We start from the raw sequence: 72,089 nt of genomic DNA, 5'->3' as shown, positions 1-72,089 counted from the left end.
CACCATGATCTTCATGATGGAGAGTCTCCTATGATTCACTTTCATATACTAGTGGTAATTTTACATTATAAAAATTGGCTTGTATATTCCAATGATGGGCTTCCTCAAATTGCCCTAGGTCTTCGTGAGCAAGCAAGTTGGATGCACACCCACTTAGTTTCTTTTTGAGCTTTCATACACTTATAGCTCTAGTGCATCCATTGCATGGCAATCCCTACTCACTCACATTGATATCTATTGATGGGCATCTCTATAGCCCGTTGATACGCCTAGTTGATGTGAGACTATCTTCTCCTTTTTGTCTTCTCCACAACCACCATTCTATTCCACCTATAGTGCTATATCCATGGCTCACGCTCATATATTGCGTGAAGACTGAAAATGTTTGAGAACATCAAAAGTATGAAACAATTGCCTGGCTTGTCGTCGGGGTTGTGCATGATTTAAATACTTTGTGTGGTGAAGATAGAGCATAGCCAGACTATATGATTTTGTAGGGATAACTTTCTTTGGCCATGTTATTTTGAGAAGACATGATTACTTTGTTCGTATGCTTGAAGTATTATTATTTTTATGTCAATATTAAACTTTTGTCTTGAATCTTATGGAACTAAATATTCTTGCCACAATAAAGAGAATTACATGGATAAATATGTTAGGTAGCATTCCACATCAAAAATTCTGTTTTTATCACTTACCTACTCAAGGACGAGCAGGAATTAAGCTTGGGGATGCTGATACGTCTCCAACGTATCTATAATTTTTTATTGTTCCATGCTATTATATTATCTGTTTTGGATGTTTATGGGCTTTATTTTACACTTTTATATTATTTTTGGGACTAACCTATTAACCCAGAGCCCAGTGCCAGTTTCTGTATTTTCCCTTGTTTCAGTGTTTCGCAGAAAAGGAATATCAAACGGAGTCCAAACGGAATGAAACCTTCGGGTGCGTGATTTTTGGAACGAACGTGATCCAGGAGACTTGGAGTTGAAGTCAGGGAAGCTTCGAGGTGGCCACGAGGCAGGGAGGCGTGCCTGCCCCCTGGGCGCGCCCCCACCCTCATGGGCCCCTCGTGGCTCCCCTTACCGACTTCTTTCGCCTATATATATCCATATACCCTGAAACCATTGGGGGACAGAATAGATCAGGAGTTTCGCCGCCGCAAGCCTCTGTAGCCACCAAAAACCAATCGGGGCCCTGTTCCGGCACCCTGCCGGAGGGGGGAACCCTCACCGGTGGCCATCTTCATCATTCCGGCGCTCTCCATGACGAGGAGGGAGTAGTTCACCCTCGGGGCTGAGGGTATGTACCAGTAGCTATGTGTTTGATCTCTCTCTCTCTCTCTCTCTCTCTCTCTCTCGTGTTCTTGAGGTGATACGATCTTGATGTACCGCGAGCTTTGCTATTATAGTTGGATCTTATGCTGTTTCTCCCCCTCTACTCTCTTGTAATGGATTGGGTTTTCCCTTTGAAGTTATCTTATCGGATTGAGTCTTTAAGGATTTGAGAACACTTGATGTATGTCTTGCCGTGCTTATTTGTGGTGACAATGGGATATCACGTGATCCACTTGATGTATGTTTTGGTGATCAACTTGCGGGTTCCGCCCATGAACCTATGCATAGGGGTTGGCACATGTTTTCGTCTTGACTCTCCGGTAGAAACTTTGGGGCACTCTTTGAAGTTCTTTGTGTTGGTTGAATAGATGAATCTGACATTGTGTGATGCATATCGTATAATCATACCCACGGATACTTGAGATGACATTGGAGTATCTAGGTGACATTAGGGTTTTGGTTGATTTGTGTCTTAAGGTGTTATTCTAGTACGAACTCTATGATAGATTGAACGGAAAGAATAGCTTCGTGTTATTTTACTACGGACTCTTGAATAGATCGATCCGAAAGAATAACTTTGAGGTGGTTTCGTACCCTACCATAATCTCTTCGTTTGTTCTCCGCTATTAGTGACTTTGGAGTGACTCTTTGTTGCATGTTGAGGGATAGTTATATGATCCAGTTATGTTATTATTGTTGAGAGAACTTGCACTAGTGAAAGTATGAACCCTAGGCCTTGTTTCCTAGCATTGCAATACCGTTTACGCTCACTTTTATCACTTGATACCTTGCTGTTTTTATATTTTCAGATTACAAAAACCTATATCTACCATCCATATTGCGCTTGTATCACCATCTCTTCGCCGAACTAGTGCACCTATACAATTTACCATTGTATTGGCTGTGTTGGGGACACAAGAGACTCTTTGTTATTTGGTTGCAGGGTTGTTTGAGAGAGACCATCTTCATCCTACGCCTCCCACGGATTGATAAACCTTAGGTCATCCACTTGAGGAAAAAAAATGCTACTGTCCTACAAACCTCTGCACTTGGAGGCCCAACAACGTCTACAAGGAGAAGGTTGCATAGTAGACATCAAGGAGCACCTCGCCATCGAGGCCACCGTCGACGCCTCATGCGCCGATGCCACGACGCGGTTGGCTGCTTTAAACGATAGTTCATGGCGTTTTCTCGAGGCCACCGTCGGTGCCTTTGACGAAGACTACGAGGTTCTTTCTCAGCGTGCCCATGCTTGCCTCAACTCGAGAGCCAGCAGGTTGGTGCCTGGAGTGGCTCAGGAAACTCACCACTACAAGGAGGGCACCCACGATGTGGAGGCCTTGCCCTCTTCCAAGTCCAAGGAGCCAATCGTCATCGATATCTCCGACGATGAGGAGTAGCTAACTAGCTACGCCGCTTAAGCATGTTCTGATTACCTATTGCATGTGCTGCTCCTACCTTTCCTTAACAAATTCTAGCGAATTGTCCTATGTATTGTTACCATGCAATCTGATCCTCTAGTATATATGTTCTATATGTTGTGCAATGTGGTGCTCACTTATTAACTGTTTGGTTAATTTGTTGTCGTGTTCAGTTAACTGTTTGGTTCAATTCTACAATGTGATTTTCAATTCTTGTGGGTGCAATTTTGTATTGTCTTGCGTGTGAAAAATAAATCGAATTTGGCTGTACAAAATACATGAGAAACAAATACAATTGCTATATTTCCAAGTTGTTAAGCATGCTTGGTTGGTTAAGTGTCTGATCTTCTAGTATGTTATATATTGTGCAATGTGGTGCTCAGTTAATGTTTGGTTCATTTGTTGTGGTGTTTAGTTAACTGTTTGGTTCAATTCTGCAATGTGATGTTCAATTGTTGTGGGTACAATTTTGTATTGTTATGCATGTGAGGAATAAATCGAATTTGGACGTACTAAATACATGAGAAACATATACAATTGCTATATTTTATAGTTCTTAATCATGCTTGGTTTGGATAAATGGATTTTCCATGTGGCTTGAATTAATCTGCTGAATCTGCAATGTGTTTACTTTTCATCAACATATTTTACTGATAGTATGCCAAACCTCACTTAACCTGATCAATAACTACCTTATATGTGTTGCAGGGAAACAATGGGAATCACTGAGGTTTACAATCGAGGTTTGTGCATGCATGGTCCTCTGTCTAATAGCACATTATTGTGCAATTGCAGGAACCATTCTAATATTTAGGTTTTTAACAATTTGGTCTTGCACATGTAGGTCCTGCTGTCAGAGGTTTTGACCCACTGTTCGAACCATTTTGCATATGGGGGAATGAGTTGTCCATGAATATCAGTCAAGTCAAGAAACTCAGAAAGATTGTTAGGATAATGAAACCAGTGACGAAAAACAACAAGATCTTTGTCTGCACAATGAAGAAGACATCGGTGAACTACAGGATGGTACTAACTCTTATACCTTGTTTTTTTATTCCTTTGCGCCATTTCCAAATTTAGAGAAGATATCTATGCATATCTTTGTTTTCAGGCCTTTTCAAAGCAGTTCACTGATGATTACCTCTCAAACCACCTGTATGGTCAGGAGGCGACAAAGGTATTCATACAACACCCATTGTACAATGTTGAAGTCTTCCTCAAGGGGATGAAGGTTGGACGGTCAATAATCCACAGGCATTGGCCTAAAGTTGCAAGGACCTTCAACATCATTGAAGGCTCAATATTCGCCTTCCGCTTCAGTGGTTTTCCAGATGAGATTGATCTATCTATCTACCGTCTATGACGCTAATTTCCAAAGGTTATAGATGTTGCATGTGAAACTTGGTGCTGGTGCAGTTGTGTAATGGGGTAGCTAGCTATATGCCTATATGGTGTAACTGAGTGCTAAAGCTATATTATGTTGTACTCTGATGTATTTCAATTATGAAATCCTGGTTATGTAATATGAAAATGAAATATATTGTGTGCTCAATATGAAGTGTCAATTTGATTACTAAATGGATTAATAATAATAGGCCAATTAGCCTGCTTATTGGGTTTTTCTATTGCAAATGGTTATTGAGAAAACACCATGGGCGATGACCTCAGACAACCCACACAGGTTCTAGGAAGTAAACATGTTGGATCAATGAACAATCACACACGACTTCCTCTAGAAACTGTTTGCGTTAGGCCACCTGCGCCAAACGTTTTCCACATAAAAAGTGTGTGTGATGGACAGCATATGCCACACAGTTTCTTCTAGGCACTGTGCATGATGCATTCAATAACGCAAACGATAAAATTGTTAATATCATCTGCAATGACAATGCTATCACAAACGATTTGATGGGGAAATTTTTGTGTGATGTACATGTGAATGGAAATGTCTGTCTGGGATTCACCGTGTGGGATGTACATACGAACAATAACGTATTTATTGGATTGACTATGTGGGATGTACATACAAATGGAAATGTATTCCTTGGATTGACTGTGTGGGATGTACATATGAATGGAAATGTATGGCTTGGATTCACTGTGTGAGATGTACTTACGAACGAAAACGGTTGGGCCTTTATAATTGTCTACGATGGCTCGCCCGATCGTACACGAGCTCTTTTTTCCCCGCGTGTGTGACCAGAGGGCCTATCCCCGACGGTTTCTGGGTCATGTGGGAAGGACCCCCTCCCCCCTATCGCACACACTGACAAGGCGACGGTTTAAAACTCCATCGCAGAAAGGGGTAAAACATGTTTGTATAGAAGGGCGCTGCACCAGTGAGATGCAGATGGTAATCCCACCATCTACAAAACAAGGCCAGTTGCGAAAGGGTTTTTGCAAGTAGAGGGAGTTGATTATGATGAGACTTTCTCTCCAGTGGCAATGCTAAAGTTTGTACGGATTATGATGTCTATAGCTGCATATTTCAGCTATGAGATATGGCAGATGAATGTCAAAAATGCATTCCTAAATGGAAATTTGAAAGAGGATGTATACATGATAGAACCAGAAGGTTTTGTTAGTCCAAAGAATGCTGGAAAGATGTCTAAGCTTCAAAGGTCAATCTATGGTTTGAAGAAAACATCAAGGAGCTGGAATCAATGTTTTGATGAAGTGGTAAAAGAGTTTGGCTTCATTAAAAATGATGAAGAAGCTTGTGTATACAACAGGTTTAGTGGGAGTTTTGTAGCATTTCTTATTTTATATGTAGATGACATATTGTTGATTAGGAATGATACAAAGTATCTTAGCACAATAGAAGACTATTTGAAAAGTGTGTTTTCAATGAAAGACTTAGGAGAAGCTGCATATATTGGGCATAAAGATCTATAGAGATAGATCTAGAAGTCTAATAGCACTAAGTAAGAGCATGTACATTGACAAGGTTTTAAAGTGGTTTAAAATGGAGAATGCTACAAAAGGTTTTCTCCCAATGTCACATGGCATAACACTTAACATAAATCAATGTCCCAAGACAGTTGATGAACGAGTGCAAATGAGTGGAGTGCCATATGCCTCTACTATTGGCTCCATCATGTATGTTATGATATGTACAAAACTAGATGTTTATTATGCACTAAGTGTTAGTAGCAGATACCAGACTAATCCAGGAGTGGCTCACTGGACAGCAATTAAGAATATTCTTAAGTACTTCAGAAGAACAAAGGACATGCTCCTTGCTTATGGAGGAGATGAAGAACTCGTTGTAAATGGTTACACCGATGCTAGCTTCATGACTGATATAGATGACTATAAATCTCAATCAGGTTATGTTTTCACACTTAATGGTGGTGCAATTATTTGGAAGAATTTCAAACAGAACACTGTTGCAGATTCTACGACAAAAGCATATTATATTGCGGCTTCCAAAGCTTCAAAGGAGGCATTCTGGATCAAGAAGTTTCTTGAATAAATTGGTGTGGTACCGAGTGTGGTGAATCCAATGGCTCTCTATTGTGATAATAGGGGAGCCATTGCTCAAGCAAAGGAACCTAGATCACACATGAAGGCCAGGCACACTGAACGCAAGTATCACATTATCCGACAATATGTTGAGAAGGGATATGTGAAAATTCTCAAGTTCACATGGATTTGAATGTGTAAGGCCCGATGATAAAGGCTTTACCACGAGCAAAACATGAGCAACACTGGATAGCCATAGGTGTTACAAAGACTATGTAAACTAGATTATTGACTCTAGTGCAAGTGGGAGACTGATGGAAATATTCCCTAGAGGCAATAATATTTGTATTATTATATTTCCGTATTCATAATTAAAGAGTTTATATTCTATGATATAACTGCTATGATCTTGGAGTACGCGATTCAGTGGAAAAGCCATAAAGCAAGTGTGGAGTGATAAACGGTTAAATAAAAGATTCCTAGTTTTGCCTCTAGGACTAGCTTAAGTGTTACTGGTGATCACGTTTTTCGGATCTTAGGATAAACAATATTCCTAAAACAACATTGAGATTATGACATTGTAAGAACGGTCATATTGAATCGACCCAAATTTGTCTGTTATGAATTGAGTAATATCGTCTATAATCAATTGTAATAACACGAAGTGTTAACGTGTGATTTTGCTCCTTAGACCATGAGAGTATCGTAGTCACTTCTTACCGTACGATGAGCTTTGAGGTTGCTCAAACGTCGCCTGTAACACGGTGATCATAACGACAACTTACGGGTTTATCGAAAAGTTTGACAAGCAACTAGATAGCTCGAGAGTGGGATTTGCTCCTCTGACGATGGAGAGAGATTCTTAGGGCCCTCTCAGTGTGATGACTTCCATCATTGTCTAGCCAGACACATGTGACTACGTCATGGGGATGCCGGGACACGACAATGAGAAAAATGAACAAAACCGGTAACGAGGATTTTGGTATAGTGAGCATGTGTTGACTCTGGAGGATACTGATGCATCCCGGCTTCTGTAAAGTATCGTGAAGCAAAGGGAACATCACATGATAACCAAAGGTTCACTCGAATATCATTCATGTGCTCATAGGGATCGATATGTACGTCCATGGTTTTGCTATCGGTCATTGGATGAAGGGGTTTCGTTCATGTCTATGAGTTACCGAACCTATAGGGCCACAAGCTTAAGGTAACCACGATCTGCTGAGTGTTCGTAGGATGGGACTGATGATAATATATTTGTGGAATTTTTTCATTAATATTCAGAATAGTTCCTCGAGGATCCGGAAGCGTTTTGGGGTCACCGGAAGGGTTCGGTGAATATCGGGTAATACCGGGTATTACCGATAAATAATATATAGAATATTCTTATATTTAATTTAATATCAACGGGCCTTAAAGGGCCAAAAGGTGGAAGGCAACTTGGGCCACAAAGGGGGACGTGCCCCTTCCCTAAGGAAGGAGGCCGAATTGGGGTGGAGGAATCAGACTCCTCCCCCTAGGCCGGCACACTGGTGGCAGCCCTCCCTCTCCCCTTTAACCTATATATACTTGAGGTTTGGTGCTCTTTTACACACAAGTTTTGGAGCCTCCTCTATTTCTTTTTGGAATGAAGACGCTAGAAGCGTCCGGCTTTAAATTAATAAAGCCACAAGGCAGCATCAATGACGGTTTAATGCATACACATCACATCACCAAAATAAGAAGGACTACACCGTCCCGAAATAGTCAAGGTACAGACCATCACGGTCATGCATCATAAACATTCCAGCAGCAAACTAGGAACCACAACCAAAAGTATCATGGAGGCGCCTCGGTCCTGCGCGCCTTCACCATCGTAAGCTTGATCTGCTCCATGATTCCGTCCATGCGGTCAGCATGACGCGGCTTCCCCAATGGCACCCAAGTCTGTAAGAAGATGTGGCATTTGAAGATAATGTCAGCAGGGTGAGCTGGGAGGTGAGCTGGGAACTTCTTTTCCATAGTAATTTTGTTCCTAGTCGTCCATAAAGACCAAAGAAGCGCCCCAACGCAACACCAAACAATCCTAGCATTAGAGCCCCTCTGGGCCGAAAGAATAGCAAGCAAATCTACGTTGGATTGCGGATTCCAGTTCTGCTGGAAAGCTTCCCGCACGGCGCTCCACGCAAACCTGGCTAGGAAGCAACCGAAGAAAACATGATTTGCGTGTTCCCCTAAACCGCATACGGCACAAGTTCCTCCGCTGGCCCGTTACACTTGGCCACATTACCCGACGTTGGTAAGCGGTTGCCAAACATTTGCTACATGAAAATTTTGATTTTGAGAGGGAGGCCCGCCTTCCATAGCCCCTTAGCCATGTCTAGCGAGTTTCCCTCGGTCAGCTTGTAATAGAGAGATTTGACCGTAAACTTTTGAGACGCAGCTAGGCTCCATGACAGCACATCAGCCCCCTGGCTGAGATGTCTCCCCTCGAAGGAGGCCACCAACGTAGCGCAGCTAGCAGCCTCGACTGGGTCAAGTGGGCACACGAAGGAAATCACCGGGGAGTGGGATCTCAATGCATCGCCCACCATTATATTGGTGTCTGTAACATACCAAATTTTCAATTTGGAATGTTATACATTAGATCATCATGCATGGCATATTTTATTGCATTTTGTTTTGCGACCTAGAAATTTCACGCAACTCAAGGACCCAGGGAGAGAGTTGGGGATTTCGTTATTTTCATATTTGGGTTTCTCATATTTTGAAAATAGGATCATTTGTTTTAATTATTTTTCTCTCCGAAAATATTTCATATCAAAATATATGAGAGGGGATAAAATGACTTCTCCACAAATAATGAAATATTGGAGGAAAAATATTAAAAACAGATATTTGATTTTATTTGGATTTTATTTGAATTAGGAAAAATACGTGTTTTTCAAAAATGCATTTTTGGCCCCAATAAATGTTCATCTTGTCCGGCTTATTTTTAGAGGACGGGGAAAATTTATTTCGGGATTTTTGGAGTCCGTTTAGTATTTCTTTTCTTACTTTTTCTGCATGTCCAAATTATTTTAAAAAAAAGTCAACCGACTCCGGGCCGTACCCGAGCGGGACTCCTCGGGCCGGCCTTTATAAGCCGCGACCCCGGCGCCCAGCCCACCCGAGCCGCCCGCGAAACCCTAGCCCCCATCCGCGCCGCCGCCGCCGCCCCGCGCCGCTGCCCGCCGACGCCGCCGCCCCGCGCCGCCGCCGCCGGAGCCGCCGCCGATCCCCGCCGCCGGAGCCCCGATCCGCCACCGCCGCCCGACGAGGTAGCCGCCGGAGTTCGCCGCCACCGCCGGCGGTTTTCTTTAGAGAACCGCTCGGTTTTTAAAAAAACCGCGGTTTGTTTTTATTTTATAGATCGGTTTAGTTTTTTTGCCGGTTTATTTATTTTGCGGACGTTCGTCCGTACGTTCGTTTTAACGAATGATTTCCCTCGTTTAACCGCAGACAGCGAACATTCGTTCGTTAGCCTGTTCGTCAGTTTTTCTTTTTCTCGGATTTTCCGCGATTATTTTCGATCGCGATTTCCGATCTGTTTTTCGTTTTAATATAACTTTTCGCTCGTTTATCGGAATCAGGCGATTCAAGCGCCTAGAGTTTCATCTTGAAACCCTCTTTCTGTTTAACCAACTCAAACAAGTTTTTGCTACTGTAAAATTTGACTTAGGTCCAGATTAGTAAATGAAGCTTGTTTCTTTCGCCGTTTGAGTTTCGTTGCTTCGTTCGATTTGATTCTTTTTGCAAACCGGAGTTCTTAAGTTGAACTTTCTGGTTAGATCTCTTATTTTGAGTTTTACTCATGCACCCTTGCTTGATTGCTTATGTATGTGTTGTTGTTTGCGATAGAGTACCCGGAGTGCGAAGCGTGCTACTACGAGTCTCTAGGTTTCACGGATCATCAGCAAGGCAAGTAACACTTTGATCATACCTCTTTACCGCCCAGTTTTATTGCATTAGATCAATCCTCAAACAATTGCATGATTAGGATCTGATTAATATGTGGGTTTTGGGAAGTAGATGAGGTAGTACCTATTGCCCTGTTTATTATCAAACCTTTGGGAGTTACTTCTGCGTTGCTTATATTGTTATGCTATGCTCGTAGACGTGGATTGGGTTTGAGTGAATTTTCCATGACAGATGTGAGATTGTTAATTTAAGGTTCAACTTAAGGTGGCTATTTTAATTTACATCTGGGTGGATTGAGGCACCTGGAGAATCCAGTGTTGCCTGTATTTTTGGATATGCCGGAGTACCCTTGTGATCATCCTATGGACCGCCACCCAGGTTCAAAGGGATCATGAGATTATTCATGCTAGAAACTTCCGTGTGCAGCCACAAGCTATTATGGGCTCTAGCATAGTTGAGTAGGTTACATGACCTCTTGAAGAGGTGGGCTAGCACATGCAGGGGAAAGTAGGTGTAACTGTCCACCCGGAGTAAAGAGTAGTGTTTTTGAAAGACTGTGTCTCGGTCATCCGTTTCTCAAACACCTTGTAGTGCGAGAAATCAAGCGGAGGCGATCGAGTCTTGTGGGGAAAAGTGTGCAAACCTCTGCAGAGTGTACAATCTAATCATGGTTAGCCGTGTCCCCGGTTATGGACATCTTGAGTATCTAGTTTCTTGGATTATCATGTGAATCTCATCATCATGTTACTTAATTTAATTTGATTGGGTTAATCACGTTCTTAATTGGGATTGAGTTGGAGGTACCTTCTCAATGTTTAACAACCACCATGATAGTTAAATAAAATTTATTCCTTTGTGGTAGGGAAAAATTGGCTTTTCGCAAAAACTGTAACCATAGAGCTTTCCACCAGCCAAATATGCATGTAGTGATAGCATTATTCTGTTCATTACTCTCTATGTGTTACTTTGCCAGCATATTCCATGTGCTGACCCGTTTTCGGGCTGCAACGTATCATGTTGCAGACTTTTCAGACGACGAGTAAGGAGCCTTAGGTCGTGGTCTTATACTCAGTGATGCCGCTGGAGTTGATGGACTCACTTTATCTTCCAAGGCTTCCGTTGTTATCGTATTTAGATGGCCTTAAGCCATATTTATTGTATTAAGTTCTCTCTTGAGACTATTCGATGTAATAAGTGTGTGATTGCTACTCTGTTATAAATCCTTCAAGTACTGTGCGTGTCAGCATTACCGATCCAGGGATGACACTGATGCACGGAGACTAGACTGTTTGAGGTCTAGTCGCTACAGTGTCAGTGGCAAGTTGGTATAACACCGGGTGGGATTGCCATAGCGGCGACTGTCCGTACCAAAGATCAAGCCAAAACCTCGTGGCCATGCTGTTATTCACGTTGAATTGTGCCCCTACAGAGAAGGCCGGCCTCACCGCTTGAATCCCGTTCCAAAACGAGGAGCCGGATAGTTTAGCCTTGAACAAGTTCCTGTCCGGGAAATATTTTGCCCGTAGGATGTCCGCCTAGAGTCCCGACTCATTTTGGGCAAGGCGACACCAGGTGAGAAGGGCCACATTCATTAGCTTGGAGTTAGTAATCCCCAAGCCTCCGGATTTCTTTGGTCTATAGACCGCTGCCCATTTCACCAAGTGGTATTTGCGTTTATTGTCAGTTCCTTCCCAAAAGAACCGGGAGCGAGGGGTGTCAAACTTAGCATGGACACCATCCACAAGGAGAAACATTCCCATTGTAAAAAGGGGAAGAGAAGATAGGCTCGAGTTGGTGAGGATCAATCTAGCCGCCGAGGACATGAACCTGCCTCTCCAAGGGCTCACCCTATTGGCCACTTTACCATATAAAGGTTCCCATTCAACAATGGAAAGTTTCTTATGAGAGATTGGGAGGCCAAGGTATTTGATCGGGAAGCCCCCAAGCTTGCAGTTTAGAAGGTTGGCCACCCGCACACTATCATGATCGGTCATCCCTATTGTGATCACTTCGCTCTTTAGGAAGTTAATCTTTAGCCCCGACAAGATTTCAAAGGCAAGAAGCAGCAGCTTAATCGTGGCAATACTATGTTCGTATGGCTCAAAGAGCATCATCGTATCGTCCACGTATTGCAGATGAGTAACCCCACCTGGGATGAGGTGGGGTACCAGGCCTTTGATATGCCCTGCCGCCCTTGCCTTGTTGAGCATGGCTGCCAAGGCATCCGCAACGAAGTTAAAAATGAGCGGGGAGCTAGGGTCTCCTTCGCGAAGGACCCTCTTGTTGCGGAAAGATTTGCCCATCGTGCCATTGATGGTGACCGCCGTATGACCACTGCTGACTAAGTGCGTGATACGGTGGACAAAGCTCGCCTCGAAACCCTTTCTAAGGAGAACCTCCTGAATGAACTCCCAGTTCACTCGGTCGTAGGCTTTCTCAAAATCCAACTTGAGTAGGACGCCCTTCCCTTTGGTGCGTTTTAGCTCATGGATAATTTCGAGTAGTGCGATTGGCCTCCTCTAGTTCTTCTAGTTCTAGTTCTAGTTGGTTCTAGTTGACTAATTAGAGCTAGACTAATCCTCTAATACTCATAATGAGAAGCCAAGTGTGGTTTTGATCTCCTCCCTCTGATTCTCCGGCAATGATTAGCTCTGGATGGCGAAGCGCTGCTGGATCATGAAGGTTGCACGCTTGCAACCAAGTAGAGAGGCCATGCTTACGGTCTTTAGTCTGAGGGACTGTTTGTAGGCGGTTCGTGGGATCGTTCATCAATGGTTTGAGGGACTCCAAGTATGATCTACACCAACACGTTCTTATTTCGCTGCAACTCAGTGACGGTAACGATCGTGATCCCAACTCGTTATGCATCTTCATATTGCTCTTGGGTGTGTGTAGGCACGAATTTTTTTTGTTTTCTACTACTTTTCCCAACACTCTCCCCTCTGCAGCCTTGTGAGGCTTGTGAGGTTGCTTTGCTTGCACACACGCATGACATTTAGTGCCTTTGAATAGGGTCATCTAAGTTAGCCGAGTCATAAAACCAATGCCAAACGCCAGATTCATTAACGTTTGAATGTTTCACGACTTTATTATGAAAATTAGCTAGGGAAAGGCAGAACAAACCTCTGCATTCATACCCATTTCCAACAAAAAGTCCACATTTCAACATGACTACTTTATTATACTCGAATACTAACTTAAAGCCTTCTTTACATAGAAGGGAGCAACTAATGAGATTATTTTTTATAGCGGGGGCACGTTGCACATTCTTCAGTTGCATGGTCTTTCCCAAAGTAAAACTTCAGATCTACCATGGCAACACCATGAACGGAAGCACTCGCTCCATTCATCGTCGATACAGAGCAGCATCATGTGACCTGATAAGAAGAGAACAACTAAATATCAGAACACACATGAATATTTGCACATGTATAAATCCACCAATCATTAGACTAACAAATTGAAAACATAGTAAATAAATTAGCGTACCCATATGCCCCATTATCATTGTTGCTCATGGTCACGTTAACAGACTGGAATTCTTTCCTGGCTTCTTGAACTTCCACGGGCACATGGAGGCCCAGTGGCCATCGTCATTGTAAGTGAAGCAACCATTTTTTGTGTGCTTTTTGTTGTTGTTGTTCTTACCCTTCTTCTTCAAGTTGGTATTCTGCTGGACCAAGTTCTTTCCCTTAAACTTGTGGAAGTTCTTCTGCACCACATTGGCACCTGGAGGCCTGTGGTGCCCCTTAACGTGTGAGTCATTTGCTCTTGAATTCTCTTCAACACTACGGCCCGAAGGGGGCGGCCTCGAGCAGCGGCGGGGACCACGTGCCATAGCGCTACGGCCCGAAGGGGTGATGCAGCGGCGTTTCACGAGTCCATGCAGCCGCGGAGATAACCACAGGGCAGCGGTGCTGCGGCCCGATGGAGTGACGCAACGGCAGCCCGTTGCTCGATCTATGGAGGGGCACGCTGTACTCGGGATAGTCTTTACTGGACCTGCGGAGGCGCACGCAACCGACGGGCCAGATCGGTCGCATGGTATAGATGAGGCGGATCGCGGCGGCGGGCGAGTGATCAATCTGATGGCGCGCGAGGGCGGGGACGCCGCTCGTTGAAGGCGGGGTGGCGGCGGAGTCCGAGATGAAGCCGGCGACGCTGGATGGCGGGAACGGCGTGCGAACGAGCGTAGCACTCGGTGCCCGAGTTGCCAACTAGCGTCGGCGCCCGGACAGCGAGGCCCGAGCGACCAACACAACAGCGACGCCCGAGCTCGAGGCAGCCGGCGAGCCCGAAGCAGCCGGCAACCAGCCCGACGCAGCCGGCGACGGGGCCGGCGAGGCAGACAACAGGATGGCCACACAGACGCGGCAGAGGCGGGTGGTGTTGGAGAGGTCCCGGTCGGAGCAGGGCGGCGACGGCTGGGCCGACGCGCGGACGGCGGCTGGTCGTGACGGGCCGCCTCGGCGTGCGTGGCTGCCAGGTCGGGAGAGAGGCCGGCCGATCGCTCCGGTGTCGAAGTAGAGGCGCATGGGGTCGACGGTGGCGGCGGGTGACGCAAACCGATCTTAGATCGAAAACCCATAAAGAAAACGCCGATCAAGATGAACCGTGAGAGAGAGAGAAAAATCCGGAGCAAGGGCTCGGGAAAAGACTCTCTAGGGCAGCCGGTCAACACGACCAACGAACGAACTCTAGGTACGGGCAGCGCGGTCCCCGGCGGCAGTCATGGAGGCCGACCGCCCCGGCGGCGGCGCGCATGGCGAAAGCGGCCGGCGGTGGCTAGGGTTGGATCGGTTAGGCTGATACCATATTAGAAGGGATAGAAAGATGGAATCGATGTATTATTAAGCTTTGGAGACGGGTATATATTGAGTACAAGACTTAAAGGGTAAGAAACCCAGATAAGGTAGGAGACGAATTATAAATTCTAAACTATCAAAACATTTAACCAAAGATCTTTCTCTTAAAAGAAAGATGTTGGATACGGTGTCGTGGAAATTCTAGTCGAAGAACTGCTCCACGGTCGCGTCCCCCATTTCTATTTTAGATGACTTTCGATGTAATTTGGATTATATTAGGTGAGAGTAGAGAGAGGATACACAAAGTTTGGAGCCTGGCTCTTCCCCCGCCATTCATCCCGTCCTAGGCAAGGCCGGTTGCAGACAAACAGGAAGCGGCGAAACACGATGTTCGGTACCACGTCAAACCACACTATGTTGCTCTGTTTTCATGCGGCCGGCCGTCGGTGCGATGCGGCCGCGCGGGCACGGTAAAGAAAAACCGCTTTTCTGCTGCGGTGCTCGTTCTAGAAGGCCTTATTTGAAGGCCTTAGTGATGCTAGAACCGGCTCTTGTTTTCCGTGTTTAGTCTTTTGAGACGAATAGACGCAAAGCAGCTTTGCCTTTGCCTTGGCGTTGCGCCGTGGTGATGAGTGCGGTCGCATGGCAGCGAGTGAGTGGCGCACCCACTCTAGCGGCAGGCAAATGGCACACCCAACGAAACCGCGCTTTTGGCCGTCGCTTGGCACACGCATCAGGTCTCTCCGTCGCTTCCAGAATTCCGTCGGCTCCTTTTGGGGCACGCACCCGCGTCGCACCCCAAATGGAACGCACGCTTGCTTCTTTCCAGCCCAGGCCAGGCCCATGTTCCGCAGGCCACAAATACAAGCCGCTGCATGTACAACCATGCTGCAGATGACCTGTGTAAGAGGCATCTCGGGTGCCTTTTTTTCTACTACCTATGTACGAAAATACAATAAATTTTGGCACTTTAATTTAAGCTGAAAAAACGTCCTACATTCTTTGGCGGAGGGATTATATTTTTAGAGAGAGAATTAAGGTATAGTCTATTTGAAGTACTCCTAGATTTTGCATTTTGATAAACCCGCTTTGAGAATTCATAGAATAATCAGAGGGAAACGAACTAGTTGGGGGTTATACCCCTCGTTGGATGTCCCAACAGACAGTTTTCTGAGCGCAGGACGCTCTGATGGTATCCTGGCGACTAGGGGGTCTCTCACCACGTCGATGGTGGGTCGGAATATAAATATAGAATTCATAGAATAATCAGAGGGAAACGACTAGTTGGGGGTTATACCCCTCGTTGGATGTCCCAACAGACAGTTTTCTAAGCGCAGGACGCTCTGATGGTATCCTGGCGACTAGGGGGTCTCTCACCACGTCGACGGTGGGTCGGAATATAAATATATGCCTAAACAATTGTTAGAGTCAAATATGCAAACATATATGATGAACACAAAGCAAGTGACCAAAGTAAACCGCACATGGGAGTAGGGTTAGTGATAACTGAAGACGTCGATGTATCCCAATGTACAAGCTAATCACCATTTGGAGGGACGGGTGTTTTTGAGTATCCTGGCGACTAGGGGTCTCTCACCACGTCGATGGTGTGTCGGAATATAAATATATGCCTAAACAATTGCTAGAGTCAAATATGCAAACATATATGATGAACACAAAGCAAGTGACCAAAGTAAACCGCACATGGGAGTAGGGTTAGTGATAACTGAAGACGTCGATGTATCCCAATGTACAAGCTGATCACCATTTGGAGGGACGGGTGTTATCACAAAGGCACACTAATAACATGAAAGGTCGCCTTATTCTCCTTCGGATATCACAACGAATGCGGTTCCCAGTGGTATACCCCGAGGCAGCCTCTAAACCTTCACAAACTCTTTTAGGGTAAATCACAAGGATTCGTAAGACCGAGAACATATCTGGTGCACCGGAGGTTCTTGTGCTACCGGTGCACCAGACTCGCTTAGCACATTTTCAAATGTCCCAAAAAATCAGAAAAAAAATATAGCACATTCACATAATATTAATGTACGTTGTCATAAATATTCAAATCAAAATTTGGAACATAGCTTAAGATACAAAAATGATAAATTCGACATTGAATAGTACATAACACAGGTTGGGCTTTAGATTTGGCCCATTATTACATTGATGTCACATTTGTCATTTTTATATTTCGAGGAATGCTTTAAATTTTAGTTTGAATTTTTGTGACAACATAGACTGATGTTTTTTTAATACACCAATTTTCTCTTGGATTTTTTTGAACATGTTTAGACGTCCGGTGCACCGGTAGCACAAGAAGCGCTGGTGCACCAGATACGTCCTCTCGTAAGACCTCCTGCCGCGTCTCAAACCTCCAAGAGACTGTTGTTAGAGATGCTCTTACTAACTTTCACAAGATACAAGGAACGCGAGTGGCTCCAACCAGAAACAAAACCATCGACAGTACCACCAAACATAATAATACTCCAATTGCACAGGGGAAGCACTAGCTGAAAGACTGACCTTTTTCTTCTCATGAGCTAAAAATCAAGAGTTCAAAGCTGCTACTTGAAAAGTGCATCTGCATCTACAACTATTTTGCTATACAAATGTGCATCTCAAAAAAAGAAACCACAAGATCAGGAATCAAGATCAGCCAAAACTTCTCATACAAACGTTGACTAAAGTAGCCACTAGCCTTTCTGAGTTTTGCATCCCTCATGGTAGAATTATCCATCACTGGTGATGGAGGCAAAGGAACTGCAAAATTTACACCACACATCACGCATGCATGCGCTCCCATGTGCAAATGCATCAACAGCCACTCACCCAAAAACATGTACACCCGGGCATGCACATACGGCACACACGCTGATGCGAGGACGAACTGTACGCCTTGGCCTTTATTTGGGGGGGGGGGGGGGGGGGGGGGGGGGGGGTGGTCTTGTTCTGAACTTGATCTCTGCATTAACCCGCTTTCTGCTCATTGGTGCAAACCCCCTTTTTTCTGTACTAATTTAAATTCTCCCTCGGCAGTCAGAACATTACAGTTACATGTACTGGGCCAGCCATTGCTTGCACATATCAAGAACCGGCAATGCATTTGCATGTAATGCCTGTGAAAGGAGAATATGGAAGTCAGAAAAGAGAACAAAACAAATTGCAGATAAGGGGGGCACAGGGCACCGGTTTCACTTCCCTTGATTCATTTATGCATCAGTTATATATGAGAGATGTCTTCAAAATCAGTCCCTCAAATTTGAGGTAACACCTGTTAAGTGTCATAACTTTCCAAGTATACTATTCGACTTGAAGACAGGTCCAAATCAATACTTCTAAACAGCGGCCAACCGATAGGCCTCACTTGTCAATGACTCTGAGATTTAACAAATCGATGCACTTTTGGAAGTGACTAATGGTACCATTATTAATGTTAATGGACCAAATAACTACATAAGTACTGCCTCCGTTCCAAAATAAGTGTTGTGGTTTTAGTTCAAATTTGATGTACTTACTTTGGAACGGAGGGAGTAACCCTGAAAAGTTCAGCGACCAAAACAGATCTGACCCAAACATAAAGGAACCAAATCGGTACATTTTCGTTTATTTACTAGAACTAATTTTGGTGCGCATTAGTTGGCCCCTTGTTGTAATGGATGCAGGTAAAAAACAAAACACAAAATTCATTTGATCATTAAGTGCCATTGTGCCAACCATATGTAGATCTGTGGAAGATGGCTGACCTGATGGGCAACATATTGAACATCAGCTACACTTCCACTTCGTGAGGCTATCTGGAATGCACTTTTCAGACGGCCGCAAACAACACAAGCAAGTACTTTCCTGCAGAAATTAGGAAAATTTCAGAAAGGTGAGAAAGAGGGTGCGGCAAAATGACTCCCTGAAGCATGTGCTCCTGGGACAAACAGTAAATTCTCGCCAAATACTTAGAAGTTCACGCATGTACATGTTAAAGTTTCTATCTGATGGTGGTTTTCATGGGGAAAAAGAGCAACATTTTTGCCAATGAGCAAATTATCTTAATTCAGTGCTCTAATAAAGCAAATTTTCAAGCACTAAACTTCATTTTTAATACATGACACAAAGCTGATCTTTTTCCATGAAAATGTATGGGCACATGTAAATTTTTCCAAACTTTTTGACGTTTGCTAAATCTATTTTTCACCCAGGAAGGCGTGCTCTCAGGTGCGTGCCTTCAAATTATCTGGAAACAACTTCCAAGTACAAAGTTAACAAACACATAATGCATAATCATGTGCTTCCATGTCTGAGGTAACACTTAAAGGTGCCCACTGTGCTGCTTGGTGGCAGTGTCTAACAATTCTGGGAATGCAGGTTCAGTGTACAAACTAGCTACAATGACTTTTAGGGCTCATTTGGTTGCCTCGCTTCCCCCCGGGATCCCAGCGTTTTACCAGGGCCCGAAACCCACGTGGAGACGCTCGCCAGGGAAAATGAGCGCGTCATTTGGACGAGCCGTTCGACGGGGTGGGCTGCCCCAACCCCCGCTCTTTCCCCGGGAAGAGGTCCCACGCCTGGACACTCCGGAAAAATTCTCCCGTCTTTTCCCTTTTGCGATCTGAACTCCGCTGCTTCGCTCTGAATCCCTCGCTCGTTGCCTTCCGCCCCTCTCGTCTCCACTCCCCTGTACCACCAAATGAGCATAGGAGATCTACCTCGCGGAAGAAAGGGAATCACAAGTGCTATTGAAATTCCCCTGGTGGGATTTAGTAACCTGGGTGTTCTCCCCCTCATCACCAAACAAAGCCTTAGGGATGACTATAGTGGAATAGGTATAATGTTAAGGCATGATATAAAAGTGATCGCACCTATGAACTTCGATCGCTCCTTTTTTGTTTGCATATAAACATATCACTTCTGTAACTATAGAAGTTTCAGTTTGCTGACATGATCCTAAGTTTACAGTGCAAGAAATCCAAACTAAAGAATGTTGTTTGAACTTCCCTTATAGTATCAATTAACTGCCCTACTTGAGGAGCAAATTACATGATAATGCCCAAGAAAGCAAGAAAAGGTAACCAATCACTGATAAGCAATGCATTCACAGTTTAACACTTAAATATAATTAAAAAAACACAACGTCACAGGTACCATAAAGAAATTTATAGCACTTTAGCAAGAAAGGCTGAAGTAAAGAGTTATCTTCCACATGAAATGCAGTGGCACAATTGAGTAGTTCTTTTGCTATGAATAAGCGATACCTGTGATTGCTGATTAGCATATCAATAAGTCGATCTGGCCTTTCTTTATGCTTGTTAGCATAAACATTTATAGCAGCACCCAGAACCTATTAAAAAAAGTAAACAAAAAGATCAGAAGAGCGTTTCACCAAGATCATTCACATACAGTAATCAACCAAACAAGGATCTTGTGTTGAAGCTTCAAATTATCGGGCTTTGCTCCTGGAGGAAGTCGCCTCTAGGGGCATTGTGTTGTGTGTTATTTGTGGCCTTCCTTGAGCTATTGTACGTCGGGTGTGTCCTTCTTGGGGCTTGTAACGACTCTTCTATGCAATGAAAAGCAAAGCTTTTGTGTTTTCTCAAAAAAAAAAAAAGATACAGCATATCCATTTTTCTACTGCAAAAGAAAATATGGAGCATCATCTACACATTTTGTACTGTGATACTTGAATTTCCTGAATGCCCGATGAAACATGCAGGAACATAGAAATATAACTGGATATACAATGACATTTATAGAGTACTAGCAATAACTCGGATATGTGACTCTTTGGAAGTTGTGAACTCCAGACACAAATAATGTCATATGACATCGTGCATATCTACATAGGCTACACATTAGTTCCGCATCTGATGAGGTAACTAACAACAAAGCAGAACTCAAACTTCCAAAAGATCCTCCCATGAACAATACAATCTTTCTGAGATTGATAACCTATAAGCAAAGCTGAAGGCTGCACACAAAAAAACAGTACACATCACCTGATCCCATTCATCATCTTCTATGGTTCCCCTTATGTTTTTCAAGAACTCCGTTAACTGGCCACCTTTTTTCCTCTCTGCGAGGGATGCTGCTACACCGGCATAAACATCCACAACTGAAAAGAATTGGTCTGTCAGTAACTCTGAGTATATAGATGCCTACTTCCAAACATTGTTCCCAAATAAGCATCAATTTTTAACATTAATTCTGCAAAATTAAGAGTATAAACTAGATGATACCCCGTGTGTTGCGGTGGGAATTTGTTGCAATATATTTCATTAAGATTTGGTTGTATCAAACATTTGGATTAATAATATATGAAAAAACTAAAGATGCATATTATATATTGTATTGGGTTATTGTATAGTTGAAAAATATTTATTGAATATAGGTAGTATAACATAATGGAATTTTTTTCCCATGCATATTGGGTGGGCCTTTGAAGAGGTGATATGTGCGCATGGCTTATGTGTGCATGTTGAAATAAAAATAATTAGTGGGGATCAACTAATAATGAAAAATAGTTCTCATGCAGGTTGTGGTGGGCCTTTGATGAGGTGGCATGTGTTGCATGTTGAGATAATAGAGATAGTGGGGACGAGCTATTTAGGTATATAGGATGTGGAATATAAGTAACCTGGAAGATCAAACTCATGAAGCATTCTAAAAGCTAAATCGAAATGCTTTTCAGCCAGAGTTTCAACAACCATGCACCTTCGCCTGCAGATAATATGAGCTTATGTTAAACAAATAAGCACACCAGGCAATAAAAGATGGACTAGTCAAGTACTGGTGCATAAGGAAAAGCGAAGATCGGTAATGATACCGATCATAAAGATAATAAATTTAAGAGTTATCCCTGCAAGTGTCAGCAAAACTTTGATCTGAATACAACAAGATAGTTATTTATAGTAGATAATTCTTCATTGGCACTTAAAACAGCTCAATAAAGGAAATTTAAAGCTAAATCATGATGCGAAAATGTGAACTGGACATGACCATGCAATAATAGGAATCGTCCAGGAGGGGTGTATCTTTCAGATAACATGTGTAGGAGTGTACCCTCCTTCAAGAGCAGTTAAAAATATTTAACCTTAAAAAGCAAAGCAGTAGCACAAACCTCAGAGTTTCAGGATCAGTTGGATTTCCAAACAGGGAGGTCTTCCACTGAGGCCCATCTACACTGTTGAGGACCTTCACAACATCCATCTATGTTTTCAACATATGCAACTCGATTAGCATACCTAAGTCTAAAACTGGGCATCAAATGAGTGCAGAGCTAGAAAAACTACATGCGCGTCGGTTTATAATGATAGTTGGGTCCCAGAGAAACAGTCTCAAACATGCACAAAAAAAAATTATAGAAGGGAAATAAGCCATGTTCGCCCAGTAATTTATCTTCCTTGACAATTTCCTCACCTGATAGGAAACTCTGGTAGAAAATTTCATTATCATCTCTCTAGTTAGTTTTTCCGATGCACTCTTATTGCGAGCAGTCCGTGATACCAATTTTGTAGCCTCAATTGTTCTATCTCGTACAGATAAAGCTTCCTCAAAATGTGTCTGCACTCATAAGAAGCCGAGTATAAGAAACACACCAAACCATTATTGATTAATTATTATGAAGCCACTGTTCAAAATTACAATGTAAGTATGCATAGTCAGGTCCAAAATAACCCAAAAACTCATTCTATTTTTGTAAGTATTTTTTAATAATTAGATTTGCTTGTAGTCAAATGTAACACTGTCAGCACTAAAGATGAGGCAAATCAAACTGCATGTATGTCATGGGAGTATTTCATCGAAAGTTAGTTGATGCAAGTTGTGCAAAGATATCCAGGAACAATTTCAACATCTATTTTTCTAGAGAGCATGGGATTTTTTTACAGTGTTTTCTACTATTTAGATTCCTTATGGAGCAGTGCAGACCACATTTAGTCTCCCTGAGATTTACTCTATGAAAAGTAGTTTTGCATAATGTTACTAAATCAGTGCATTAGAAAGCAGCTTTGCTGTCAAATGACTGCAACAGTACAGGGTTCCACTATTCACCTGTAAGTTTACATTTCTATGTGCGGCCTAAGAATATTGCACAAAAAGAAAAACTGCATGTTGTACAAAATCTAGAACTGACTGCTAACGTTTCTAGACCCTCATATGACTAAAGCTGCTGGCTCGGATTGTTACGACAAGATACATAACCCTAGGTCCACGAAGTGCTTCTTCAAGGTGGCACACTGGAGGTTGAACTATGCATTAAATTAAAGAGTCTAATTTGAGCATAACACTTAAGTACCAAGTTTTTGTGTTATAGAAAAGAGTCACAAGTAGTATAACTGGATGGTGTCATACTAGTTGACACTTACACCCCATTATTCAAAACCACTTTATGAGTTTCCGTATAATGCTACACAAATTAGTGGATGCAAGCCATGCTATATCATCTGCAGTGTGCCCCTGCAAAGGTTAACAAAAAAATAAGGCCTCTTGTGACCTGTACGAAAAAGACAAATTCGTAGCTATATAATCAGCCCTAAAATTTTATCTACTTTTTACTAGGTCGCAAATGGTAAAACTATTTGATGCTCTTTTTGTAAGTGCAAGTGCTTTAGCATGACCTGTATCCATGATTTCTTTTTCAGATTTTGCGAGAACTGGCAACTAGTTGCCAAATTTACTTCTCTGTGTAACTGAGTTACTTTTACAGGAATGCTGATTCACAGGGATCCTGTTCAGCTAAGTGGGCTGGATATTATACATGCCCAGAGTCCTAATACGAACAAGAAAAACAAGCCAAACCGGTCAACTCAATTTGATTGTCTTTGGTACTGTATGGAGAAATGTGTATTTTTATGATTCCATTCTTTTTGGTAAAAAGGAGGAAAAAATTAGTAACAGACAAACTAGCCAGAAAAAAATAACCACTCGAGAGACTCCTGATCAGACCTAGTCCACGGAGCCGGATCCCCTGACGTACGGCCACCTGACGTTGGGCCACTGACGCATGGGTCCAGGTCCACACGTCAGTGTGTGCGCCGTACGTCAGAGGAGCCGCGTCCCTAGCCCACTACCAAACTGGCGTAGTGCCTCCAAACCAGCTTCTCCACATGCTACACCAACAGCCTAGTTCTCTAACCACAGCATTAGCAGCCAAGGTCTGTTCCTTCTGCTGTCCCCTCTGTGACACCGCCTCCGCTTCTCTAGAAGCTCTGCGCCAGACGCCTCCCCTCGACATCCCCGTCACGCCCCGGCTTCCGCATCCCTAGAAGCTCTGCGCCAGGTGGCTCCTCTCGATATCCCCGTCATGCCCCCGCAGGCTCCTCTCGCCTTCCAGCCACCTGCACGTGCTGCTCCTTCCTTTGCTGTCTCCAGTGCACATGCTTCTGCTAGCAGGACATCCCCTTCCCACGCGATCGCCGTCAATTCCATACGCTCCGCCTCGCTTCACAGACGATATCCGTATGAGGCTTATCACAATGCTGCACGTGTCCTATGTCAGGTGTTTAATGGAATGATGTGCATGATGTGGTCCTATGAAATCTTTGCTGCTCGCTTTGTACTACTTTCAAGTTAGCTGCTTAGCTGGTTCTGTCGACAGTTGGTTAGTTGTTTGTCTGCGGTTGCCTAGCTGGTTGCTGTTCTGTTGTAGGCTCCATCTACCCTCTAATTTGGCCAGAAAACCCCACTTTGCCATCGATTTGCTATTCGTCGGCCGTAGGTGTCAAGAAGCAAAGGCATAGAGAAAGATTGGCTGGAGACAGTGGTACACTCCACTTATCATGGGCCTCGTGGCTTGCTATTGCCAAAGACGGCCCACACGAGTATATGAGTGTTTGAGTTGTATCTATGTTACCCGTGTAGTATCCCCCTACTGTATAAGGTGATTTCTGCATACTTACCACATGGTATCAGAGCCTTAAAACAATGTAGTGCCAATGACCCCCTTTCGCCTTTCCAGGCGAAGGGAGCTGGACCCCAAACAGCTCAATGGGGATATTGCACGGCTAACATATATCAACAACACTGAGTTTGGAGAGGTAAAAGCCGTGTTGTGCCCTAGTTTGGTAAATAGGGATATTGCACTGTTAACATATCTAGACACGTTTTAGTGTTAGATACATCTCTATCTAGACAAATCTAAGACAAGTAATTCGGGATGGAGGGAGTACAACTCTAACAATGAGGACCGGAACCATAGATCAAAATTTTCGTTGTCAACTGCCCCTGATAGCTAATGGTGAACATTTTAAAAAAAATCTACTGGTCAAGCACTGGCAATACATTTCGTAGTGTCTATTCCCAGTTTGCAATAGCACGCGACCCACCAATAAACTTGTCGTGAATATTTTTTGGTTAAAATATCAAGGATGTCTGACAATGCAATGGTAGGTAAAAGCAGAACAAGATAAAAGTTTTTCAATCCGTAATAAAAAATGCCAGAATAAAGGGAAAAAATCACATTGAATATGTGTGCAGAAGTACATAATGTTAGCAGAATCATTTTGAAGTGGCAACAATTACAAAAAAATTATTGGAGGTACTTCATGTTATAGCATACAAATTCGTCCAAAAATATGACCAGCTGTAAGCTACAAACAGAACAAGAGTTAAGTGAACAATATTGTAGTTAGTGTGTTTAATTTTTATTTTATTTGTGCGGGCCAAATATGATCATAGTTTTGGTTGAAATTTTATAGGTTCATGGGTTATAGCAAGTGGCAGACCTACAATTCTTTCAGAATTTTATAAAATTTTACTTCTCGCCTCAATTTAGCTTAGTGAATTGAGCCCATCCTTTATTTTCATCCTGGATTCGCCACTGGTGCAGTCGATAATTGATGATTCGTGGTGCTCAAGAAGCCTATTTCTTCGAGAAACCATGATTCAGTGGTTTGTGACTGTTCTCGAGAATTATTTCCTAGTTATCTCACTTGGTTCAGTTGGCACAGCGCTAGGCTGGTTGCTGTGTACCATGTATGTGCTAGCAGCGTTCTATGTTTAATTCATGACTTCATGTAAATATGTACTCATGTTGAGTGACCTTTTCTAGAGTAGAGACTAGAAGTTGTTGCAATATTAAATTTGGTAAATATGGCAGTTACAGAAACCGTAAGGGAACACTATGATATTTACCGAGACTGAACTATATTGTCAAAGTGTCATATGTAACGGAGCTGCATAGAGACCAACTAATGAATTATATGTTTGTAACACATTGATAATGAAAATCATAATACCTTGGCATGTCCCAAATGCTTCAGAGATTCCTCTTGGGACATTGAATTCATGAATAACTGAATACAGCAAAGGCCAGAAGCCACATGGTCACCTTTTAGAACCTGATACACCATGTTTCAATGTAAAAATTAATTAGCGCGAAAGCAGTGGACTCCAAAGGAAGTGACGCAAAGGAAAAATTGATGATAGTACCAGAAAGTTGTAAAGATAATTATAGTGCCGATGCATTTCACAGTAGTTACAAATGCGGGTGAGAACAGTGTTCATGTACTGAATCACAGTTGTGTCATGATATGTCGGGGATTGAGTTATTGCCAATATTGTATCCTCCAATACAGACATAGCACCATATCCAAGACATAGATCACACAGGTCATCAATTGTCCCATAATCAGTTGTTAAAGGATCACTCCGAGGAACTGAAGACAAAGATGTTTCCCCTTCTGCGGTTGGTTCACTGGATGGAAAGAATAGAGAGCATGCTTCTGCATAATGGCCATGCCTGAACATGAAAGCAAGCATTTGTGGGCGAGCATACTGCAAGTATCCGAAAGAAACCATTAATCACAAATTCAAAAGGACTTGGGCAAACCATACAATCCTGAAATAAATTCAGAAGGACTTGGGCAAACCAAAACCTGAAACAGGGTTCAAGTGTGTGGCTTTAATTGCCACTGTAAGAAATGGTCATCACAGTGATGAGCAGGATGCCAGGAACAAAATTTAGGTGTTTCGGTTATTACAGGTACGCAGAGTCTAGAAAGTGTAAAGAAAACTCTAGGGTAAACCTTGTATGCCAAAGTTTGAGCTAATAAAGAAAAAAAGGAACACCTTTGAAGGAGGACAAATCTTACTTCCTGCAAGTAATGAATACACTCTGCATATCGGACGCTATCAAGATTGCTGCGAGGACCATCTTCAAGGTATGAGTTAGCAGACGAAAATTGGCTATCTAGAGAATCTCTGGATTGCCTGGACCTCTCAGATCGTGGGAATGTGGATGGCATATATAGAACATTAAGATAAGAATCAGCAGAAAGGGAATCATCGAAGATGGTTGCTGCACTTTTTGCTACATGTTCATACCTGCAATGCCAGTTTGATAGCAGTTACTTAAAAAGAGGAAAACCACATATCTCTTGATTGAAATTAATAATGCCAGGGAACTGGTAAATAAGTTTTCAGTTCAGGGGCACTACTACCAACCAGTTCTTAACCTCAAGCACTAATACCAGAACTAGAGAAAGAAACAAGTCTAGCAAAAAAGGTTAACTGCTGAGTTAATAAATACTCCCTCCGTCCCAAAATTCTTGTCTTAGATTTGTCTAGATGCGGATGTACCTAATACTAAAACGTGACTTGATACATCCGTATTTAGACAAATCTAAGACAAGAATTTTGGGACGGAGGGCGTACGAAATATACATCATAAATATGATGATTCATTGACCGGAATAACTTAGGCAATTTTACTTTGCTCCGTGCAAAGAACATTTTGTTAGAAGTCTCAAAAGATGAAACACAATTGATGTTAATCCCTTACATAGAGCGGACAGAAGAAACATCAACAGGAGGACCCCCTTCAATTGTGTTAATGATATCAAGGACAACAGGAGGCGCATCACCTTTGAACTGTTGAAGAGCTTGCCTGGAAAAGAAATGCAATAAAAATGAAGATTTGTACAACAGAAAGTATCACCATGGTTAACAAGTTCAAGGATGGAATCATTGACCAAGCTAAGATAAAGCAACGACTCAGAGTGCCCAAGGTCAGCTATTGCAACCTCATATCTGACAGTCCGGATGTAAGCAATACCAAATTCCTACAAAATTTTCCAATGCTCCATCTGTAGGCAACAATTTTAGCCTGCTTATCGCTGTGACAAATTGACGACAATCAACCTATTTCACCATATTTCTAACGAATAATGATAAAAGGATGATTGCAGAAAATAAATGTGCAATTTTATGCAAGAAATTTTACTTTAACCATTAGTTTTCAAATATCCTTAGACAGCTATACTAAGAGAGCATACCACTCCATCTGCAACCCTATACACATTTAGTAACCAGTGCGAGGTCACTACACGATAAGGAACTTGGAAGAACTAAATGATAAGGCAGTGTTTTTTTTTCTGTTTGTTTCCTTGATTTCTTTTGTATTTGTAACTAAATTTTCCATTTCTTCTGCAGGCAGGCACTTATAAGAGAAAGTGAGAAACAACAAAGAAGACTTTTCTCTTACTTAAATTTCACACGGGCTTGAGCGTAGTGTTCCATTCGAACTAGAGCATGGCCCCAAGCAACCCACACTGGAAAAGCATCAATCTGAAATTGACCGCGTCAATAAATTACCTTATCACTGTCATGAAAAAATATAAAGTATAGACAGAAACAAGTTGTAACATTCACCTTGCACTTCTTAGAAGTATATACAGCCATGCTGTATCGCTCATCACTGACCAGCCTGTCACGTAGACTAGTTGAAGACTCTTTGCCAGCAATATCATCAAGTGATGCAATAATACCTGATCCCAGCAGGCTTTGAAGAAGCTCAGCACGCCCTAGCCACATATCTGCTTGAGCAAGGAGATCAGACAGCTCATCTTGATGTTGGACCCCAGTGCTTGAACTGCCAGCGTCCACAGAAACATCATCAGCATCTCTACTTCTTTCAGAGCCACTTGACAAATCACTACTCCCGGTGAGCTTTTTTAGTAGATTTTTTGAATAAGAGATTGCCTGATGAAATGTCATTGATGTTAATCTACCAAGTTATGATACTCAAAAGTACCATGCTGCTAGTTCTTTTTCATACCTGCACATAAGTTTCCGTTGCATGATAAGCCCGGGCTACATTGTCCATAGATGCATTGAGAGGCAACTGTAGGGAGCTTAGCACAACCTTCATCTGAGTAACACACAGTTCAAGTGCACCTTTTCCGGCTACTGACTCATCAGTGCACAGTGAAAGCAATGCCTAGAATTTGGTTCACAAAGAATTACACAAATAGATGACAGAAAATTGACACTATCACTTACGTACACTTCAGAAGTTGCTTCATATTGACACTTCATTCTTTTTTCAATAATACTAGTAAGATGCCCGTGCTGCGCTACGGAACCACGAGAAATGAGACACAACATAATTTAATCTAGCTATATATCAAATTAATTCACTTTAATAACTCTGATTATATATTGACCATGGCCCGAAGGCTTATTGGTGTAATCGTATTACATGAAAGGTGATATGTACCGTCTACAGACATGACAAACCTTGGTACTCTAGAGTCTGGAGATATTGGACTAAAAAAGGTCTGCTTGAGCTCATGGGCTTAAATGAGTTTTGTTATGAACAGGTCGACGAACGGAACATACAAGGGTTTTTTCAAAGCAATGTGGCAGCAGATGGACTCACATAAATACTGGAGAATAAATATAAGGCAGGTTTCTTTTCGAAACACGTGTTGTAGTATGAAAAAAGGATGCGTTTCTCATGTTCTAGAAGAGTCCTACTATTACTATATAAAAATGGATGAATTTCTCATGTTGAAGGAGAAGAGTCCTACAATATACAAGTTATATATTTTTTTAGCGGCGAAAATTTGGGCAACCCACTTGGTCAACATGTGACGATAGTCTGGTACAATTTTTTATTCACATCAAAAGTATCTTCCAATCGTAAACCTTTTACCGTAAGTTCTATGATGAGTGTTTTGAAAATTGTTCCTTGGAACATATACAGTTCTTTCTGTAAAAACTCGAGTGGTGTAGCATAAAAAAAAGATTTTTCATGTCTGCTTTGAAATCTGAATTGCCCAACCCAATTTCTAATCACATGTGTACTAACCGTTGGCAGGAAGCCCTAATTTCTCTGTTCATGGAGATAAAACCATACTGTCTAGAACACACCGAACGCAACAAAACGAGTTTTTTGAGCTCTCAAGCAACCAGGAAAGACCTATATATGTCTGTGCTGCATGCATTAGGTAGAGAACGTCCAAGAAATTCAAACATCATGCAAGGAAGAGTCACGTGCATACATATTCCACTGCAGCAATGAACTGCAATTGATTAAGCTATAATCTAATGGGTTCAGGAACCAATTAGGCGAATGGGTGTGATTAGACAAGGTATACTTTGTCAAGATGTAAAGGAAGCAGGGAAGAGAAAACTGAAGATGCGGTGCTGCACCTAGATTGCAGCAAACATAGAGAGGCATAGCTCAACCCTCATGAGGAAGGGAGCAGTTCTTGCGCGAGTGCGTCCAATGAGTGTGAGCAAGTAGATTAGCAAGGGGTACTGCCTCCACGCTATGCTCATGACGAGTGGGCGCGTTGGTCGGGCGTACTGCATACACCTCGGCATTGTTCCGATGACAGCGAGCAAGCGCTGGCAGTGGAGACTGAGCGTGACGGGAAGCCGATGACAAGAACGATACATAAATGAGGGGAATAATCGGCTGAACAAGATTAGAAAGTACTAATAGTGACAGTGCAGATGGATATAGATCGGGAAAGTATGTGGCAGAAGAAAGGAGATTGGGGAAGGCCATGCGGTGCAGGCATGTAGCAGCAGGACAGAGAGGATGAGTGAAGGGGGCGTTTCTTAATACAGTATTTTTTAGGGATAATTAATTTGGTGCCCTTAGTTGTGTCCCACTCGGCAGGTTTACCCCTAGTTTCCGAAAACACTTGTTCCTGCCCAAACCACTTTGCTCCTCTTATGCTTTTGCCCTTTGACCGTTTGACCATCACTTTGAAAACTTCATAAAAATTTCATACTAACTCAGAAAAATTCAAATAAGATATCAAATGTTCAGAAAAAGCATCACCTATATGTGCATGTCCTTTGCATTCATGAAAAAAGTGTTGGCCAGTCCCCATCTTAGTTTTAGCTCATATGATCTTAGCATGAATAGTAAAATCTAAAAAAATTCTAAAAATTCTAAAAATATTTGGTGGCAAACTTTGACCAATGTTTTCAGTGCTTGCGAAGTTTCATAAGGGAATGACATTCGTGGAAGTCGTGGCAAAAAAATGAAATTCTGGAGCATTGATTTTTGTTTTTTTGCCAGGACTTCCACGAATGCCATTCCCTTATGAAACTTGGCAAGCACTCAAAACATTGGTCAAAGTTTGCCACCAATTTTTTTTAGAATTTTTAGAATTTTTTTAGATTTTACTGTTCATGCTAAGATCATATGAGCTAAAACTGAGATGGGGACTGGCCAACACTTTTTTCATGAATGCAAATGACATGCACATATAGTTGATGCTTTTCTGAACATTTTGATATCTTATTTGGATTTTTCTGAGTTAGTATGAAATTTTTATGAAGTTTTCAAAGTGATGGTCAAACGGTCAAAGGGCAAAAGCATAAGAGGAGCAAAGTGGTTTGGGCAGGAACAAGTGTTTTCGGAAACTAGGGGTAAACCTGCCGAGTGTGACCCAACTAGGGGCATAAAATCAATTATCCCTATTTTTTAATCCACCTACCTGCCTGCTAGGTTCCTATGCGTGGTCCACTTGACAGAGCTGAGAGGAAGAGGTGGGACATAGGAGTGAACGGACGGCCACCAACTGTAAACTTTATAAGTAGGAAAGAAAATTAATCTAAAATCAAGTTCAATTTAGCAGTATTTCCAACTTAACTGCTAAAAAAATGGCACATCAGGAAATAATATTAGGTCAATAATTCAAAGCTACCAACTAGCTGCCCTTGATGCATAATACGGAAAAAGGAAGACTGCGGATAAGCCAGAATAATGCAGGATAAGAACTTATAAATCAGTAGCATTCGAAGAAAGATAAGCCTGATAAGCAAACAACACACCTTGAATAGTGCGATATCTGGAGAGGATTCATATCTATGACATGAACGAGTTGTGTTATCCCTATCAGGCTCTCCGGTAAGCACCCACTCCTCAGGAGCAGAAACAAAAGGAAGTCTATCTTGTCCTTCAGAAGGGTAAACAGGTGTCTGCTCCTCCTGTACACCAGGCATCGCTTCCCAAGAGGATCTATCACCTGAGCCTGAACTCTTTCTTTTCCGAGGGATATCTTTCGGGGGGGTTTTGGTGCCACCATCGCGGGGCACCCATGAGAATGCTTTACGTGCCTCTCTCTGAAAGTTGCCAAAACTCTGCACAAAATTTGTTTTAGCTGGTATGGCAGCCTTTTTTTCTTTTTCTCTTGCCGCAGAGATGGTTTGTCGCGGTTCCCTAAGAGTAGAATCGATATTGACAGAGATTGCTTTCTTAGCGTAAGCAATGATTAACTTGTCATCCCTCAGGGATGGAAATTCTTTCAAAACCTGAAGTCATAAAGAAGAAATCTTCTATCAGCACAGTAGGTTGACATGTTCCTAGTATAGCAGCAGCTCTAATGAGAGAATCATTTCTGTTGTCCCAAAAAGTTCAAGGATGAGAGTTGACATGCAAAAAATTAGTTGAAACGGAATACCAGAGACGCAGACTCGAGTTGCTTCATCATCAATAGTACTTCCAGAATCAACTGAGGATGTTCATGCAGAGAAGAGCAACGCTGTTGTGATGGCAATGGCAATAAGGAAAGAACACGAAGACCCAGCGCCCATGAATTAAGTCGAGCAATCTCAGCATCTGACAAATTCCCAACTGTACGTTTGAGAAAAAAATGCACCTGAAAAAATTAATCAGTATTATTTTAATCCTTGTCAGAAAATTTTGGGACAATTAACTCTTGTCAGATTTGGCAACATACAAGAAGCTGCTTTGAGCGCAAGTCAGGTAATAACTTCATGGCACCAATGGCAACAGGAAGAGCATCATTGGAATCTCGTAAGGTCGATAGAAATCGTGATGCCGCAGCTGGGCCTCCACCATTAAGTGGATCAGTGGTAAGAAGTTTGACAAGCTGGCGGCCTTGCAGTTCCCTCCGCAAATCGATTGACAGAGAGGCACTTTCGGCGACCTGTAAAGCAGCAGATACAGCTCCTTTGGCGGCAAGCCTAAGTGCTACCCCTTCTGGATCATCTTCACAATCAACTTCGACCTAGTAATTTGAATGTCAGTCAAGTTTAAACATGGAAAACTTCGATACAAAAAACGACACATACTTTTAAGGAACAATTCTGAAGCCTATGTTGTCACAAAATTTAAAATAGTGGGACGGAAGATCAAAATCATATGACATTCATTGATTGGCTTACCTCTTGCCATCTGGTGTAATGGTCATCAGCACTCATAATATGACCATACCGTTGCAGAGATTGCTTCATGTGTAGCACCTGTTACAAAATGACACAGAAAAATTATAAAAAAAAATTATGGATACATAGAAGGACCTAGGTATCAATATATTAAGAATAATAGGCACCCTAAATTTGAGTTGAAGATGACCAGGAATGGGTGGTGGGATTATACAATAACAAACAAGAAATGCTAGACCAGGTCGTAAAAGCTAAGTTTTGAGAAACTGAACCTGTTGCGTCAAACTAAACAGGTTGTGTCATAGAATGACACAATCACAGTCAAGCACATATTGTTACGTTTTAAAGTTAGATAGCAAGACAAACCAGCAAGAGCTACCTAGTGTTGGCTTGGACAGAATATCTGTTAGGTGATATGCATAAATGAAATCACAGTTTTTTTAGACTAAGTAAAGCCATGAGTTGACCAGGCACACAACAACATATGTCCATATGACCTTTCAAGATAATGTGTGAACTTGAAATGTAAATAAATGCAAGTCAAGCTACCTTACTCCGCATAGGATCATTCTCAGGTAAGTGGCAGATGCACATAGTTAGAACATTGGTTGCAGCGTCAAGGTTCCAACTGTGCAGGTACCTAGAAATGAAAGTATGCACTCAGTAACTCAATATGCCTATCTGGAGAACAAAAATATAGCAACGGTGATGCATTCAAAATGGACATCTATCAAATATACTAAAACTGAAAGAATCCTTCATTACACAAAATCAAAAGGTTTATTGTACTAATAAGGCTGGAACGAAAATGACATGACGTACTTAAGAGCAAGCTGAGCTGCAAGTTTTTTATCCCTCAGTCTCAAACAATACTGCCAAGTATTACTCCCCAAGTTACGGGAACCATATGGGCGGAATTGTCCTGTGCCTAGACTTCTTTCTTCCCTTTGATCAATGAGCAATCGAAGTAATTTATCAGACGCTCCATTGCGCAAACAACGGTCGGATACAGCAAGAGCATCAGTTAGTTTTCCTTCATTAATTAGCCTACAGAGACAAAGCAAGTTTAATTGTCACATGTTGAAATCTCTAGAAAGACAAATATTTAGGAACGGAAGGAGTAGAAATTATCACAACAAGTAATGGCTAAGTGCAAGTGAGAAACTCTCATTATGTGTAGAGCAAAAGGTGTGGCCAAGAAAAAATTGTAAAATCCTGCTACCTCTCAACGGCTTTCTCATATGGTCCTTCGTTCTCCCAGTCAAAAGAAATAAAAGCTGTTGGCTCTAGTTTAGCATCATCATGTTTAGGGGATTCTAGTGTACTTGAAGCGGCATTTCCATTTATGACGACATCTTCAAGCTCTGATTCAGCATCACTGTCAGGTTCACGAGCTCGCTTAATAGAAAATTTTCCTTTTGATTGATGCACGGCGACTTCATTTTCAGTTTTAACTGCCACGGCAGACTCAGATACCCGGTGAAGGTTAGACTGCATCTGTATCCACCGGTTCAAAGTTGGATATCTGCAAGTAACTTAGATACTTACAAAGTGAAGTTGATTGGGACATGATGGCATAAAATGACTATTCATTACCTCTCCGATTGTTCAAGAGCGAATTCATAGAATGACCTCTCAACTTCAGTGGTTTGCATTGCATCTTTCACATAAGTAGGAGATGATTCACTGTCACCAGATAGTATGCTACTTCCGAACACACATGCCAGAACTGCTCTTACTGATGATAATTGGGCTAAATGCTTCACTAAATTTAACTGAAGAGGATACAGCGGATCCCGGCGAGAAGACAACAATGAATCATGTGGACTCCATCCTTGATCAGGGGGGAGGGACTTTGGAACTGTTGAACTGTTTTCAGAAATAATATTAGAAACTGTGGTTAAAATAGGAATGCAAGCCCATCCTTGTCCTGTTCGTGGAGGAAGAACTGGTGGCACACAAGCTGATATTATCTCATGCACAAAATCCACACCCATTGTGTCAGCTACCTTCGCAGCTGCGTCAGTGCTTCCATGCTCAAAAACTAAACGAGTTAAAAGCTGCATGGCAGACGAACATTATATTAGTCCGAAATAATTCTCGAACCACTTTGGACTACAATAACAGCAAGACAAAAGAAACTGAATGTAAACAATATTCCATCGTAGTTTCTTAAAAGGACACTGAACAGTAATTACCCTGTGTTTCTTAAAAGGGGTTCACTTCATACAAATGACGTTGCACTTTATGTCTTCACCAATATAATGTGTCAGTTAGTCTTTTCTCGTTCTTTTTAGGCAATATTTTAAAGGATGTTGAATTAGAAGAGTATACGGCATGATAATTGAAATGTATTGTGGTTTGATGCATAGAATCTCAGGTTGGACCAGAAATCATCAAGAATGGAGATCATGCAGGAGGACTGCATGTATGTATATTAAGATAGAAAAGGTTTTACAAAGCCAACGAAACATGGTCTGTAGCGCACTCGAATGCACGGATACTTCAGTCAACCAGCGTATCCATATCGGATACCGTATCTGATACCGATTCGCCTCCGATACCCCCCCCCCCCCCCCCCCCCCGAGATACGTATCCATGGAGTATCCGTGAAGAAATGATTTAAAACAATCCCGATACTTTGCCAATACGTCTTGGGTACGGCCCAACCCATTTAAGAGCCCACTCAGCCCAGTAAAGAGGCAACCAGCAACCCTAGTACCCCGATGCCCCCCATCCATTCCCTCCCAGATTCTTTCCTCCCTCCCAAGCTCACACCAGGCGGCGCCTGCTCACCCAGCACCAGCGGCGGCGGCGGCTAGCCGGCGACGAGCTGCTCCTCCTCCTCACCAATGCCCCCTCCCTGCCCAGCCAAGCTCATCTCCTATTCTTTCTCCTCCGAAGATCTCATATTCATCTCCTCCAGATGGCTCCTCCTGCTGTACCTACGAATCTAAGGGCACCATTGTGGAGCCATGTCACAATTATAGAGAAATCACCTGGAGGGGACAACACTAAATGGAAATGTAACTAGTGTAGTCATGTTGCTTTGAGTAGCTACTCTAGAGTTTCTGCTCATTTGCTGAAGACAGGGAGCCATGGAATCCATGCATGTACAAAGGTCACAATTGACATTCTGAATGCACTTCTATACTTTATTTTTTATTTTAAAAAATAGTAAAACATATCCCCGTATTGGCATTTTTTTTCAAAATAGCGAATTTACGTATCCGTATCGGCCCGATACCGATACTCGTATCCGTATCCGTATCGGTGCTTAGCGCATGACTGAATAAACATGAGAAAAATCAAAGATCTAAAGGTGATACAACGCAACGACCACTGCCATGTAAAGGCCTGAAGCTCCTTCGCTCCAACCATACTCCACATTATGAATGTTGCCTTGCACTGATCAGTGAGGGTCTCTACGCAGTATTAATGTTGTTGAAGAAATTCACATTGAACAGAGTTGACCATTGCCAAGCTAGACTAACGTGGGTTGCAAATATTTTACTACATAAGAGAATCTCTAAACAATCCCCTATATCGGTTAGAGGAGGATAGATTTTGTTTTCCTCCTCTAACTGGCACCTAACCGATCCCTTATAACGGTTAGAGGAGGGTAACCAAATTCCGGCAAGATTACAGCGGGATTCCGCTGATCTTTTTTTTTTGTCCTTTCCATCGTCTCCGGCCACGGAGACGAGCCTCCTCATTGTCCCTAGCCTGGCGGTGCTCCTCCCGTAGTCGGAGCCGGCAAAGCCACGGTGGAGGAGGTTGTGCGCGATCTTGTCCCTGGCCTTGGCAGCGGCGTCCACGGCCACGGCCACCTGCCGGACACACAGGAGCTGGCCTTGACGGCGGCAGCTGCGGCGGATTCACGGTCCGGCCACCGGAGGAAGCGCGGCATGAGGATGGAGCGGATGGCCCCTCCGGGTACCCCAGGCTGCTCCGCCACTCGGATTTGTGATGCGTTCGGCAGCGGACGAGGACTCATGACTCCAGCATGGTCACCATCGTCGCCGCTCGCCGCGAAGGCGCATAGCAACTGTTTGACGAAATGTATGAGCCAAATGTAAGTTTTACTAATCGAAGTTTAGGGGGCGGTTAGAAACGACACTTTTTTAGAAGAGCAAATGTACTCCTCTAAAGGATACTCGGCCGTTAACGTCTCTAAATTAGAGGGGATCGGTTAGAGATGCTCTAAGCTCATAGACAAAATCCCACGAATACCTACAAGTGATAACTAATATTTATTTATAATTTGTTCAGCCACGAGGTTCCACATTCGGCCAAAGATATATCAAAATACTAGAAGCCATGGGAACTTATTCATCCACTTATGGCTTCCCCATGCTGTAAAAAAATATCTTAAACTGCCCCTAAGTAGTACGTTGACTTGTGAATTTGACCACTAAATTCTTATGTATGGGCCCCCTCAAATAAAATTCCTAGCTCCGTCCCTGGTTGAGACCTTGGGTGCAAATCCCCACTCTTGAAGTTAAATATACGTAGTTCTTCCTGCCTATCCTCCCCTTTTCAATAATATGGGGATGAGTTATGTAAGTGAATTATAGGGTAACTGAATTTGGTAAACATGTAGGTGGAGTGAATTTCTTAATAAGTACTCCCTCCGTCCCGAATTAGTTGTCTTAGATTTGTCTAGATACGGATGTATCAAGACACATTTTAGTGTTAGATACATCCGTATCTAGACAATCTAAGACAACTAATTTGGGACGGAGGTGTTAGTTATTTGTTTTAGGTGATTACAAATACAACTAGCACTCCGTTTCCAGTTATTAGTAGTAAATGTCATTCTAAAGAGGACAATTTGCTATGGTCTTTCATGTAATTTTTGGAAGAAGTAAAAGAAAAGGACAAACGGTATATTTTTTACCCAGCGTGTGAAGGAGCTTACATCTTTTGGTCGTTCGTACACCAATGAGAAGTAGTTGAAATCATGAGTCGTGTCAGTTCCATCAACTATGTCACCAATGGTTGCAATATATATTATGAAGTTTGATAAGTATGTCGACGGCTTGGTAGATACATGACCCAAGTATCTGTTTGTAGAACCTTTGTGGTCTGAACTGCTTTCAGGAACACTTGAAGCTGTTGGGTCAGTCTTAGATGCTTGCTTCAGGATTCTAAGTCCATGACCAAGGACTGTACCTTTTTCGGATATCAAAGCATCTTTTTTTTCTGACTTGGTACCGTCTTTTGAGTAAGTTTTATCCGAATCTTCATCAACAATAGCTCTTGCAACATTGTGAAGTTTACCTGAAATAGAAAAGTTCAGAAATGCCTCTAGAACATAATCGCAACAACAATTACAGTTCAACTGAATAAAGTAGGCATTACCATTCAAGAACTGACGCTTTCCTCTGAAGGCATCATCAATCATCTGATGCAGGAGTCCAAGTGGACGTTGCTTTTGTCCAACTCTGCTAGATTCAGTTGACAAAGAGGCACTCACTTCGGTAAAAACTACTTGAAGATATGGCCGACCTTCCTAGATGACACCAAAAAGTATGCATTAGGTATTAAAAACTAACTACATAGTCAAGTCGCTTCGTTAAACATGGGACAGTAGGGCATCATAATCACAGATATCTTTCTTTGGTATGATAATTAAAATCAAAGCCATAAAAATAATCAAATACTGTTTTATAAAGAAAAGAGTACAGCATTAGATTATGCTACTGAACATGTAATGAACTGAGAGAGGCCTTTGATACATCCTCCAATGCTGAAATTGTACGTTAAGACTCGCAAACATCTTGCTCAAGTACATAAACAAATGGTACACAAGAGGAAGAAATTCAATAATGAAAATGAACCATGCATGATTTACTGATAGGCACAAGAAAATAAAAAACTCACGAGATCTAAAATGCCACTCAGGCGCTGAAGGATGCACTTTATCACTAATATGATAGCAACTTCTTGAATCTGATCCCAATAAGTTGGACCTATTTTTGGGGAGGTTCCTGGAAATATTTCAGATAACAAACTTGTAGCCTGTACATGAGAAGAAGAAAACGTCAGGTTATACACTTTCTTTACAAGATTGACAGTTTACACACACTATGGCACTATGCTAAAAGCAATATGGTTACCTAATTGATCTTGGCTAGCTTGTGCAACTAGAATTGACATAGATGGCATAAGATAGCATACACACTTTCTGGTAGCAAAAACAGATGCCAAATTAAACAAGAAAAAACAGAGAGATAGGCAAAGTACATTCTGGTTAGTCACCAGATACCCAGGTCTGGGAATGGCGTCATGAGGCGTGGGTGGTGGGTAGCTAGGAATGTGGACCAGACGGGTAGTGTTCTTACGGGCACTAGTACAGAATGCAGGACGAGACTCAATCCGTGTTTATGACCCAATCAATCACTAAGAAATCCAAAAATTCAAATTTGGAAGATTGCAACATAATCATACAAGGCAAAAACGAATGGAGAGCCTATCATTATTCATTCCACAAAAAATAGTTACAGGAAGCTCTCCAAAATTTATCAGTAAAAACCATCTTCTCACCAGAAATTGTATAACAGCAGGAGTGAAGATATACACAATGAACTACTCCCTCCGTTCACAAATATAAGATGCTCTAACTTTTCTGAATCGGATGTATGTAGACACGTTTTAGTGAGTTTGTTCACTAATTTCAGTCCGTATGTAGTCTATATTGATATATCCAAAACATCTTAGATTTGTGAACGGAGGTAGTAGATACTGTACCAAAAGTGAGTGCCCGAGATGTAGAAATGCATGACAGTCAACGCTTACCTCATCAAGAAGAAATCGACACATATCCCCTGACCTAGCAGAAGTTGCAGCAACATCAATGCAAAGCAGAATCTGACAGTTCAGATTTATTGTCAGGTCAAATACTACAAATACCTATCATTAACAACATCAAATGCAGATCATGATTTAAAATCCTGACCGTAGTTAAAGGACCAAGCTGAGCACGGAATGACAAAATATCTGATTCGCGTGCAACACTTGGGTTGTCTGTGGCCCGATTTAGAGCATCCTCAACCTGGGCATAAAACACGGAAATAAGAAACATAAAGTTTGGCACAACCTTAAATATTTTGTAACATCAAACGACATTTAATTGTTCTGAAGAAAGCAAAAATGAAGTGGGGGTACTGCACAGAACCCATTTGTCATTTTTCCTTCGATCCTGCCACAATCAAGTATTCACCTGAGGTAGATTGATAGCAGATCACAAGATTGTATATCTGCCTATCCAAAAATTCTAATATGAGTACATTGCAAAATGGTTTGATATGCACTCTGTCTGGTCAAAGAATAAAGTGACATCCTAGAATTGCAGTCAAACATTCTCAATTCCTTTACATCTCTTTCCCTCTGCCGAGAGTTTGCTACTTCTTCTGTGACTGGCACTTATAAGTTATAATCATAAATTTCTGCCACTACCACACTTCCAATCATTCCCCTTCCATCTCTCCTTCCCCCTGCTGAGAGAGAGAGAGGGGGGGGGGGGGGGGGGGGGGGGGGGAGAGAGGAAGAGCCTATGTAAGTGTAAAATTCTATGTGCTACATGTGCATGGACAAAAAAGGGGACCACATCACTTCATCTCAACTAATAAAGAAACCAAAAAAAGGCAAGAAAAGGCATACCAATGCTCTTCTGTATGCACCAGCTACCCATTCAGCTAATTCAAGAGAAGCTTTATCCTCAGCAGGCAAAGAAAATCGTTGTACAGCTTCCTCTCCTATACCATAATTTGCCCTTTGCATGCACCTGCCAAGAATTCCAATGAACTCCACAACCATGTGACACACACACACACACACACACAGGGAGAGAGAACTACAGAAGTTCCACAAGAAGCACAGAGAATAAACAGTGATATTTACCACCATGTGACCTCAATATAGTGAACAAATGAGGTAATTATACTGGGTAATGCGCAAAGAGCCCACATTAAAGCCTGATCTTAGGATGCATAAAGTGAATAAAGTAAAATACAGCAAGAAACCAATGTACAGAATAGAAAACTCACACGTTCAACAATTTTGAAGGAGCGGCACGTAAAACAACTAATGCCTCCTTCCAACTCCATTGTCGCCCAGACAGAGGTGGGAGGCGTTGTAGAACAGATAGACGCCAATCCATGTCTTCAATGGAATGGCTGGCATGTTTGAGTCTCCACTCTAACGCTTGCCTGCCAGCAGGTGACAGACCAGTACTTGGCAACTGATCCATATCAGGGCCTTTAAATAGGACATTATGTCGAAGTATGTCAAGCAGAAGTCCAACAAAAGATATCACCATGTTCTTCCCTTCAGATTCAGTATTACTATCACAGCAATCATGATTGACAGAACACTCTGGGGGGGCGGCTTGCGGCAACTTGATAGTGTCATCCATATGTAATAATGATAATACAATGCTGACCATGAAAATCTGCAAAGGAAAGTAGCCCAATGAAGCTTAACTGTTCAACTGACGACTTCTCTGAAGCTTTCAAGACTAGCATTCTGGCATGACTCCTGAAAATATCAATATGACAAAGCAGAGCCAAACCTTTCGTGGAGTGCTTTCGATAGCCTCCATAAAATTTTGCATCTCCTTCAAATATGACAAAGCTATGTGATAATGGTGCTCATTCCCATCACCTGCACACTTCTCCATCTCCCCTAAAGAAAGGGCAACTGACTGTAGAGCATATCGCATGTGCATCAGCTCGATGTCATGCATCCTGCCATAGGTACAAGAAGCCCACATGAAATAAACTGCTCACGAGAACAATAGTGTCAATTCATCAGTGAACAATCCCGCGAGTTTTCTTATCTCTCTCTCCCTCTGCGTGTGTGCTTTTTTGTTGGGGGTGGGGGGGATGTTATACGGCATTTACCAAAAGTAGCAGAAGGCACCTCAGGAATGCTCAGGTCAAAAACTAAAGAAGAGGAAATCTTTATGCTTGCAGGAAACATGAAGCATAGAATGATAGAAGTAAAGAAGATGATATTTACGATGTTAATACAACATAGCAGTTAAAAATGTGATGTCATAAATGGTTGTGAAGGACACTTTCATATCGTCGAGTAGTGCAACACACTTCAAATCCTGAAGCTTGACTGGGGCTAGCAAGATGAGCGGCTTTAGCTGTAGGAGGTTATTTTTTTTCCTGTTGAGTGTACAGTGTGGTTTTGTTCTACTTTTTCAAACTTATTGTCGGTCACTCCCCTCGTGCGTGTAAGACCTTTTTTCATATCCTAATATATTTACATGCAGCACTCCTGCACTGTCTCAAAAAAAAGTTGGTTGTGAACCTTTTCGAAGCTGCAGTTGTTGAAGAAAGTGGCTGCATACCAACAAGCTCAATTGCATCTTGAAACTTTATTCCTGGGACCACGTCAAACAGCACCTGCAAGTAAAAAGATAAATCAGAAGAGCATCAAACTATCAACTAGGAAACCAAATGTTTTGCAACCAACATGGGAGACCAAAATGTACATGAGGCAATCATAGAAGGTGTGAAGGACTGATAAACATATGGCCACATGTAGAATCATAAAAAAAAAATGAGATCACAAATTCAGATAAGAGAACTCACTCTCATGGGAGTCTGAACAGCTAACCGCTCAAGTATCATGTTCTCAACAAAAGGATCTAATGTTTCTGCATTAACAACTGAATCTTGCTCTTTTTGGGAGAACAATGAATTCCTCAAATTCCAAGGGTGCCCAGAATTCACACTGGAAACGAAGGATGCAAGATCCAGATGAAAGCATAACAGGTCACATAGGTACTCCTCACAGGATGTCTGCCAATAGAAAACTCGTAATCCTTCACATATTTTTGCTAAACAATATCATAGAGGCAAGATGATTCAAGAGAAAAGGAAGTACCTCATCCGTCTGTGCACGGTAATGTGAATATTCTTGTAGACGCAGAGCTTGGGATTTGCTTGTCCAGAACAACTGCATTAACTTTCTCCGCAGTTCTGTCTTACCCTTCAGAATATCCCAACCCAATACAGCAACCAATGGCTGGAGAAGGGGAAATAAAGAAACAACCTGCAGAAAGCAACTTGCCAGAAGTTAATGCGGCAGAAAACTAGCAGAATCAGTTCTGCAGTGCTCATAGCAGATCCACAAATAAATAAATGGCAGTATCCCACTGAAAACTAGCATACATTAACAGCTTCTTGAAGCTGTTCTCTCTTAATTAATGATAGAGCAGTTTCCATGATAACTTCAAGGACATGCTTTCCAGAAAGTCGAGAATAGTGGAACAGATCTTTCTTGCAGGATACTATAGCTTCGGTCAAAATGGTCCTGTCATCTGAATCAGCATCCCTCTCCAACCACAATGTTTCCAGAAACTTCTTGAAAGGAAGAGGCATCCAATGAGCATCAGAGATACTGTGGTCTTCAAATTCTTCAGAAAGAATGTCATCCAGAATGATCTGGTATCGGTAGCCAAAAAAAAAGATATTAGCATCAGCCATCTAAAACCAAGTATGTATAACCATTCCAAAAGCTAAATACTGGCAATATGCTAGAGCGTCCGCATCAGATGATCCTGGGTAGAATCTAAAGGAGAGATAGATAAAGTAGCATAAAAAAGGGCAGCCCGGTGCATGTAGCTCCCGCTTGCGCAGGGTCTGGCGAAGGGTCCGACCACTTTGGGTCTATAGTACGCAGCCACAAATGCGAGGGTAGAAGCTAAATTATTATTACAGAGAGAGCTGATGCATCCATCTTAGCACCTAAATTAGGTGATAAGAGATGTGGATGTTCTTAGGTACAATGGAGAAGGAAGTAACACGGGAAGGTACAACTGGCCACCGGCATTAATTTATTGTTCAACTAAAGCACAGAATAATGATGAAGGTATAAAGCTCAGAATCTGGGATTCAGAGTGTTCAATGATCTTGAATTTCTGTGCGCTACAAAAGTAAATCAAATTTCCCTTCTTGTAGATGATCACATGTCATCAACGGGTAATGGAAGTCTGATAAAAAATGAACAGGCAATCAAATTCGTGGTAACCTACTTCAATGGAAGAACCATACCAGTAAGAATGAAAATTTTGCATTTACCTGAATTAGTTGAACAAGCTGGGGACTGCTTGACTGAAGTGCTTCTCCATAAATTGTAATGATTCTATTACGCGATTCAAACCATTTTCCAAAATAATTTGATGATTTTTCCCAACCCTTTTTCACAACATCACCTAGGACAACCCTGCACAAAGAAATTATATTAAAAAATATTGAACATTTGATCATATCCAAATCTATCACCACACACTTGAACATGTTAATCTGAAATGACAAACGCAAATATGGTGATGCTACATTAAAATTCGACAACATTGCTTTGGATAAGACCTGGTGGTTAGCAGTTCACTAGTCACTGTAAGAGTATATCATCTTACTTTCCTGGTCTATATTTCCTGCGCCCATTGAACTATTATCATGATGAGTGATGGTAAACAAGCATGTCTAAAAACTTGTAATTTGCAAATTCCAGTACCGACATAGATTACCTCAAGAGTACAGGGGCTCACTGTTTTCATCGAGACATTGATATGGAATGGGACTACAAAAGATCATCCATGACATACACATGGACCTTAACTCAAGGCTGTAATTTAGCTTGAATGTTTCACGGATTCTTAATGGGCAATCACACAAATACAGATTGTACCTAAAGCTACAATCAACCGCACCATGCCAGCTTGAGATGTCCATTAAAGTCTTAGCTTGCAACTTTATCAAACATATGTCGAGATGTTCCACAGGAAATGATGACTGGATTCGTATTTAGATATTAACAAAAGGTGCTGCAATAGAGCTTACTTATAACTGTCCTCCTCTACGCCATTCTCCAAACAGAGGAACCGGATATGCCCAGTAGCACTTTCGACGTCACCAGCCATGACAAGCGCCTTCATGGCGTCCAAGTGGGCGAGCTGCACGCTACGTCGCAACGACAGGAGCACATTTACACCAAAACCTGAGTCCAGTCCGATCTGCCTCGAAACGCCCGCACACAGGGCGTCAAACAGCTCGGCATTGTCGAGGACCACCCCCCACAACCCCCTCAGATCCTCCTCGGTAACCGGGACCTCCTCGACAGGTTCCCCATAGTCGTCGACCTCGCGTTTCAGCCTCGCCACCCCCAAATCCAGCAGCTTCACGAGCGTTCCCCGAGCATCGACGCCGGTGGCAGGGTCATCAGCGATGGGCTGGAGAAGAATGAGAAACTCAGCCTTGAGGCGGAGCGACTCGGGGTTGGGAGTGGAAGGGAGGGCAGCGAGCTCAAGCACGGCGAGCCAGGCGAGGTGGGAGGAGGAGGGGCAGGCGGGCAGCGCCGACCAGAGCACGCCAGGGACGCGGCCCCCCGAGGCGACCACCGCGCGGAGGAAGTCTGCAGCGAGATCGGGATCGGTGCGGCGGCGGAGGCTGAGTAGAGCCGCGCGCATGGGCTCGAATTGAGCGAGGAAGAGGTGGTTCGCGGCCACGCGGGCGAGGAGGCCGGCCTCCCGCTCCGACGCCGCCATGGCGAATTCTGGGTGCGGGTTCGGGGAGTAGGAATCACGAGGTGGCGATGAGCATGGTGCTGCGGGCGGGAACTGGAGCGCGGTGCGGGCGAGAGCGGAGAGTTCTGTTTGGAGAAGGGTTTGCTGATGTCTCGCGGTTTGGGGGAGAACGGAGGAAGGAGAAGACGAAGACAAACAACGTAAGGGGAAAATAAAGCCTGGATTATTCACTCACCCCGTTCGGACTAGACGCTGGATGAACTGATGGATGCGAGTGTTAGAACATCTACAGCCCGGCTAACATAACCGGTTAAAGCAACTCCAACGCGCCGACGTTTACAAAGGCGAAGCGTTTTTCCCTCACTATGACTAGCGATTGCAAGGCGATCTAGGGCTTGACCGCCGCCACGGCCGCTTAGCCACGGCAGTGGCCGCCTGTCCAACCTCTTCCTCGTGGGGGTCATGGGCCTCTCTTGACCGGGAATGCAAGCTTGATGTCCTGATGAGAGAAGAAGAGTAGCTTTCAGCCTGGTCATTGTTTTGATGGTCTGCTACCTGGCCGCCTGTCCAACCTCTCCCTTGTGGGGGTCATGGGCCTCTCTTGACCGGGACTGCGAGCTTGATGTCTTGATGAGAGAAGAAGAGTAGCTTTCAGCCTGGTCATTGTTTTGGTGGTCTGCTACCTGGCGGCTTTGAAGTTCAGTCGCCTACACAGTTTCTCGTCCCGGCGCGCGTCTCGCGAAGCTGGTAGTCTGTCCCGGCACAACTCCTTTGCCCAGCTAGGTGTTGTGATCGGTTTTTGTCCTTTCGTATCGGTCTGATTACGGTAGGTTTTCTTGTCTTTGTTCATCTACTGAATCGACTAGTTCCAGAGTTGATCGGACGCTATGAAAATACTAAGCTATAATTGTCGCGGCCTTTCCGGAGCAACGACAACCCGGGCTCTACTGAATATTCAGAAGAAAAGTGGTCCGGATGTGTTGTTCCTATCCAAGACGCATCTTGATGAGTGGCCAGCGGAATGCCTGCATCGTCGTCTGAAAATGGATTTGAAAGAGGTGGTGTGCAGTGACGGCCGAAGTGGAGGTATGGTGCTACTATGGAAGGAAGAAGTGGATATCTCATTGCGGTACAAAAGTAGATAACTTCATTGATGTGAATGTTGGCACTGGACAAGATAATGTCTGGCGTTTTACTGGGATGTATGGCGAACCTCGGTGGCAGGACAAACACTTAATATGGCAGCGACTGAGAGACTTGCATGCTATTGCTGATATGCCATGGTTGGTTATGGGTGATCTCAATGAGATTCTTTATGCTTTTGGGAAAGAAGGGGGCAATCCACGTCCTAGTCATTTTATGCAAGCATTTAGAGAAGCCCTGACTGATTGTAATTTGAATAATTGCGGATATGTTGGAGAAAAATTTACGTGCCACCGTGGACGTATCCGAGAAAGACTAGACTAAGCTTTGTCAAATGAGGAGTGGAACCAAAAATTTGGAAATGCATTTCTGAAAAGTATGGACTACAGCAAGTCAAATCATAGACCAATACTTATGAACACAGAACCAGAATCAATCGGCAAGCCGAGTGGACCTATTGTGCTTAGATTTGAAGCAAAGTGGCTTAAGGAGGCCCACTTCTGACAGGTTGTTCAAGATGCTTTGGACCAGGCGGGAGCCCGCGGTTCAAACACAGGCCCAGCGGGAAAACTGGCATTGGTGCATGATCAGCTTCATAAATGGGATCGTTCTGTGCTTCAGAATACAAAGAAAAGAATCCGTTCTGCCCAACAGGAGCTAGAAAGAGCAGCAAGTGGTCCTATGAGTGATGAAAATCCAACAAGGGAAAGAGAGTTAGCTCGAGAGATTGAGTGGCTGCTGGAACATGAAGAAATCCACTATGCCCAACGAAGCAGACTGGATTGGTTGCGGTTCGGTGATAAAAACACTTCATATTTCCAGAATTTTGAGTCCGCTAGGCGCAAAAGAAATTTTATTAAAAGGCTAAGAGGAGATCATGGTGTTTAGATGGAAGGAAACACATCTCTGAACCCTCATGTGTCTCAATATTTTGCGGGACTATTTGCTACAGAAGTGGATGACCTTTTACTGTTAGATAAGGTAAAACTAAAGGTGTTAGAGGTTATGAATGAAAATCTGATGAGACCGTACACACCTGAGGAGGTTAAAAAGGTGTTGTTTTTTATTGGAGATATGAAGGCACCGGGTTCGGATGGACTCCACGCAATTTTTTTCAAAAAGTGTTGGAATATATTAGGGGACTCATTGACAGAGGAAGTTCTGAATGCAATAAAGAACAAGGTGATTCTAGATGGATGGAATGATACAGTGATTGTACTCATACCCAAGATTGAAAATCCAGAATTGATCACTCAATACAGACCTATCGGCCTCTGCAATGTTCTTTACAAGGTAATATCTAAGATGATCGCTTCTCGCGCTGAAACACATCCTTGATGAGATTATATCCCCAGTTCAGAGTGCTTTTGTTCCTGGTAGACTAATTATTGACAATATCTTACTGGCGTATGAGAGTCTGCATACTATAAAAAATAAGAAAAGGGTAAATGGGGCTACTGCGCGATGAAACTAGCACAAAGCTTATGATAGGGTGGAATGGAAATTTTTAAGCAGTATGATGAGTAAACTGGGTTTCCATAATGAGTTTGTCAATTTGCTCATGGCATGCGTTCAGTTAGTCAAATACAAGGTCAGATTCAACAACCAAGAAGCTGACTCGTTTATTCCTGGAAGGGGTCTTCGGCAGGGCGACCCCCTTTCACCATATTTATTCTTGATTTGCGTAGAAGGATTATCTAGACTTCTGGCTCATAAAGAGGAGGTTCGTGGCATTGAGGGAGTTAGGGTTTGCAGAAATGCACCATCAATATCACATTTACTTTTTGCTGATGATTCCTTGATCCTTGTGAAAGCTGATATGACTAATGCAACCTTGTTGAGACAGGTACTAGATCAATATTGTGCAAACTCGGGACAATTGGTGAGTGAAGCTAAATGTAGCATCTATTTTAGCCCAAATATCGATGTGGACACAAAAGCAGAAATCTGTACGGAGCTCAATATTATGTCTGAAGCTTTAGCAGATCAATATTTGGGACTTCCTACCATGGTGGGGTGGATAGAAGCGATAGTTTTGTCCTCCCCCTAGAGAGAATCATAAGCAGGTTGAAGAGTTGGAAAGAAAAAATCTTGTCTATATGAGGGAAAGAAATTTTATTGAAGGCGGTGATACAATCAATTCCTGTATTCGCTATGTCTGTTTTCAATATCCCCAAGAAGCTATGCAAGGAGATGACAAATGCAATGGCAGAATTTTGGTGGGGTGATACAGATGAAGTTCGACGAATGCATTGGATGGCCTGGTGGCGGATGTGTATTCCTAAGAGGATGGAGATATGGGTTTCCGTGACCTCCACTTTCTTAACCTTGCTAGCTGGCAAAACAATCTTGGAGACTTATCACAAATACTGATACTCTATGTGCTCAAGCTCTGAAAGCTAAGTACTACCCTCACTGCAATTTACTTAAGGCGAGCCCAAAAGAAGGTTCATCATTCACCTGGCAAAGCATTGTGGCTGGCCTTTGTACCTTCAAGAGGGGGCACATTTGGAGAGTTGGGACCGGTGAAATGATTAATATATGGGAAGGTCACTGGATCCTAGGAAGCCCATCTAGAATGATTCAAACACCAAGAGGTCAAGTCCTACTACAAACAGTCGTGATTTGATTGACCCTGCTACTGGAAAATGGGATGAGACACTGATCAACGATATTTTTTAACCCACTTGATGTGGAAAGAATTATGCGGACACCCTTAAGAGAACACCTCAACAAGGATTTTGTGGCCTAGCATAATACAAAATCGTATATGTTCTCAGTGAAGTTGGCATATTACACTGAATGGGACCGTGCTCATAGACACCGACTGACTAGAGCGGATGGACAAGGTACAACCACACGCAATCTGGTATGGGATATTTTGTGGAAGCTTAAAGTGCCTAGCAAAATAAAAAAATTTGGCTGGAAAGCTCTGCATGGCATAATTCTGGGTTTGTCAGTCCTTGCTAATAGACATATTCCTACCACTGGCCAGTGTTCGGTTTGTTCTTCGGGTCCCGAAGATATTAGACACTTGATGTTCACATGCAATCGAGCACAAGAAGTTTGGAACTCTCTGGGCCTGCGAGACATTATTATGGAGGCTTCACGTGTTGATCGATCTGGATCCATAGTCCTTGAGGAGCTTCTTCGCTGCCAGAATAACAAATCGCCTGTACTTGGCCACGTCGGTTTAAAGGAGATGATTATTGTGGGCGCTTGGTATATTTGGTGGCAACGGCAAGAGATTGTTAAAGGGGTGGTAGTGGCTCCTCCACCACGTTCAGCTTTCGCTATCCAAGTTATAGCGACGAATTACGGGGAAGCTTACACCAACTCTGAACCACATGAAATAACTTGGTCTAGACCTCCGACACTCACATACAAGTTGGACATAGATGCATCTTTCTTTGAAAAAGGAACAGATGGAGCGGGTGCAGTGCTACGGAATACACTAGGTGAAGCTATTGCTGGGGCTTGTTGGCCTCTTCACCATTTACTTGACGCTGCAACAGCTGAGGCAACAACACTTCAAAAAGGCCTCTATATGTTGGAAAATTTGGGCAGTGTTCCGGTGATTGTTGAATAGGATTCTCTTGAACTTTTCCAAGCTTTTAATGGGGTCATCCAGGTGTGGAGTCCATACTCGGCCATTCTTGTAGGTTGTTTTCAGATAGCATCCAGGATTGGTAATATTCCTGTTCAGCGTTGCAATAGGGAAGCAAACAAGGTGGCGCACACTTTAGCTAGACATGCTTTAGATTCAAATTCTTCTATATTTTGGGATGATAATCCTCCTAGTTTTATTGTTCCAGCTGTAATAAATGATGTATCATTATTTAAATTGAATTAAAGTGTGCCATGAAGGCTTTTCCTAAAAAAACTCCAACGCACCGACCGATTTTGTCTGCGCGTGTCCGTTTGGGTCGCCACGGACAGAAAAGTTGGCCCAACGCATCGACCCAAACGGACGCGTGTCCGCTTTTCGTCCGCCTGCCGACCCATTCCCGACCCAAATTTGGGCCTCATTTGCGTCGGCGCGGACACGAAGCTAATGCGCTTGACGCGCGCCTACTCCTTCCCCTAGCTCGCTAGTTGGTGGCACAACAACCACCATTTCCCTCCACTTCCCTAAAAAAAACCACCCGCTTGCGCTCCCGGCCGCTCGCCATGGACGATGCCCCGACCCTCGATGCCGCCGCCGGCCTCGCCTCCCTCGCCTCGTCTGGCCTCACCTCCATCCCCTCAGGCAAACGCAAGCCATGCGGCCCCCGCAAGACCGCCGCGCCGCCCAAGAAGGAGAAGCAGCTGACGCCCGAGGAGCGGGCCGTGCAGTTGGCCAAGAGAAAGGACCGGAGGCACGCGACGAACACAAGGGATGAAGTAGCGGCTATCACCGCTCTCTCCCCCGCCTCACAGCAAGAGGAAACCAATGCCAGAGTCACTGTGGCAACGAGGGAGACCCTGCTCTACCTAGGGTTAAACCCTGGCCAGCACGGGCTCATCAGCGCCGTCGTGGCCACGGTCAGCACGGGCTCGTCGGCATTGCCTCGGATGGTGCTGCCAGAGTCACCGCACGCGTCTGCCACGCACCCGATTCCCGGCTTCCACGTCTATTTGAAGCCTCCCACTTCTCCGGGGAATGCTCGCGCGAGGTGAGTGTGGTGGCGCCATCCTCAACGCCACATGATACGTCCATTTTGCATCATGCTTTTATATCGATATTTATTGCATTATGGGCTGTTATTACACATTATTTCACAATACTTATGCCTATTCTCTCTTATTTTACAAGGTTTACACGAAGAGGGAGAATGCCGGCAGCAGGAATTCTGGGCTGGAAAAGGAGCAAATATTAGAGACCTATTCTGCACAACTCCAAAAGTCCTGAAACTTCACGGAGGCACGTTTTGGAATATATAAAAAATACTGGCGAAAGAATCAACCAGAGGGGGCCCACACCCTGGCCACGAGGGTGGGAGCGCGCCCTACCCCCCTGGGCGCGCCCCCTGTCTCGTGGGCCCCCTGGCAGGCCTCCGGTGCCCATCTTCTGCTATATGAACTCTTTCGTCCTAGAAAAAATAAGGAGGAAGCTTTCGGGATGAAGCGCCGCCGTCTCGAGGTGGAACCTGGCGAAACCAATCTAGGGCTCCGGCGGAGCTGTTCTGCCGGGGAAACATCCCTCCGGGAGGGGGAAATCATCACCATCGTCATCACCATCGATCCTCTCTGCGGGAGGGGGTCAATCTCCATCAACATCTTCACCAGCACCATCTCATCTCAAACCCTAGTTCATCTCTTGCATCCGATCTTTGTCTCAAAGCCTCAGATTGGTACCTGTGGGTTGCTAGTAGTGTTGATTACTCCTTATGGTTGATGCTAGTTGGTTTATTTGGTGGAAGATCATATGTTCAGATCCTTTATCTATATTTATACCCCTCTGATTATGAACATGAATATGATTTGTGAGTAGTTACATTTGTTCCTGAGGACATGGGAGAAGTCTTGCTATAAGTAGTCATGTGAATTTGGTATTCGTTCGATATTTTGATGAGATGTATGTTATATTTCCTCTAGTGGTGTTATGTGAACGTCGACTACATGACACTTCACCATTATTTGGGCCTAGGGGAAGGCATTGGGAAGTAATAAGTAGATGATGGGTTGCTAGAGTGACAGAAGCTTAAACCCTAGTTTATGAGTTGCTTCGTAAGGGGCTGATTTGGATCCATATGTTTCATGCTATGGTTAGGTTTACCTTAATACTTCTTTTGTAGTTGCGGATGCTTGCAATAGGGGTTAATCATAAGTGGGATGCTTGTCCAAGGAAGGGCAGCACCCAAGCACCGGTCCACCCACATATCAAATTATCAAAGTAACGAACGCGAATCATATGAGCGTGATGAAAACTAGCTTGACGATAATTCCCATGTGTCCTCAGGAGCATTTTCCTTTATATAAGAGTTTGTCCAGGCTTGTCCTTTGCTACAAAAAGGATTGGGCCACCTTGTTGCACTTTATTTACTCTTTTTACTTGTTATCCGTTACAAATTACCTTATCACAAAACTATCTGTTACCGATAATTTCAGTGCTTGCAGAGAATACCTTACTGAAAACCGCTTGTCATTTCCTTCTGATCCTCGTTGGGTTCGACACTCTTACTTATCGAAAGGACTACGATAGATCCCCTATACTTGTGGGTCATCAAGACTCTTTTCTGGCGCCGTTGCCGGGGAGTGAAGCGCCTTTGGTAAGTGGAATTTGGTAAGGAAAAATTTATACAGTGTGCTGAAATTTACTGTTACTTGTTACTATGGAAAGTAATCCTTTGAGGGGCTTGTTCGAGGAATCTTCACCCCGACCAGTAGAGCAAAGAGTTTCTCCTCAACCTACTGAACCTACTGAAAATGTTTACTTCGAAATTACTTCGGGTGTGATAGAGAAACTGCTAGCTAATCCTTTTACAGGAGATGGAACATTGCATCCCGATTTGCACCTAATCTATTTGGATGAAGTTTGCGGTTTATTTAAGCTTGCAGGTATGCCCGAGGATGTTATCAAGAAGAAGGTCTTCCCTTTATCTTTGAAGGGAAAGGCATTGACATGGTTTAGGCTATGTGATGATATGGGATCATGGAACTACAACCGATTGAAATTGGAATTTCATCAGAAGTTTTATCCTATGCATCTTGTTCATCGTGGTCGTAATTATATATATATAATTTTTGGCCTCGCGAAGGAGAAAGCATCGCTCAAGCTTGGGGGAGGCTTAAGTCAATGTTATATTCATGCCCCAATCATGAGCTCTCAAGAGAAATTATTATTCAAAAAAATTATGCTCGGCTTTCTCCCAATAATCGCTCCATGCTCGATACTTCTTGTACTAGTTCTTTTATGATGAAGACTATTGAATTCAAATGGGATTTATTGGAAAGAATTAAACGCAACTCTAAATATTGGGATCTTGACGAAGGTAAGGAGTCAGGTATAACACCTAAGTTTGATTGTGTTAAATCTTTTATGGATACCAATGTTTTCTGTGAATTTAGCACTAAATATGGACTTGACTCTGAGATAGTAGCTTCTTTCTGTGAATCATTTGCTACTCATGTTGATCTCCCTAAGGAGAAGTGGTTTAAATATCATCCTCCCATTGAAGTAAAAGTAGTTGAACCTATTAAAGTTGAAGGAAAGACTATCACTTATAATGTTGATCCTATTGTTCCTACCGCTTATATTGAGAAACCACATTTCCCTGTTAGAATAAAGGATCATGCTAAAGCTTCAACTATGGTTCGTAAGAGTAATACTAGAACACCTGCACCCCCTGAGCAAATTAAAGTCGAACCTAGTATTGCTATGGTTAAAGATCTCATGGCTGATAATATTGATAGGCATGTTATTTACTTCTGTGATGAAGCTGCTAGAATTGCTAGACCCGATACTAAGGGTAAACATAGACCTGTTGTAGGCATGCCTGTTATTTCTGTTAAAATAGGAGATCATTGTTATCATGGCTTATGTGATATGGGTGCTAGTGCAAGTGCAATACCTCATTCCTTATACAAAGAAATTATGCATGATATCACACCTGCTGAGATAGAAGAAATTGATGTTACAATTAAGCTTGCCAATAGAGATACTATTTCACCAGTTGGGATTGTTAGAGATGTTGAAGTCCTGTGTGGGAAAGTTAAATATCCTACTGATTTTCTTTTTCTTGGTTCCCCACAAGATGACTTTTGCCCCATTATATTTGGTAGACCCTTCTTGAATATTGTTAATGCTAAGATAGATTGCGAGAAGGATATTGTTACTGTTGGTTTAGGGGATATGTCTCATGAGTTTAATTTTGCTAAATTTTGTAGACAACCCCATGATAAAGAATTGCCTAGTAAAGATGAAATTATTGGTCTTGCTTCTATTGTCGTGCCTCCTAATGATCCTTTAGAACAATATTTGCTAGACCATGAAAATGATATGTTTATGAATGAAAGAAGGGAAATAGATGAAGTATTCTTTAAGCAAGGACCTATTTTGAAACACAACTTGCCCATTGAAATCCTAGGGGATCCTCCTCCACCCAAGGGTGATCCCGTGTTTGAGCTTAAACCATTACCTGATACTCTTAAATATGCATATCTTGATGAAAATAAGATATATCCTGTTATTATTAGTGCTAACCTTTCAGAGCAAGAAGAAGAGAAATTATTGAAAACTCTGAAGAAGCACCGTGCTGCTATTGGATATACTCTTGATGATCTTAAGGGCATTAGTCCCACTCTATGCCAGCACAAAATAAAATTGGAGAAAGACGCTAAACCGGTTGTTGATCACCAACGACGGTTAAATCGTAAGATGAAAGAAGTGGTAAAAAAGAAATACTAAAGCTTCTGGAGGCAGGTATAATTTATCTTGTTGCTGATAGTCAGTGGGTAAGTCATGTCCATTGTGTCCCTAAGAAGGGAGGTATTACTGTAGTGCCTAATGATAAAGATGAATTGATCCCACAAAGAATTGTTACAGGTTATAGAATGGTAATTGATTTTCGCAAACTAAATAAAGCTACTAAAAAGATCATTACCCTTTACCTTTTATTGATCAAATGCTAGAAAGATTATCCAAACATACACATTTTTGCTTTCTAGATGGTTATTCTGGTTTCTCTCAAATACATGTGTCAAAAGAGGATCAATAAAAGACCACTTTTACTTGCCCTTTCGGTACCTTTGCTTATAGACGTATGCCTTTTGGTTTATGCAATGCACCTGCTACCTTTCAAAGATGCATGATGGCTATATTCTCTGACTTTTGTGAAAAGATTGTTGAGGTTTTCATGGATGATTTTTCCGTATATGGAACTTCTTTTGATGATTGCTTGAGCAACCTTGATCGAGTTTTGCAGAGATGTGAAGAAACTAATCTTGTCTTGAATTGGGAGAAGTGCCACTTTATGGTTAATGAAGGTATTGTCTTGGGGCATAAAATTTCTGAAAGAGGTATTGAAGTTGATAAAACTAAAGTTGATGCTATTGAAAAGATGCCATGTCCTAAGGACATTAAAGGTATAAGAAGTTTCCTTGGTCATGCCATTTTTATAGGAGGTTCATTAAGGACTTCTCTAAAATTTCTAGGCCTCTGACTAATCTCTTACAAAAAGATGTTCCTTTTGTCTTTGATGATGATTGTGTAGAAGCATTTGAAATACTTAAGAAAGCCTTGATTTCTGCACCATTGTTCAGCCACCTGATTGGAATCTACCCTGTGAAATTATGTGTGATGCTAGTGATTATGTTGTAGGTGCTGTTCTAGGACAAAGAGTTGATAAGAAATTAAATGTTATTCAATATGCTAGTAAAACTCTAGACAATGCCCAGAGAAATTATGCCACTACTGAAAAAGAGTTTTTAGCAGTTGTGTTTGCTTGTGATAAGTTCAGACCTTATATTGTTGATTCTAAAGTAACTGTTCACACTGATCATGCTGCTATTAAATATCTTATGGAAAAGAAAGATGATAAACCTAGACTTATTAGATGGGTTCTTGAAAGTGCTAGTTATCGACTATAGGGGGGTGAATAGGTGATTTTTATGAGAGTCTTCAAAACATGAGAGTTTTGAAGACAAACAATAGAAATGAACCTATTGACATGCAGCGGAAGGTAGACTACACTAGACAAGCCATAGTCAAGTAAGCAATGAAGTGAAAGCACGAAGACTATTAGCAGCTAGGTAGAATGGATCAGGATGGAAGATAGTATGAAGCCAAACAACAATAGTCGTCACACAGTGAAGTCAATCAGATCAGGCAAGCAGGCAAATGACTTCACGAAGACGAACTGTAAATAAAGAGAGGGAGGAGATAGAACCAGTTGCTTGGTGAGGACAGGGATTTGTTGGACCAGTTCCAGTTGCTGTGACAACTGTACGTCTGGTTAGGGAGGCTGAGATTCAACTCAGAAGACCGCGTCTTCACCTTATTCCCCTTGAGCTAAGGACACTTAGTCCTCGCCCAATCACTCTGGTAAGTCTTCAAGGTAGACTTCCAAACCTTCACAGACTTCGTTCACCGGCAATCCACAATGACTCTTGGATGCTCAGAACGCGACGCCTAACCGGCTGGAGGATTCACAGTCCTCAAGTGTAACAAGTCTTCAGGTCACGCGGATAGAAAGACTTGAGTGATGCCTAACACTCTTTGGCTCTGGGTGTTTTGGGATTTGTCCTCGCAAGGATCTTTCTCTCAAATGCTTCGGAGGTGGGTTGCTCTCAAACGACAAAAGCCGTGCACTAACTCTGAGCAGCCACCAATTTATGGTGTAGGGGGTGGGCTATTTATAGCCAGGAGGCAACCCGGCCTAATTTGTCCGAAATGACCCTGGGTCACTAAGGAACTGACACGTGTCCAACGGTCAGATTTCAAACACATGCGGCAGCTTGACTTGGCTACAAGTAAAGCTGACTCATCCAGCTCTGGATAAGATTTGCTCTCATTGTCTTCGCTCGAAGACATAGGATTTGGTTGAGCATCACTTCAGTCACTCGACTTGTTCACTTGGACCCCACTTAACAGTACGATGGTTCCTATGACTCAACAAAGAAGAAAAGGAAACTACGAAACAACTATGTCTTCGCACTCCATAGTCTTCACGTGAATGTCTTCTCAAGTCATAATCTTCGTTGTGAATGTCTTCACATACCACCATTGTCTTCAATGTCTTCATACATTTTTAGGGGTCATCTCCGGTAGGAAACCGAATCAATGAGGGACTACTACCTGTGTTATCCTGCAATTCTCACAAACACATTAGTCCCTCAACCAGGTTTGTCGACAATACTCCAAAACCAACTAGGGGTGGCACTATATGCACTTACAATCTCCCCCTTTTTGGTGATTGATGACAAACTGGTTGAAGTTTTCAACAGGGATAAAAGTATGTGAAATTGTGAGGATTAAGGTATTGTCTTCATAAGTGGTAGAAGGCTCCCCCTGAAGATGTGCATATAAGTAGTTTGCTCTTGAATGCAAATGCACATGGCGGGTTTTACTTGTGGAGATCCTCTTCAACTTATGAAGACAATTCATTATGCAAATAAGGATGTAACGAAGATAATGACATGCATAATGAAAAATGGACGTCTGCGGAATGACTTTATGTGGAATTTATCATTGCATCACAGAATAGCAGACAAAGTAGCAGACGACCATCAAGTTTAAGTGTTACAACCCAAAGAACCAAATGTATCAAAACGAAAGTTGTAACCACTTGGCAAAATATAAAGCAACCACCCATATGGACCCGCTTGAAGACTATCAACTCATATGCTTCTCTCCCTTTTGTCAGTAAGGACCAAAAAGGTTTGAAGACATAGAGCATCTAGTCGTTCCCATTGGGAGTAGAAGAAGGTGCAGGGTCGACGTTGGAGTCCGGTGGTGCAGAGGGGCCTGGTGCAGTGTCGAGACGCGGCGAAGTAGTGGTTGGAGAAGGGGCATCGTCTTCGTCATCGACGACTCTTGCATTAACTGTGGTAGCTGAGGATGAATACTCTGAGTCTTCTAAGGAAGGAGTACGACGCAAAACGATATTGTGGGGAGGCGTGGAATCAAACTTGTAGCGCTCAGTGAAGCCATCTTCGCGAAGATCATCTTCGGAGCTTAGCAAAGTCAGACTCTTCCATGACCTCCGACATGCTTCATGTGATACGAAGGCATTCTTGGTGGCAAGATTGCGAATGCAATTAACATCCACCAAGAGGCTCTGCATCTGACGCTTCAGCCAGTCATGGTGCTTATCCTGTTTCTGATGCAAGGCCACAAGAAGCTCTCGGTCATTGAGTACACGAGATCGCTTCCGAGGCCTTTGAGCAATGGTGCTTTCAGTGGCTTCAGTAGTTGCACGATGAGGTGCACGTGTGATACTAGCCAGAGGATAAACACGGGTTGCAGCAAGAACTCCTTCAATTGGTTGCGTGAAGCTTTGGCGATCGACATTATGAAGATATACTGGCTCCTTGGCAGGTTCAGGGTAGATGGCTTCGACAGACATATCAACCTCTGGCAAGAAGATAATATGGTTGTGCACAGAGGGCTAATAGTTGACAGAAGAGCGCATCACCCATGGAGCATAAAACTTCAGGCCAAAGAGATCAACTCCAGATGCAGCAAGTTGTCTGATGAAGAAATCTTGAGCATTGAAGCTGGTGCCATTGAGGATATAGAAAACCAATGTCTTCATTGTGCCTTCAAGCTTGGCTGCAGGAGAATGTCCTTTGACAGGCCATAGAGTTCGCCTTATAATATGATAAATGGTGCGGGGCAGATACTCTATGTCTTCGACAAAGAATTCCTTGGAATATTCTGCTTCTCGGGGCAGTGGCTTCATCATGCTGAGCATCTGACTCATGTTGGGCTCAGGCTTCTGAAATATGCTCTCCAATGCATTGCGGTGTAGCTGACAACCAGGTTCATAGAGTTCACCTGGAGTGGGCAGGGAAGTAAGCTCAATGATATCTTGGGCTTTGGCTTCATGGTGTACATCACCTGTCATCCACTTAAGGACCCAAGTCTTCGGATCCCTGTTGTAGCCACGAATGTGAAGAGTGGCATAGAATTGTAGCAGAAGCTCCTCAATCCAATGCTCTTTGTCAGTGATAAACTGTAGAAGTCCAGCATCTATGAAGCAGTCTAGAGCTTCTTCCAAGCAGGGCAGACCAGCAATGGCTTCACAATCCAGACGCATGTGAGGAAAGATTCGCCCTTGATTGTATAAGATGCATGAGTAATAGCTGCGCTGCTGATAGCTCCAGAAGCGACCAGATGAGATTCTTGGCCTTGAGTAAGGGTTCTTTGCACTATCAAAGAAGGTATTGTGAGCCCTGAAGCTGTTGACATTGAATGATCCTGGCGAAGTTGCAGCACCGGGAAATCGTGGCAGTCGGGGCTTTGGCTTCTGGACCTGAGGCATGTGCTCCACATGGTAGTCAAATTGTGGTCCAGGAGCAGGCGGAGGAACCAGAATAGGCCATCGGACAGTGACAAGTTGGTCGCGATCAAATGCCTGCTCAATGGTGTGAGGCCTTGGAGGCGGTACAGGAGCATAGGCATTTGACATGGGCTTCAAATTGCACATTGGCTTCAGGCGCAACATTAGCTTCAGGCGCCATATTCACTTCAGGCGCCATATTCACTTCAGGTGCCACATTAGCTTCAACCATGACAACGTCATTGACTTCAGTGGTGTTGTTTGTGGCTGCCTTAGTGTTTTCAACCTCCACTTGAGTAGCAGGAGGGTCGGGCACAGACACGTTCTCCTCGAGAACATTTCCTTGAGTGATGGGGGGTGTGGCAACTCTCTCTTGTTCATGACGCGGTTCTTGGTTGTCATCGGCCGATGCGGCCGGAATGTCTTCAGCAGCTTTTGCTTCAGACTCAGAGACGTTCGCAGTTGGAGTGGCTTCAGGAAACACTTGACGTGCTACTGAATTGTGTTGCACTTCTCCTTCTGGAACGCTCGGCATGGCGACCTGTGGCCTAGGGCCTTTGCGAAGCCTGCGGAATGCGGGCGACGCCGTTGGTGATGGGGTGGTCTACACCATGTAATTATCATCATCAAGCACCGGAGTGGTGACTTGAGGAGGGGGAGTACTAGGTGTGTCTTGGCTTGGTGTGTCTTGTTGGGGGTGATCAGCCCACGATGCATCCTGAGCAATTGGCATCAAGGGACGACCAATGCTGATGAGTTCGTTGTTCGTGAGAACAGGCGATGATACCAGTTGGTGCTCGATCTGAGGAAGGACTTCATCATCTTCTACATTGTCGTGATGACCAATGTCTCCAGCTGTGATGGGGTCCACAGTTGGAATGTCTTCAGCTTCAGGAGCCTCTGTGGAAGCAGGCTCATGAACTACTAGCTGATGCTCTTGGTTTGTGGAGGCAAGACGAGCAACTGAGATGGGCTCGACAACAAGTGGCTCTATGGCAGTAGCACGATTTTTCCGCTAAGACTTTGTCTTCAGCTTCTTGGTTGATGGAGCATCATCAGTGGCATTCTTGTGCTTGCGCTTTCTGGCTTGGCCTTAGCTGCCCTTGTCTTCTTAAGTTCTGAAGCTGTTGTGGGGACCTTAGGCTTCGAGCTTGTCATGCTGGCAGGGAAGACAATGCGAGGTGCTTCCCGCCCTGATGCTTCAGCTTGGGCCACATCAGGCTTCTTCTGTTTGGCAGCCATCTTGGGGTCGATGCCAGGACGCCCAAGTGCCTTGCGTTTTTCGGCCTCATTGTGAACCTGAACACATTTTCTTGCGGAGAGTATCATCCACTCTCTTGAACCTTTTGCTTCTTCGCATTTCTTGTGAAACTCCTCCTTGAGGTCATGCAACATCTACTTGAAGCTTTGAACATCAGCCACACTAAGCTTGGGCATGTTCCTCTTGAATTGAGCTTTCTCATGGTCAATCTTGTTCTTCAGTTCGACGATCTTCTGAGCTAGATCCAGCTCATTAGCAATGGCTCCGTGGAATGTGACACTGATGCAAATAGGAAGCTGAAGATCATCGATGCTGAGGCTTGGGTTGTCAAACCATTCATCAATGAAGTTATTCAAAATATCCACATCAAAGAGGGGCAGATCGTTGAAGATCTCTGCCTCTTGTTTGCTCTTTATCAGCAGCTCAAGAGCATCATCACCAAGATCTTCGTCACTTGACAGATCGATGGTTTCATCTTCGTTTCTCAAAACGACAACTGGGGTCAGTTCTTGCCCGGAACTCTTGATGGGCTTCTTCTTCTTTGAAGACTTCTCGGTCTTCTTGGAGATACGAGAAAGATCTTCAGATTGCACACTTGCTTCAGGTGGTGTAGTGGCCAATGGCTTCGCACGCGAAGCTCTTTGTGCAGCAGAGGGCTTTGAAGCCTTTGTTTTCTTCCGCTTTTGCGGCTTAGGTGGAGCTGGCGCTTCATCAGAATCTGCGTCATCAGCAGAGTGCTCCACAGCTGCCCCCGAACAACAATGTGAGTGAGGAGACCTTCGAGGTTGTAGAAGGGCCCGATGATATTTGGTTCAGCATCACGAGTGCCATCAGCCCTAGGAGCAGATGGACCAGGGTTGAAGTCAAGTCCAAATGCTTTCTTGTTCTTCACAGCAGAATCCTTGGCAAACTTATAGTTGCGCTTGAACAGATTGTCATCGCGACACCATAGCAGAGAGGATGGGTCAGCATTCTCTGGCTGAGGTCCTCGGACCATGCAAGGATAGATGCCTTGAGCAATAGCTTCGGTCTTGGACTTGGGCTGAAGATTTATATAGAGAGTATCTCCCCATGGTCGCTTGATGGCATTCTTCTCCGCATACTCAGCAGTCACATATCTGTACAGAAACCATTGTTCTGCCCAATATCTTCGAATCCATTGGATTCGAGTCTTGCGCTGACCATAATTCTCTTCAGGGTCTGTCTTGTACAATTCATACAGATCCGGAGGCAAGTCCTTAGATGTATCGCCTCGACGCTGTCTGCCACCTTTCCTTGCTGATTTTTCAGTGGCCATGATATTCAAGTTGAAAAGCTTCAGAACTATGAAAGGCTTCCGCTGCTGGTCAGACAGGAACTGGCTTCAGGAGAATTGATGTGTGGCTGTAAGAATTCTGCAAATGAATGCAGACTATGAGAACCAAGGGATTCTCCCACGGACATGTACCTGTGTCAGCATTAGAGGTGCGAGGGAAGGGGAGAGGTCATATGCATTCTCAGAAGATTTTGAAGATAAATCAGTTTGAAGACATTGACCTCATAGCGTGAAGACATTCACTTATTTGGTGAGAGTTGGTTCCAAATTTGTACGAATCCAAGAATAAGTACAAGTGAGGAATCTAACTAGTTGTGAAGCATAAGTGAATATACTAGGCATGATATGAGATTCAGAACAAGATAGATCCAGATATGGAAGTCAAGAAACCACTTTTGGTGAAAGTGGATGGATCTGATGGATCAAAAAGGCAGTAAAAGTAAGATATAATTACCACTCGAATAACTGCTAGACGAAGATGAGAGGGAGGCCGAGCAGTTCAATCTCCCGTGCCCTAACTTGGCGACGGAAGACACCTACGGTAGCGGCGGAGAGGACGAGGTCCGCGGCCGGCGTGAGGACGACGTCAAAGAGGTCGCGACAGCTAAGCGCTTCGTCTCCGGCGTCGACGCGAGCTAGCGGAGGCGCTAGGGTTTGTGCGAGGTGGCGAGGTGGAAGAAGAGATTGTGACCGCGGTGAGTTGTGTATTTATAAGGAAAGGGACAACACATCGCAATTACGCAGGTGCCCCTGGCGGTTCACATCTGAGGGACACGTGGCAAGCATGCAACACATTGGAAGTTGTTTCATGTTCCCACACATGCCTGGACTGTCGGGTGGTCGTTCCGGCTTCTCCGGGTTTTAGGCAATAAGGATATAGCATTAAAGACAGATTCAACTTTTGTCTCTGTATCTTCTGCTGACAAGGACGCGGAGAAGACATTTGACAGTTTCAATAGAATGCATATGATTTAGACAGATAGAATCTGAGGTAGAAGCATAGAAGAGGTTAGGGTCCGATCACATTCACTTAGATCAAAAGATTCAAGCATGAAGACATAGCTATAAGTGAATGCTGTAGAGGACAGAACACAAATATATGTATATATATTAGAATAAGATCAAATCAACATTGTGAAGATAAACATATAGTTAAATCAAGGTTGAAGACAACCCAAATGCGAAGACTTTGCAAATGTGACGCCAAATGAAACACTTCAAACAAAGGTTTGGTGGTGGCGTTACCCACCGTATAGGAAGTATTAGACCCAGACATGGCGCACAATTATCGTGGCGCTCCGAAGTCATATTCCGCATTAATGTATTCACACTTAGAGTGTATGTCTTCATTGATTTGAAGATATACGTCACTTCGTGTGTTGCACATCTAAGTCATCTACATGCATAAGTGTTAGGATGTGCGTCCAATTACAGGACATTTGAGGATTCTAAGATATTTAGCTCACACCGCAACTTGCAAAACCTTTTCTCATCCAAGGGCTTTGTGAAGATATCTGCCAATTGCTCTTCAGTGTTGACGTGTATGATATCAATATCTTCCTTCATGACGTGATCTCTGAGAAAGTGATGACGAATTTCAATGTGCTTTGTCTTCGAGTGCTAAACTGGGTTGTTGGCAATCTTGATGGCGCTTTCATTGTCGTAGTAGAGTGGCACTTGCTTCAGATGGATGCCATAGTCCTTGAGAATTTGCTTTATCCATAGAAGCTGAGCGCAGCAAGATCCTGCAGCAATGTATTCAGATTCAGCAGTGGAGAGAGATACACAGTTCTGCTTCTTTGAAGACCAACTGACAAGTGATCGTCCCAGAGAGTGACATGTGCCTGATGTGGACTTGCGATCAGCCTTGTCACCAGCATAATCAGCATCTGAGAATCCAACTAGATCAAACTCTGAGCCCTTTGGATACCATAATCCTAGTGTTGGGGTGTAAGCCAAATATCGAAGAATTCGCTTCACAGCTAAGTGATGCGATTCCTTTGGTGCCGCTTGGAATCGGGCACACATGCAAACACTAAGCATTATATCTGGCCTAGATGCACATAAATAGAGTAAAGAACCAATCATGGAGCGGTATACCTTTTGATCGAACTCTTTACCATTGGCGTCAGGACTCAGATGACTTTTGGTTGGCATTGGCGTCGTGTATCCTTTGCAATCTTGCATTCCAAACTTCTTCAGGCAATCTTTGAGGTATTTTTCTTGAGATATGAAGATGTCATTGCTTTGCTGACGAATTTGAAGACCAAGGAAGAACTTCAACTCACTCATCATGGACATCTGATATTGCTCTTGCATCATGTGTCCAAACTCATCACTGTATCTCTTGTCAGTGCAGCCGAAGATAATGTCATCCACATAGATTTGACACACAAATAGTTCTCCATCATATGTCTTCGTGAAGCGTGTAGGATCTAGAGAACCAGGTTTGAAGCCTTTGCTCTTCAGGAAGTCTTTGAGTGTGTCGTACCAAGCACGAGGGGCTTGTTTGAGGCCATACAGTGCCTTTTTGAGATTGTATACCATGTCAGGATGTTTTGGATCTTCAAGGCTAGGTGGTTGTGCAACATACACTTCTTCTTCAATCTTGCCATTGAGAAAAGCACTCTTCACATCCATTTGGTACAGGAGGACGTTGTGATGGTTGGCATAGGCTAGCAGTATGCGAATGGCTTCAAGCCTAGCCACCGGAGCAAATGTTTCATCGAAGTCAATCCCTTCAACTTGAGTGTATCCTTGAGCAACGAGACGAGCCTTGTTTCTGACCACTTGACCATGCTCATCTTTTTTGTTGCGATAGATCCAGTTGGTGCCTATGATATTGTGCTTGCGAGGGTCAGGACGCTTGAATAATTCCCACGCATTGTTTAGCTCAAGCTGTTGAAGCTCTTCTTGCATAACTTGAATCCATTCAGGTTCCATGAAGGCTTCAACAACTTTCTTGGGTTCAGATATAGAGACAAATGCAAAGTGCCCACAGAAATTTGCTAGTTGTGTTGCTCTTGAACGAGTAAGTGGACCAGGTGCATTGATGCTATCAATTATCTTCTCAAACTTTACTTCATTTGCAACATGAGGATGAACTGGACGAAGATTTTGCCCTTGCAGATCATTGTCTTCATTTTGAGCATTGGCTCCAGGCTGAGCATTGTCTTCAAATTGATTAGGCGCAGAAATGATAAGTTCTTCTTCAGCCTGTGCCTCTGAAGGTATGATTTCTCTAGTTCCCATAAGCTTAATCGATTCACTAGGAGAGACTTCATCTAGCACATTTGGCAGGTGCTCTCTTTGCGAGCCGTTAGTCTCATCGAACCGCACATCCATAGTTTCAACCACTTTGTAGTGAAAGAGGTTGAAGACTCTGTAGGAGTGTGAATCCTTTCCGTAACCAAGCATAAAACCTTCATGTGCTTTCGGTGCAAATTTTGAAATGTGATGTGGATCCTTGATCCAGCACCTAGCACCAAATACTCTGAAGTAACTGATGTTTGGCTTCTTACCAGTCAGGAGCTCATAGGATGTCTTCTTTAGAAGCTTGTGAAGATAAACACGGTTGATGACGTGACATGCTGTATCAATGGCTTCAGGCCAGAACTTCCTTGGAGTCTTGTATTCATCAAGCATTGTCCGAGCCATCTCAATGAGTGTTCTATTCTTGCGCTCCACGATGCCATTCTGATGAGGTGTATATGGAGTAGAGAACTCATGAGTAATGCCTAATGTATCAAGATAAGTGTCGAGGCCTGTGTTCTTGAACTCTGTGCCGTTGTCACTTCTGATGTCCTTGATCTTGATGCCATAGTTTGTCATGGCACGATTTGCGAAGCGTCTGAAGACATCCTGCACTTCATTCTTGTAGAGGATTATATGCACCCATGTATATCTTGAATAATCATCAACAATGACGAAGCCATAGAGGCAAGCAGTGGTAGTAAGAGTAGAGTAGTGAGTAGGGCCAAATAAGTCCATGTGAAGCAGCTCGAAGGGTTGTGATGTTGTCATGATTGTCTTCGAGGGATGCTTGGCCCTAGTCATCTTTCCAGCTTCGCAGGCACCACACAGATGATCCTTCTTGAACTTGACGCCCTCGATGCCTACGACATGTTTCTTCTTTGCGAGAGTGTACAAGTTCCTCATGCCAGCATGCCCTAGCCTCCGATGCCAGAGCCAGCACTCTGAAGCTTTTGCTAGAAGACATACGACCAACTGTGGTCCTGCTGAGAAATCTACCATATACATATCATCTTTTTGATACCCTTCAAAGACTAGAGACTTGTCAGATTCCATTAGAACAAGGCAACAATATTTTCCAAATATCACAATCATGTTCAAATCACAAAGCATTGAGACAGACATTAAGTTGAAACCAAGGGATTCAACAAGCATCACTTTATCCATGTGTTGATCCTTTGAGATTGCAACTCTACCTAGACCCAATACCTTGCTTTTACCAGTGTCAGCAAATGTGATGTGACTCTTGTCAGATGGACGTAAGGTTGAGTCCATGAGAAGACTTCGATCACCAGTCATATGATTAGTGCATCCACTGTCCATAATCCATTCTGAAGCATGTGGTGTCATACCCTACAGTACAGTTAGGGGGATAGGCTTCACCAAGGGTATTGTGAAGCATAAACATTTGACGAACAAGCGGATTATCAAAGCTCAGATCTAGGTTAGGGCTGATAGGATGAGTGGCAAGTGATTCAGGAACAAAATACATAGTAAGACCATTTGGGCATTTCATCTTGCGCCCATAAGATGTTTTAGGTCCCTAGCATAAGCATCAGATGCCTTTGATTTCCGGCTAGAGACCTTTCCCTACAAAAGAGAGTTAAGTTTTCTTAACCACCCACATTTTCAGGGGTGGCTTTGAAGCAATGAGTCTAAGTGCAGCATCTGAGAACTTCGGCTTTGGAGCCCTAGCAAATAGCCTTGCAGGAGGTGAATAATACTCATATGAATAAGCAGAATAGTTCTTAGTCTTATGAACATAGCGGTTTGATGATACACGCTCATATTCATGAGTCTGAGTATGATTTCCCTGCAAAACATTGGCGTTAGGGTGACTCTGGTGAGTCCTCTGTCTGTATGAAGCCTTTGGACTGTATGAAGCCTTTGGTCTGGGGTTTGTCTTCTTCCTTGGTGGTGTCATGATGACATTCACAGGAAGATTCTCAAGACACCTTTTGGGCACCCAGATCTTCTTCATGGGTGGTCCATTCCTGCAGTTAGTACCAATATACCTGGCAAACACTTCATCATTCTGATTCTTAAATAGTTTATAGTTTGAATCAAAGGATTCATCAATGATAATCGGGTTAGCACAAGTGAAGCCAGATAAGGTGGGTGGATCCACTGAAGGTCCCTTTGCAGCAACCCATGTGGTTTTGGGGTACTACTCAGGCTTCCAGTAAGAACCATCAACATTCATTTTCCTCTCGAACCCAACACCCTCTTTCCTAGGGTTTCGGTTCAGAATCTGCTTTTTGAGGACATCACATAGTGTCTGATGCCCTTTGAGACTTTTGTACATCCCTGTCTCAAGCAATGTCTTCGGCCTGGCATTTTCATCAACAATAGTAGTGGTATCCTCAGTAGAGGGGTTAGTTACCACATCAGCAGTTGAAGATATTGCAACAGTAGCAGTAGTGGAACATTCAGCAACAGAAGTAGCGTTATCACGCTCAAGGCATATTAGACATGGTGGTTCAAATCCTTCGTGGGCGGGACTGGTCTGTTGAGCGCGAAGTGACTCGTTCTCCTTTTGAAGATCTTCATGAGCCGCTCTCAATTTCTCAAGTTCTTGCTTCCTTTGAAGATAATCGTAGGAAAGCTTTTCATGAGTTGTTGAGAGCATTTCATGATGACTTTCAAGTTCTTCGTACTTAACATGAAGATTTTTTATGTCTTCAATTAATGACTGAGATCGGGTCATTTCCGCGTCCAACAGGTCATCGGTTTTGTCTAACAATTTTTGAATATGTTCCATAGCTTTCTGTTGTTCAGTTGCAATTTTATCAAGTGTTTTGTAGCTAGGTTTAGATTCACAATCAGAGTCATCTTCACTTGATGTTTGAAAGTAAGCATCGCGTGAGTTTACCTTGGCACCACGTGCCATGAAGCAGTATGTGGGGGCAGAGTCGTCCTTGTCATTAGCATCAGCGTTGGTGATGGGGCCATTGTCTTCAATGTTGAAGATGGACTTGGCAACATAGGTTGTAGCTAGAGCCAGACTTGCAACGCCAGAGTCGGACTCCTCCTCAAACTCCACCTCTGCCTCCTCAGAAGCAGACTCCTCCTCTGAATCCATCTCCTTGCCAACAAAAGCACGAGCCTTGCCGGTGAGCTCTTCTTGTGTGAGGAAGACTTGGAAGAAGACTTTGAGGATTTCTTCTTCTTGTCATCAGAATCATATTCCTTGCTCTTCTTCTTCTTCTTCTTGTTCTCATTGTCCCACTGAGGACACTCAGAGATGTAGTGACCAGGTTTCTTGCACTTGTGGCATGTTCTCTTCTTGTGGTCATGACTAGAAGCTTCATCATTTCTTGAGCTGGATCTTGAAGACTTTCTGAAGCCTTTCTTCTTGGTGAATTTCTGGAACTTCTTCACAAGCATAGCAAGCTCCTTTCCAATGTCTTCAGGATCCCCAGAACTGCAGTCAGATTCTTCTTCAGATGAGGAAACAGCCTTTGCCTTCAAAGCGCGAGTACGGACATAGTTTGGACCATAGATATCTCTTTTCTCAGATAACTGGAACTCATGTGTGTTGAGCCTCTCAAGTATGTCAGACGGATCGAGAGTCTTGAAGTCAGGGCATTCTTGAATCATCAGGGCTAGGGTGTCAAACGAGCTGTCAAGTGATCTCAGGAGTGTCCTGACGATTATGCTTGGTAATCTCAGTGGCGCCGAGTGCATGAAGCTCATTTGTGATACCAGTGAGGCGATCAAATGTGAGCTGGACATTCTCATTGTCATTTCTCTTGAAGCGGTTGAAGAGGTTGCGAAGAACACTGATCCTTGAGTCTCTCTGGGTTGAGACGCCTTCGTTGACCTTGGAGAGCCAGTCCCAGACTAGCTTCGAAGTTTCCAAAGCACTCACACGGCCATACTGTACTTTGGTCAGATGACCACAGGTGATGTTCTTGGCAGTAGAATCCAGTTGAATGAACTTCTTGACATCAGCAGGGGTGACACCTCACCAGTCTTGGGAATGTCATTCTTGATGACATACCAGAGGTCGACATCAATGGCTTCAAGATGCATGCGCATCTTATTCTTCCAGTAGGGGTAATCAGCGCCATCGAAGACAGGGCACGCATCGGAGACTTTGATTATCCCTACAGTCGACATAGCTAAAACTCCAGGTGGTTAAACCAAATCACACAGAACAAGGGAGCATCTTGCTCTGATACCAATTGAAAGTGCTAGTTATCGACTAGAGGGGAGGGTGAATAGGCAATTTTTATGAGAGTCTTCAAAACATGAGAGTTTCGAAGACAAACAATAGAAATGAACCTATTGACATGCAGCGGAAGGTAGACTACACTAGACAAGCCATAGTCAAGTAAGCAATGAAGTGAAAGCACGAAGATTATTAGCAGCTAGGTAGAATGGATCAGGATAGAAGATAGTATGAAGCCAAACAACAATAGTCGTCACACAGTGAAGTCAATCAGATCAGGCAAGCAGGAAAATGACTTCACGAAGACGAACTGTAAATAAAGAGAGGGAGGAGATAGAACTAGTTGCTTGGTGAGGACAGGGATTTGTTGGACCAGTTCCAGTTGCTGTGACAACTGTACGTCTGGTTAGGGAGGCTGAGATTCAACTCAGAAGACCGCGTCTTCACCTTATTCCCCTCGAGCTAAGGACACTTAGTCCTCACCCAATCACTCTGGTAAGTCTTCAAGGTAGACTTCCAAACCTTCACAGACTTCGTTCACCGGCAATCCACAATGACTCTTGGATGCTCAGAACGCGACGCCTAACCGGCTGGAGGATTCACAGTCCTCAAGTGTAACAAGTCTTCAGGTCACGCGGATAGAAAGACTTGAGTGATGCCTAACACTCTTTGGCTCTGGGTGTTTTGGGATTTGTCCTCGCAAGGATCTTTCTCTCAAATGCTTCGGAGGTGGGTTGCTCTCAAACGACAAAAGCCGTGCACTAACTCTGAGCAGCCACCAATTTATGGTGTAGGGGGTGGGCTATTTATAGCCAGGAGGCAACCCGACCTGATTTGTCCGAAATGACCCTGGGTCACTAAGGAACTGACACGTGTCCAACGATCAGATTTCAAACACACGCGGCAGCTTGACTTGGGCTACAAGTAAAGCTGACTCATCCAACTCTGGATAAGATTTGCTCTCATTGTCTTCGCTCGAAGACATAGGATTTGGTTGAGCATCACTTCAATCACTCTGGCTTTGTTCACTTGGACCCCACTTAACAGTACGGTGGTTCCTATGTCTCAACAAAGAAGAAAAGGAAACTACGAAACAACTATGTCTTCGCACTCCATAGTCTTCACGTGAATGTCTTCTCAAGTCATAATCTTCGTTGTGAATGTCTTCACATACCACCATTGTCTTCAATGTCTTCATACATTTTTAGGGGTCATCTCCGGTAGGAAACCGAATCAATGAGGGACTACTACCTGTGTTATCCTGCAATTCTCACAAACACATTAGTCCCTCAACCAGGTTTGTCGTCAATACTCCAAAACCAACTAGGGGTGGCACTAGATGCACTTACAGTTCTCTTACTTCAAGAATTTGATTTGCATATTATTGATAGAAACGGAGCTGAGAACCCCGTTGCAGACAACTTATCTAGGTTAGAGAATGTTCTTGATGACCCACTACCTATTGATGATAGCTTTCCTGATGAACAATTGGCTGTCATAAATGCTTCTCGTACTGCTCCATGGTATGCTGATTATGCTAATTACATTGTTGCTAAATTTATACCACCTAGTTTCACATACCAGCAAAAGAAAAAGTTTTTCTATGATTTAAGACATTACTTCTGGGATGACCCACACCTTTATAAAGAAGGAGTAGATGGTGTTATTAGACGTTGTGTACCTGAGCATGAACAGGAACAGATCCTACGCAAGTGTCACTCTGAGGCTTATGGAGGACACCACGCTGGAGATAGAACTACACATAAGGTATTGCAATCCGGGTTTTTTGGCCTACTCTCTTCAAAGATGCCCGTAAGTTTGTCTTGTCTTGTGATGAATGTCAAAGAATCGGTAATATTAGTACACGTCAAGAAATGCCTATGAATTATTCACTTGTTATTGAACCATTTGATGTTTGGGCTTTGATTATATGGGACCATTTCCTTCCTCTAATGGGTATACACATATTCTAGTTGTTGTTGATTACGTTACTAAGTGGGTAGAAGCTATTCCAACTAGTAGTG

General features: G+C 43.2%; 1 protein-coding gene across 2 annotated transcripts; it reads right to left on the bottom strand.

The window, feature by feature from the left end:
• Nucleotides 1–17,483: 17,483 nt before the first annotated feature.
• Nucleotides 17,484–46,175, bottom strand: LOC109752492 (uncharacterized). 2 transcript variants are annotated; one of them, XM_020311377.4, is made up of 36 exons: nucleotides 45,255–46,175; nucleotides 44,493–44,637; nucleotides 43,584–43,856; nucleotides 43,297–43,464; nucleotides 43,002–43,211; nucleotides 42,718–42,812; nucleotides 41,969–42,143; nucleotides 41,445–41,848; nucleotides 41,059–41,182; nucleotides 40,355–40,450; nucleotides 40,195–40,266; nucleotides 39,280–39,417; nucleotides 38,758–38,908; nucleotides 38,315–38,676; nucleotides 34,990–35,453; nucleotides 34,616–34,918; nucleotides 34,216–34,440; nucleotides 33,943–34,033; nucleotides 33,394–33,471; nucleotides 32,946–33,236; nucleotides 32,667–32,864; nucleotides 32,038–32,517; nucleotides 29,018–29,179; nucleotides 28,612–28,941; nucleotides 28,445–28,527; nucleotides 27,743–27,847; nucleotides 27,054–27,285; nucleotides 26,392–26,736; nucleotides 26,199–26,300; nucleotides 22,381–22,524; nucleotides 22,082–22,170; nucleotides 21,599–21,681; nucleotides 20,961–21,076; nucleotides 20,220–20,305; nucleotides 18,720–18,819; nucleotides 17,484–18,092 (listed from the first exon to the last, which is right to left on the bottom strand). In XM_020311377.4, the coding sequence occupies exons 1-36, from the start codon at nucleotides 45,956–45,958 to the stop codon at nucleotides 18,027–18,029; spliced, it is 7,290 nt and encodes a 2,429-aa protein (XP_020166966.1). In that variant the 5' UTR covers nucleotides 45,959–46,175; the 3' UTR covers nucleotides 17,484–18,026. The 2 variants fall into 2 exon arrangements, with proteins under 2 accessions (XP_020166966.1, XP_020166964.1); XM_020311375.4 differs by having other exon boundaries at nucleotides 38,315–38,908; nucleotides 45,255–46,160.
• Nucleotides 46,176–72,089: the final 25,914 nt, after the last annotated feature.

Source organism: Aegilops tauschii, chromosome 3 (assembly GCF_002575655.3).
Source record: "Aegilops tauschii subsp. strangulata cultivar AL8/78 chromosome 3, Aet v6.0, whole genome shotgun sequence".
NCBI classification, from domain to species: Eukaryota; Viridiplantae; Streptophyta; class Magnoliopsida; order Poales; family Poaceae; genus Aegilops; species Aegilops tauschii.
The sequence above is the reverse complement of the archived record's forward strand: the minus strand, read 5'-3'. Positions and strand labels throughout refer to the sequence as shown.

What these genes read in the sequence shown, in the direction of transcription:
- LOC109752492 (XM_020311375.4), bottom strand. Translation starts at nt 45,958, where the DNA reads ATGGCGGCGTCGGAGCGGGAGGCCGGCCTCCTCGCCCGCGTGGCCGCG. An exon ending in GTGCATACAGAAGAGCATTG is followed by an intron (nt 40,451 to 41,058) that starts GTATGCCTTTTC and finishes TTTTATGCCCAG; the next exon opens with GTTGAGGATGCTCTAAATCG. An exon ending in GTTTCTTCTGTCCGCTCTAT is followed by an intron (nt 27,286 to 27,742) that starts GTAAGGGATTAA and finishes CTGGCATTGCAG; the next exon opens with GTATGAACATGTAGCAAAAA.